At 45.4% G+C, this 72,089-nt stretch overlaps 4 protein-coding genes across 4 annotated transcripts; 1 reads left to right on the forward strand and 3 right to left on the reverse strand.

The window, feature by feature from the left end:
* Window positions 1–1,359: 1,359 nt before the first annotated feature.
* Window positions 1,360–29,214, reverse strand: arhgap1 (Rho GTPase activating protein 1). The gene is made up of 13 exons (XM_056430794.1): window positions 28,519–29,214; window positions 24,746–25,043; window positions 21,522–21,620; window positions 21,285–21,372; window positions 13,357–13,488; window positions 12,024–12,110; window positions 11,619–11,717; window positions 11,446–11,553; window positions 9,947–10,023; window positions 9,799–9,876; window positions 9,582–9,710; window positions 3,785–3,888; window positions 1,360–3,260 (listed from the first exon to the last, which is right to left on the reverse strand). Exons 2-13 carry the CDS (start codon window positions 24,867–24,869, stop codon window positions 3,093–3,095), a joined length of 1,293 nt encoding a protein of 430 aa, XP_056286769.1. The 5' UTR covers window positions 24,870–25,043; window positions 28,519–29,214; the 3' UTR covers window positions 1,360–3,092.
* Window positions 29,215–30,076: 862 nt separating this feature from the next.
* Window positions 30,077–32,776, forward strand: arl6ip6 (ADP-ribosylation factor-like 6 interacting protein 6). Its single transcript, XM_056430796.1, has 4 exons — window positions 30,077–30,697; window positions 31,785–31,820; window positions 32,054–32,174; window positions 32,253–32,776. The coding sequence occupies exons 1-4, from the start codon at window positions 30,583–30,585 to the stop codon at window positions 32,344–32,346; spliced, it is 366 nt and encodes a 121-aa protein (XP_056286771.1). The 5' UTR covers window positions 30,077–30,582; the 3' UTR covers window positions 32,347–32,776.
* Window positions 32,777–33,631: 855 nt separating this feature from the next.
* Window positions 33,632–45,996, reverse strand: slc19a2 (solute carrier family 19 member 2). The gene is made up of 6 exons (XM_056431603.1): window positions 45,368–45,996; window positions 42,686–43,228; window positions 42,370–42,616; window positions 42,097–42,289; window positions 34,705–34,846; window positions 33,632–34,626 (listed from the first exon to the last, which is right to left on the reverse strand). The coding sequence occupies exons 1-6, from the start codon at window positions 45,488–45,490 to the stop codon at window positions 34,477–34,479; spliced, it is 1,398 nt and encodes a 465-aa protein (XP_056287578.1). The 5' UTR covers window positions 45,491–45,996; the 3' UTR covers window positions 33,632–34,476.
* Window positions 45,997–50,996: 5,000 nt separating this feature from the next.
* atg3 (autophagy related 3) lies at window positions 50,997–58,225 on the reverse strand. The gene is made up of 9 exons (XM_056431198.1): window positions 58,196–58,225; window positions 57,816–57,923; window positions 56,660–56,712; window positions 56,418–56,496; window positions 56,277–56,311; window positions 55,281–55,427; window positions 54,786–54,913; window positions 54,645–54,713; window positions 50,997–51,771 (listed from the first exon to the last, which is right to left on the reverse strand). The coding sequence occupies exons 2-9, from the start codon at window positions 57,895–57,897 to the stop codon at window positions 51,690–51,692; spliced, it is 675 nt and encodes a 224-aa protein (XP_056287173.1). The 5' UTR covers window positions 57,898–57,923; window positions 58,196–58,225; the 3' UTR covers window positions 50,997–51,689.
* Window positions 58,226–72,089: the final 13,864 nt, after the last annotated feature.

A 72,089-nucleotide genomic window follows, 5' to 3' on the forward strand; every position in this document is an offset into this window, starting at 1 on the left:
ACCACAAGCTCTCTAGTGGGGTAATATGGTACCACAAGCTCTCTAGTGGGGTAACATGGCACCACAAGCTCTCTAGTGGGGTAACATGGCCACAAGCCTCTAGTGCAACATGGTACCACAAGCTCTCTAGTGGGGTAATATGGTACTACAAGCTCTCTAGTGGGGCAATACCACAGCCTCTAGTGGGGGTATTACTACAAGCTCTCTAGTGGGGGTAACATGGTACCACAAGCTCTCTAGTGGGCACATGGCACTACAAGCTCTCTAGTGGGCACATGGTACCACAAGCTCTCTAGTGGGGTAACATGGTACCACAAGCTCTCTAGTGGGGTAATATGGTACCACAAGCTCTCTAGTGGGTAATATGGTACTACAAGCTCTCTAGTGGGTAATATGGTACCACAAGCTCTCTAGTGGGGTAATATACCACAAGCTCTAGTGGGGCAATATGGTACCACAAGCTCTCTAGTGGGCAACATGGTACACAAGCTCTCTAGTGGGGTAATATGGCACTACAAGCTCTCTAGTGGGGTAACATGGTACTACAAGCTCTCTAGTGGGGTAACATGGTACTACAAGCTCTCTAGTGGGCAACATGGTACTACAAGCTCTCTAGTGGGGCAACATGGCACTACAAGCTCTCTAGTGGGGTAACATGGTACTACAAGCTCTCTAGTGGGGTAACATGGTACTACAAGCTCCCTCTAGTGGGGTAACATGGTACACAAGCCCTCTAGTGGGGTAACATGGTACTACAAGCCTCTAGTGGGGTAATATGGTACTACAAGCTCTCTAGTGGGTAACATGGTACCAAGCTCTCTAGTGGGTAATATGGTACCACAAGCTCTCTAGTGGGGTAATATGGTACTACAAGCTCTCTAGTGGGGTAATATGGTACTACAAGCTCTCTAGTGGGTAACATGGTACTACAAGCTCTCTAGTGGGGTAACATGGTACTACAAGCCCTCTAGTGGGGTAATATGGTACTACAAGCTCTCTAGTGGGGTAACATGGTACTACAAGCTCTCTAGTGGGGTAATATGGTACTACAAGCTCTCTAGTGGGGTAATATGGTACTACAAGCTCTCTAGTGGGGTAATATGGTACTACAAGCTCTCTAGTGGGGTAACATGGTACTACAAGCTCTCTAGTGGGGTAACATGGTACTACAAGCTCTCTAGTGGGGTAACATGGTACTACAAGCTCTCTAGTGGGGTAACATGGTACTACAAGCTCTCTAGTGGGGTAACATGGTACTACAAGCTCTCTAGTGATGTTTGTTCTCTGTGTGATGTCATGAGGTTTGTTCTGTGATGTCATGTTTGTTCTCTGTGATGTTATTGAGGGGTTGGGTACATATATGTTAACACTTGTTTACCATCGTTTATTGTTTCAACAGTGATATTACAGCATATTTCCATGATAATCAGATATATACGACATCCACCATTTCTAAAGTAATGGATGAAATATCAATAAATCAGCCAAAACAACACAAAATATAGTTCACTGTCACCATGACAACAGTTAACATACACAGATCCACAGATGACCAGCAGAGATGAGGAGACGTAGGACACACACACCGTCCTGCTGATCACAGCTGATCACCTTTTAGAATTATAAATACATATTGGGTTGACATGTTAACGTTTAAAAAACTGACTTTAATCCTCATGGATATCATCTCAGAATCTAATGTGGCAACCATGGCAACTTCTTTCTAGATTTGGTATTTGTGAGGTCACACAGGAAGAGGAGGTTCTTCTGGAGAACTCTGGACCACAAGAGCACCACAAGAGAACCACCTAGTGGACGAGACCGGGACACGGCACTTTGATGGCTGGTCACATGACCACTGGAGAACAAATAAGGCACAGACACACACAGACACACACAGACTGCAGTGTCAAAGGAAATACTTGTACCACTTGTGTTGCAAATATGTTTGTATATACAACTCTATATATTCAGAAGCTGAGACACACACACACACACACACACACAAACCAAGAGCATGCCGGTTACTCGGGATGGACAGGTCAACAACAGGTCATCAGGTGAGCCTCATTCAAACTGCTTGTGGTTGTCTTCATTCTCATATGAAGTACCAACATTACAACACTATACTAATACTAGTATATTAATACTCACATGAAGTACTTTACAACACAAAGATAACTGATAACTGCAGTGTGGCCACATCAACTACAGCAAGACAAATGACCAGGGTCACAAAGGTCAAAGCTTCCTTACATCCATGCAGTCGAACCTCCAGAGGTCACTGTTTTATCTCTATAGATATCTAGAGATAGAACTTCTATCTCTATAGATATCTAGAGATAGAACTTCTATCTCTAGAATCTCTATCCCTAGAAGTTCAAGAGATAGAACTTCTATATATTGAACTTTTAGAGATAGAACTTCTATCTCTTGAAGTTCAAGAGATAGAAGTTCAATATATTGAACTTTTAGTGATAGAAGTTCTATCTCTTAAACTTCTATATATTGAACTTTTAGAGCTAGAAGTTCTATCGCGTGAACTTCTATCTCTTGAATTTCTCGAGATAGAACTTCAAGAGATAGAAGTTCTATCTCTAGAATTTCTATCGCTTGAACTTCTATCTCTTGAAGTTGTAGAGATAGAAGTTGTGGTGTCTGCAGTGAGACATTAAGTCCAACCAGCGGTTCCTCCAGAGATCTATGAACCCTGAACAGCAGCATGCGGTATGCTCCATGGTTCTGACTCGTTCTCCTGGCACATTGTCCACCTCGTTGGTACCAGGTCCAGCTGAGACCTCCATGGAGACCCACACCTCCCCCTCGCTCTGAGTTCATGGCCCTAGAGGACATGTTGGGGAACTGCATTGTTCATAATCTATAGTTCGGGTTATATGGCTGCAGCCTAACATGGACCTGCTCCACCAGAAGATAGTCCAGACCGCTTGATAAGACAATAGGACAAGAAGACAATAAGACAACGGGCCAATGGGAACGCAGAGACTCACGAGAAGCTAAATGGCATGCCATTGGTCCACAGGAGATGTTAAAGTGTAGTTTAATGAGCATGGTGTTTGAGGGTGGAGCAGCACTTAGGTAAAGACCAGATGCTGCTGGTCCAGCAGGATTCTGGTGAAGTTGTTGATTGGCCCAATGGCGCTGAGTGACATGGCGTTGTCCCGCCCCCACAGCAGGTTAGGACCAAACACCACCGCCAGGTTACTGTTGGTCATCTTATTCACTTCACTGTTGGCCGACACCTAGACACACACAGGGGCGGGGTTACGGCTGGGGACAGGAAGTGGTGAACAGGAAGTAGAGGACAGCAAGTGATGGAGAGGAAGAAGAGGAAATGATGGAGAGGAAGTGATGACGAGGAAGAAGAGGAAGTGATGGACAGGAAGTACAGGAAGTGATGGAGAGGAGGTAATGGAGAATAAGTGATGGACCGAAGTAGAGGACAGGAAGTGATGGAGAGTAAGTGATGCAGAGGAGGTGATGAACAGGAAGTGAAGGGAAGTAATAGACAAGAAGTGATGAGATGTAGAGGAAGTGATGGGCAGGAAGTGAATGACAGGAAGGGATGGCCAGGGCGTGATGGACAGGAACTGAAGGAGAAGAAGTGGAGGAGAGGAAGTGACAGACAGGAAGTGGTGGACAGGAACTGAAGGAGATGGAGTGATGGACAGGAAGTTATGGGCAGAAAATAGAGAAGAGGAAGTGATGTACAGGAAGTGAAGGAGAGGAAGTGATGTACAGGAAGTGATGAAAGTAAAGTGTGTACCTGAGCCAGGAAGGTGATGAGGTATCGGAGGGAAGTCGTGTTTTCCTCTGGCAGCGACTCCACCAGCATCTTCATGGAGGCCGCCTGGTTGTCACTGGAAACCGCTGGAACACAAACAGCTGGTTCAGTCACCTCGTCTTCATCAGGGAGGCGGCTGGCCGCATGAGGACCACAGCGTCCAGGAGCAGCGACTTCAACACCAGTGGACCGCTCAGGAGACCCCACATGTGGGTTGCATTTGAAGTCAATGGGTCAGAAGGGCGATGGAGTACCTCTAGGGGGCGCTACAGAGACCGTTCTTCCTCCCTACATGAGAGACCCAACATATCACATTTATCACAAGTCCTGATCTACATTTACACTTTGGGGAGTTTGTGGATCTGATAAGCCCCAAAACACATTTCAATAGGACCCAATAGGATAGATATAAACATGATCCAACCGGGTCCTCCTAGGTACTCCTGATCCAACAGGGTCCTCCTAAGACCTCCTGATCCAACAGGGTCCTCCTAAGACTTCCTGATCCAACAGGGTCCTCCTAAGACCTCCTGATCCAACGGGGTCCTCCTAAGACCTCCTGATCCAACAGGGTCCTCCTAAGACTTCCTGATCCAACAGGGTCCTCCTAAGACCTCCTGATCCAACAGGGTCCTCCTAAGACCTCCTGATCCAACAGGGTCCTCCTAAGACTTCCTGATCCAACAGGGTCCTCCTAAGACCTCCTGATCCAACTCTCCCTAAGACCTCCTGATCCAACAGGGTCCTCCTAAGACCTTCTGACCCAACCCTCCCTCCTAAGACCTCCTGAACCAGAGTGTTTAACACCCTTCTCTGCTCTTCCATTCGAGCAGTTACCCACTTTGACTTTAGAGTAGAGACTGTCTGTCCCGGCCACTTCAATTAAATAAATCAAAAGTAAGCAGAAGAGGAGTCGTACACAATAACCTTATACAAGTTAACACAATTATTTCAGCAGTGCAACAAAACAGATCTATTAAATGTGGTCTCCTAAATATTCGATCTCTGTCATCTAAAGCTGTGTTACTGAATGATTTAATATCAGATAATCACATTGATTTATGTTGCCTAACTGAAACCTGGCTGAGCCATGAAGAATATGTCTGCCTGAATGAATCGACTCCTCCAAGTCATATTAATACTCACATTCCTCGAGGCACCGGTCGAGGAGGTGGAGGAGCAGCCATCTTTGAATCGAGCCTATTAATTAATCCTCAACCAAAATTACACTACACCTCATTTGAAAGCCTTGTTCTTAGTCTTTCACATCCAACCTGGAAAACACTACAGCCAATTCGATTTGTGATTCTGTACAGACCACCAGGTCCATATTCAGAGTTTATATCTGAATTCTCAGAATTTATATCAAGTTTGGTTCTTAAAACCGATAAAGTTATTATTGTTGGAGATTTTAATATCCATGTGGATGTTGATAATGATTGCCTTAGTGCTGCATTCATCTCCTTGTTGGACTCGATTGGCTTCTGTCAGAGTACAGAAACCCACTCACAGCTTTGGCCACACGCTTGATCTTGTTCTTACTTATGGCGTTGACATTGAGCATTTGAACGTCTTCCACAGAATCCTCTTCTGTCAGACCACAACCTCATAACTTTTGAATTTATACTACGGAGTGTACTCCGTTAGTCAAAAGTTTCTACACTAGATGTCTAACTGATAGTGCTGTAGCTAAATTTAAAGCGATTCCTTCTGTATTTGATTCGATACCACGTCTCAATATAACAGAGGACTCCTGGTCTAACTTTAGTCCGTCCCAGATTGATCATCTTGTTGACAGTGCCATAGGCTCTCTGAGAATGACACTGGACTCGATAGCCCTCTGAAGAAGAAGACAGTGAGGAAGAGGAGGTTTGCTCCTGGTATAACCCTCAGACCCGAACTGAAGCAAGCGTCACGAAAGCTTGAACGCATATGGCTCAACTAATCTCAAGAATCCCGCTTAGTTTGGCGAGATAGTCTTAAAACATATAAGAAGGCCCTCCGTAATGCCAGAGCAGCCTATTACTCATCAATAATAGAAAAAAATAAAAACAACCCCAGGTTTCTCTTCAGCACTGTAGCCAGGCTGACAGAGTCACAGCTCTGTGGAGCCGAGCATTCCTATAAACCTTAGTGGTAATGACTTTATGAACTTCTTTAATGAAAAGATTTTAACTATTAGGGACAAGATTAATAATCTCTTGCCCATAACCAGTGCCAATCTGTCCTCAAGTGGAATGGCCTTGTAAATCGCTGTATGCCCTGGTGTATATTTGGAGGATTTTCTCCTATCAACCGTGACCAATTATTTTCAACGGTTTCTACTTGAACACGCCTACCTGTCTCTTGGACCCCATCCCGACGAGGCTGCTTAAAGACGTTTTGCCTTTAATTGGCGGCTCTCTATTAGATATTATCAATGTGTCTCTGCTAACAGGCCACATACCACACTCCTTCAAGGTGGCTGTTATTAAACCTCTCCTGAAGAAGCCCACTCTGGATCCAGAGGTATTGGCTAACTACAGACCGATCTCTAACCTCCCTTCCTCTCCAAGATCCTTGAGAAAGTGGTCGCAAATCAGTTGTGCGACTTTCTACATCATAATAGTTTATTTGAGAAATTTCAATCAGGATTTAGAAAACACCACAGCACCGAGACGGCACTGGTGAAAATTACAAATGACCTCTTAATGGCAGCAGATAAAGGACTCCTCTCTGTCCTGGTCTTGTTAGACCTTAGTGCTGCATTCGACACCATTGACCATGACATCCTGTTACAGAGACTGGAGCAGTCGATTGGCATTTCAGGCACGGCACTAATTTGGTTTAAATCCTATTTATCAGATCGATCTCAGTTTGTATTTGTAAACAATGGCCCCTCGATAACCACCAACGTTAATCACGGAGTTCCACAAGGTTCTGTGCTTGGACCAATTTTATTTACCTTATACATGCTTCCTTTGGGCAATATTATCAGGAAACACTCCATAAACTTTCATTGTTATGCAGATGACACTCAACTATATTTATCGATAAAACCAGAGGAGAGCAACCAACTCTGTAAAATTCAAGCATGTCTTAAAGACATAAAAACATGGATGACCTGCAACTTTGATGTTAAACTCAGACAAAACCAAGTAATTTTAATCGGCCCTGAGCACCTCAGAGATCAATTATCTGGTGATGTGGATTCTGTAGACGGCATTGCCCTGGCATCCAACACCACTGTAAAGAATCTTGGCGTTATCTTTGATGGGACTTGTCCTTTAACTCCCACGTAAAGCAAATCTCAAGAACTGCATTCTTTCATCTACGTAATATTTCAAAATCAGGCACATCTTGTCTCAAAAGATGCAGAAAAATTGGTTCAGCGTTCATACTTTCGAGACTGGATTACTGCAACTCCTTATTATCAGGCTGCTCTATAAGTCTCTTAAGTCAACTCCTTATTATCAGACTGCTCTAATAAATCTCTTAGGTCCCTCCAGTTGATCCAGAATGCTGCAGCTCGTGTTCTCACTAAAACTAAGGAAAGAGATCACATCACTCCTGCACTAGCTGCTCTGCACTGGCTCCCAGTAAAATCAAGAATCACTTTTAAAATTCTTCTCTTAACCTACAAAGCCTTGATTGGTGATGCTCCATCATATCTTAAGGAGCTTGTAGTACCATATTGCCCACTAGAGAGCTACGCTCACTAAATGCGGGACTACTTGTAGTTCCTAGAGTCTTAAAAAGTAGAATGGGAGCCAGAGCCTTTAGTTATCAAGCTCCTCTTTTATGGAACCAGCTTCCAATTTCAGTCCGGGAGGCAGACACAGTCACCTCGTTTAAGAGTAGACTTAAGACCTTCCTCTTTGACAGAGCTTATAGTTAGGGCTGAATCAGGTTCACCTGGTCCAGCCCCTTGATATGCTGCTATAGGCTTATAGCTGCTGGGGGACGTTTAGGATGCACTGAGTACCTATCTCCTCTTTTCTCTCCTTAAGGATGTGTTTTCATCTCTCAGTCACACGTTACTAACACTGCCTTCTCCCGGAAGTCCTTTTGACTTTCGTCTCATGGGGTCATCGGACCCTATGAGGCCATAGATCCTATCTGCCTGATGGATCGTCTGGGTCGTGGAATTCCTGCTCATGACTACGCCACTGTCCTGTTGAGACTTCCCCCACTCCTCCTCCCCACCGCCATCTGCCTGATGGATCGTGGAGGTCTCCATCGTGGAATATGCCTACTATGAACTATTCATACACTCTGTCATATTCATTGAATGTATTTTAACTCTAAATCTGTCCTTCTGTACACATTACATCTATTGCATCTGTCCATCCTAGGAGAGGGATCCTCCTCTGTTGCTCTCCTGCAGGTTTCTTCCCTTTTTTTCCCCCCTGAAGGGTTATTTGGGAGTTTTTCCTGGTCCGATGTGAGGTTTTGGGGCAGGGCTGTCTATGTGTACAGATTGTAAAGCACTCCGAGACAAATTTGTAATTTGTGAAATTGGGCTATACAAATAAACTGAATTGAATTGAATTGAATTGAATTGAACCAACAGGGTCCTCCTAAGACCTCCTGATCCAACAGGGTCCTCCTAAAACCTCCTGATCCAACGGGGTCCTCCTTAGACCTCCTGACCCAACGGGGTCTTCCTAAGACCTCCTGATCCAACAGGGTCCTCCTAAGACCTCCTGATCCAACAGGGTCCTCCTAAGACCTCCTGATCCAACAGGGTCCTCCTAAGACCTCCTGATCCAACGGGGTCCTCCTTAGACCTCCTGACCCAACGGGGTCCTCCTAAGACCTCCTGATCCAACAGGGTCCTCCTTAGACCTCCTGATCCAACAGGGTCCTCCTAAGTCCTCCTGATCCAACAGGGTCCTCCTAAGACCTCCTGATCCAACAGGGTCCTCCTAAGACCTCCTGATCCAACAGGGTCCTCCTAAGACCTCCTGATCCAACAGGGTCCTCCTAAGACCTCCTGACACAACGGGGTCCTCCTAAGACCTCCTGATCCAACAGGGTCCTCCTAAGACCTCCTGATCCAACAGGGTCCTCCTAAGACCTCCTGACCCAACGGGGTCCTCCTAAGACCTCCTGATCCAACAGGGTCCTCCTTAGACCTCCTGACCCAACGGGGTCCTCCTAAGACCTCCTGACCCAACGGGGTCCTCCTAAGACCTCCTGATCCAACAGGGTCCTCCTAAGACCTCCTGATCCAACAGGGTCCTCCTAAGACCTCCTGACCCAACGGGGTCCTCCTAAGACCTCCTGATCCAACAGGGTCCTCCTAAGACCTCCTGACCCAACGGGGTCCTCCTAAGACCTCCTGATCCAACAGGGTCCTCCTAAGACCTCCTGACCCAACGGGGTCCTCCTAAGACCTCCTGACCCAACGGGGTCCTCCTAAGACCTCCTGATCCAACAGGGTCCTCCTAAGACCTCCTGACCCAACGGGGTCCTCCTAAGACCTCCTGATCCAACAGGGTCCTCCTTAGACCTCCTGACCCAACGGGGTCCTCCTTAGACCTCCTGACCCAACGGGGTCCTCCTTAGACCTCCTGACCCAACGGGGTCCTCCTTAGACCTCCTGATCCAACAGGGTCCTCCTAAGACCTCCTGATCCAACGGGGTCCTCCTTAGACCTCCTGACCCAACGGGGTCCTCCTTAGACCTCCTGACCCAACGGGGTCCTCCTTAGACCTCCTGATCCAACAGGGTCCTCCTTAGACCTCCTGACCCAACGGGGTCCTCCTCATAACAGCAGCAGCAGTGATGGCCGTACAGCTGAAGTTGACCACGTCGTTGTAGAGCTGGAAGGTCAGCAGAGGCTCAGGTAGTTCCCTCAGGAAGGTCTTCAGGATCACAGCCGCCAGGTGGATGTCCTCCATCTCCGTGAAGTTCACGGCCTCACCTGCAACACAAGGAGAACCCACGTGGTGTCGGCGGTCCTGGGTACACCGCGGCGGGGGCGGTCCTCCGGGTGAACCTGGAGGTCTCACCTGAGTTGTATCGGAGCTGGACGTCCCTCACCAGAGTCACGTTGGCCGAGCGCCTGAAGATCCCCTCGATCTCCAGCCCTGAAGCACACACACAGTTATAGACCACGCCCACAGGCTGAGGACACGCCTCCATCTGCAGTGTGGGTACCTTGAGCTGACAGGAAGCTGATGGTGTCTCTCATCACCAGAGGGACCTGGTCCCCGTCCGGGTTCCTCTGACTCAGCCTGAGGAGCACACGGCGAGGAAGCAGGGTCACCAGAGGTCACCAGAGGTCACCGGAGGTCACACAACCTGAACCTCTCACCTCCTGACCCGCTTCAGTCTACAGAGCATGACGCTGTCTCAGTGAGGCCCACAGCTCCATGAGCGCAGAGCACCCTGTGAAGCTCTGTGAAGCCCTGTGAAGCTCTGTGAAGCTTTGTGAAGCCCTGTGAAGCTCTGTGAAGCCCTGTGAAGCCATGTGAAGCTCTGTGAAGCCATGTGAAGCTCTGTGAAGCTTTGTGAAGCCCTGTGAAGCTCTGTGAAGCTTTGTGAAGCCCTGTGAAGCTCTGTGAAGCCCTGTGAAGCTCTGTGAAGCCATGTGAAGCTCTGTGAAGCTCTGTGAAGCCATGTGAAGCTCTGTGAAGCCATGTGAAGCTCTGTGAAGCTCTGTGAAGCTCTGTGAAGCCCTGTGAAGCTCTGTGAAGCCCTGTGAAGCCATGTGAAGCTCTGTGAAGCTCTGTGAAGCTCTGTGAAGCTCTGTGAAGCTCTGTGAAGCCCTGTGAAGCTCTGTGAAGCCCTGTGAAGCCATGTGAAGCTCTGTGAAGCTCTGTGAAGCCCTGTGAAGCCATGTGAAGCTCTGTGAAGCCCTGTGAAGCTCTGTGAAGCTTTGTGAAGCTCTGTGAAGCCCTGTGAAGCTCTGTGAAGCCATGTGAAGCTCTGTGAAGCTCTGTGAAGCTCTGTGAAGCCCTGTGAAGCTCTGTGAAGCCCTGTGAAGCCATGTGAAGCTCTGTGAAGCTCTGTGAAGCTTTGTGAAGCTCTGTGAAGCCCTGTGAAGTCCTGTGAAGCCATGTGAAGCTCTGTGAAGCTCTGTGAAGCCCTGTGAAGCTTTGTAAAGCCCTGTGAAGCTCTGTGAAGCTTTGTAAACCTCTGTGAAGCTCTGTGAAGCCCTGTGAAGCTCTGTGAAGCCTTGTGAAGCTCTGTGAAGCCATGTGAAGCTCTGTAAACCTCTGTGAAGCCCTGTGAAGCTCTGTGAAGCCCTGTGAAGCTCTGTGAAGCTCTGTGAAGCCCTGTGAAGCCCTGTGAAGCTCTGTGAAGCTCTGTGAAGCCCTGTGAAGCTCTGTGAAGCCCTGTGAAGCTCTGTAAACCTATGTGAAGCCCTGTGAAGCTCTGTGAAGCCATGTGAAGCTCTGTGAAGCCCTGTGAAGCTCTGTGAAGCCTTGTGAAGCTCTGTGAAGCCATGTGAAGCTCTGTAAACCTATGTGAAGCCCTGTGAAGCTCTGTGAAGCCCTGTGAAGCTCTGTGAAGCTCTGTGAAGCCCTGTGAAGCTCTGTGAAGCTCTGTGAAGCCCTGTGAAGCTTTCTACACCACAAACTCAATGTATATAATGATTAACATACATGAATGTGTCCTTCAGTGCGTGAGTGAATAAAGGTATAAGTACTTACAAAGCGAGCGGCACCCCGAACACCTGGTTGGGGAGGGGGGGGCTGTGCAGAGGGGAGGGGGGGGGCTGGGCGCTGGGCTTCAGAGACGCCCTCAGCTTGTTGTCGTACCTGAGACATCAGACATGAGGGACGTCCTACACAGAGAGGCCATGTGGGAGTGATGCTGCTCTTACTCTCTGACGCGGGCAGGAGTGATGAGCTGCTCGCTCTTCACCACGGCCTCCAGCTCACTCAGGTAGCTCACGTAGTTGATCTTCCTGCCGAACTTAAAGCTACACACAGAGAGGACATCAGTGCTGCATGCTGGGAGCTGTAGTTCTACGGTTAGTTCACAGGGATGACGACAAAAACACAAGAAGCTGAGTGATAACGATGAGTCATGATGTACACCCTGTGTACCTCACATTCAGAGGCTCCACCCACAAACAACCTAGAGACCCTCAACACACAGACCACCTCATCAGGAGTCAGCTCACACTGGACTATGTGAAAATTAAGATGAATAAAGATAAATAAAGATGAATAAAGATAAATAAAGATGAATAAAGATAAATTAAGGAAGAAACATGAAGTATTACCTGATGATTGGCTTGAAGAGGATCAGCAGCGTCTTGATGAACATGGTGGGATGGACGATGTACAGAGCCTTGATGTTCTTCTTGTACCTGGAAAGACACACAGACATGAAGAGGTCACTGTGAAGCTTCATAGAGGTCACCGTGAAGCGTCATAACGAGGTCACCATGAAGCTTTATAAAGAGGTCACAGTGAAGCTTCATAGAGAGGTCACCGTGAAGCGTCATAACGAGGTCACAGTGAAGCTTCATAAAGAGGTCACAGTGGAGTTCATAAAGAGGTCACCGTGAAGCTTCACAAAGAAGTCACTGTGAAGCTTCACAGAGGTCACAGTGAAACTTCATAGAGGTCACAGTGAAGCTTCATAGAGAGGTCACAGTGAAGCTTCATAGAGACATCACTGTGAAGCTTCATATAGAGGTCACAGTGAAGCTTCAGAGACATCACGGTGAAGCTTCATAGAGAGGTCACAGTGAAGCGTCACAGAGACATCACTGTGAAGCTTCATAGAGAGGTCACAGTGAAGCTTCATAGAGACATCACGGTGAAGCTTCATAGAGACATCACTGTGAAGCTTCATATAGAGGTCACAGTGAAGCTTCATAGAGAGGTCACAGTGAAGCTTCATAGAGACATCACTGTGAAGCTTCATATAGAGGTCACAGTGAAGCTTCATAGAGGTCACAGTGAAGCTTCATAGAGGCATCACTGTGAAGCTTCATATAGAGGTCACAGTGAAGCTTCATATAGAGGTCACAGTGACACTTCATATAGAGGTCACAGTGAAGCTTCATAGAGACATCACTGTGAAGCTTCATATAGAGGTCACAGTGAAGCTTCATATAGAGGTCACAGTGACACTTCATATAGAGGTCACAGTGAAGCTTCATAGAGACATCACTGTGAAGCTTCATATAGAGGTCACAGTGAAGCTTCACAGAGAGGTCACCGTGAAGCGTCATAACGAGGTCACAGTGAAGCTTCATAGAGGTCACTGTGAAGCTTCATAAAGAGGTCACAGTGAAGCTTCATAACGAGTTCACAGTGAAGCTTCATAAAGAGGTCACAGTGAAGTTCATAAAGAGGTCACCGTGAAGCTTCACAAAGAAGTCACTGTGAAGCTTCATAGAGAAGTCACAGTGAAACTTCATAGAGTTCACAGTGAAGCTTCATAGCGAGGTCACAGTGAAGCTTCATATAGAGGTCACAGTGTAGCTTCATAGAGAGGTCACAGTGAAGCTTCATAAAGAGGTCACAGTAATGCTTCATAAAACGTTCACAGTGAAGCTTCATAAAGAGGTCACAGAGGTCATGTGACGATGTTCTTGAACTCACTTCCTGTCAAACTCTCGGTACGCGTCCCTCAGCCAGCTGAGAGAGGGTTTGTTCTCACTGGTCAGCCCGTGGTGGAAGTAGATCAGCGTGTAGTCACTCTCCACGTACTGGTCCAGAGTTCCTTTGAGATACCTGAAACACGACACGTTCATATCACCAAGGACCCACACATGGCGGAACACCTGAAGCGACCTGCAGGGACTCCTTGAGGTCCAGGAGAACATCTCTCTGCCTTAGCCCAAAAGAGATAAGGTTAGTCCATAAGAGATAGGGTTAGTCCATTAGAGATAAGGTTAGTCCATAATAGATAAGGTTAGTCCATAAGAGAAAAGGTTAGTCCATTAGAGATAAGGTTAGTCCATAAGAGATAAGGTTAGTCCATTAGAGATAAGGTTAGTCCATAATAGATAGGGTTAGTCCATTAGAGATAAGGTTAGTCCATAATAGATAAGGTTAGTCCATAAGAGAAAAGGTTAGTCCATTAGAGATAAGGTTAGTCCATAAGAGATAAGGTTAGCCCATTAGAGATAAGGTTAGCCCATAAGAGATAAGGTTAGTCCATAAGAGATAGGGTTAGTCCATTAGAGATAAGGTTAGTCCATAATAGATAAGGTTAGTCCATAAGAGAAAAGGTTAGTCCATTAGAGATAAGGTTAGTCCATAAGAGATAAGGTTAGTCCATTAGAGATAAGGTTAGTCCATTAGAGATAAGGTTAGTCCATAAGAGATAAGGTTAGTCCATTAGAGATAAGGTTAGTCCATAATAGATAAGGTTAGTCCATAAGAGATAAGGTTAGTCCATAAGAGAAAAGGTTAGTCCATTAGAGATAAGGTTAGTCCATAAGAGAAAAGGTTAGTCCATTAGAGATAAGGTTAGTCCATAAGAGAAAAGGTTAGTCCATTAGAGATAAGGTTAGTCCATAAGAGATAAGGTTAGTCCATAAGAGATAAGGTTAGTCCATTAGAGTTAAGGTTAGCCCATAAGAGATAAGGTTAGCCCATAAGAGAAAAGGTTAGTCCATAAGAGATAAGGTTAGTCCATTAGAGATAAGGTTAGTCCATAAGAGATAAGGTTAGTCCATTAGAGATAAGGTTAGTCCATAAGAGAAAAGGTTAGTCCATTAGAGATAAGGTTAGCCCATTAGAGATAAGGTTAGTCCATAAGAGATAAGGTTAGCCCATTAGAGATAAGGTTAGCCCATAAGAGATAAGGTTAGTCCATTAGAGATAAGGTTAGTCCATAAGAGATAAGGTTAGTCCATAAGAGATAAGGTTAGTCCATTAGAGATAAGGTTAGTCCATAAGAGATAAGGTTAGTCCATTAGAGATAAGGTTAGCCCATGAGAGATAAGGTTAGTCCATAAGAGATAAGGTTAGTCCATAAGAGAAAAGGTTAGCCCATTAGAGATAAGGTTAGTCCATAAGAGATAAGGTTAGTCCATAAGAGATAAGGTTAGTCCATTAGAGATAAGGTTAGTCCATAAGAGATAAGGTTAGTCCATAAGAGATAAGGTTAGTCCATTAGAGATAAGGTTAGTCCATAAGAGATAAGGTTAGTCCATAAGAGATAAGGTTAGCCCATTAGAGATAAGGTTAGTCCATAAGAGAAAAGGTTAGCCCATAAGAGATAAGGTTAGTCCATTAGAGATAAGGTTAGTCCATAAGAGATAAGGTTAGTCCATTAGAGATAAGGTTAGTCCATAAGAGATAAGGTTAGTCCATTAGAGATAAGGTTAGTCCATAATAGATAAGGTTAGTCCATAAGAGAAAAGGTTAGTCCATTAGAGATAAGGTTAGTCCATAAGAGATAAGGTTAGTCCATAAGAGAAAAGGTTAGTCCATAAGAGATAAGGTTAGCCCATAAGAGATACGGTTAGCCCATAAGAGAAAAGGTTAGCCCATTAGAGATAAGGTTAGTCCATAAGAGATAAGGTTAGTCCATAAGAGAAAAGGTTAGCCCATTAGAGATAAGGTTAGTCCATTAGAGATAAGGTTAGTCCATTAGAGATAAGGTTAGTCCATAAGAGATAAGGTTAGCCCATAAGAGATAAGGTTAGTCCATAAGAGATAAGGTTAGTCCATTAGAGATAAGGTTAGTCCATAAGAGATAAGGTTAGTCCATAAGAGATAAGGTTAGTCCATAAGAGAAAATGTTAGCCCATTAGAGATAAGGTTAGTCCATTAGAGATAAGGTTAGTCCATAAGAGATAAGGTTAGTCCATAAGAGAAAAGGTTAGTCCATAAGAGATAAGGTTAGCCCATAAGAGATAAGGTTAGTCCATAAGAGATAAGGTTAGCCCATAAGAGATAAGGTTAGTTCATTAGAGATAAGGTTAGTCCATTAGAGATAAGGTTAGTCCATTAGAGATAAGGTTAGTCCATAAGAGATAAGGTTAGCCCATAAGAGATAAGGTTAGTCCATTAGAGATAAGGTTAGTCCATTAGAGATAAGGTTAGTCCATAAGAGATAAGGTTAGTCCATAAGAGAAAAGGTTAGTCCATAAGAGATACGGTTAGCCCATAAGAGATAAGGTTAGCCCATAAGAGATAAGGTTAGTCCATTAGAGATAAGGTTAGTCCATAAGAGATAAGGTTAGTCCATTAGAGATAAGGTTAGCCCATGAGAGATAAGGTTAGCCCATGAGAGATAAGGTTAGTCCATAAGAGATAAGGTTAGCCCATAAGAGATAAGGTTAGTCCATAAGAGATAAGGTTAGTCCATAAGAGATAAGGTTAGCCCACAAGAGATAAGGTTAGTCCACAAGAGAAAAGGTTAGCCCATTAGAGATAAGGTTAGCCCATAACAGATAAGGTTAGTCCATAAGAGATAAGGTTAGTCCATAAGAGATAAGGTTAGTCCATTAGAGATAAGGTTAGTCCATAAGAGATAAGGTTAGCCCATAAGAGATAAGGTTAGTCCATTAGAGATAAGGTTAGCCCATAAGAGATAAGGTTAGCCCATAAGAGATAAGGTTAGTCCATTAGAGATAAGGTTAGTCCATAAGAGAAAAGGTTAGTCCATAAGAGATAAGGTTAGCCCATTAGAGATAAGGTTAGCCCATAAGAGATAAGGTTAGTCCATAAGAGATAAGGTTAGTCCATTAGAGATAAGGTTAGTCCATAAGAGATAAGGTTAGTCCATAACAGATAAGGTTAGTCCATAAGAGATAAGGTTAGTCCATAAGAGATAAGGTTAGCCCATTAGAGATAAGGTTAGTCCATAAGAGATAAGGTTAGCCCATTAGAGATAAGGTTAGTCCATAAGAGATAAGGTTGCCCATTAGAGATAAGGTTAGCCCATAAGAGATAAGGTTAGTCCATTAGAGATAAGGTTAGTCCATAAGAGATAAGGTTAGTCCATAAGAGATAAGGTTAGTCCATTAGAGATAAGGTTAGTCCATAAGAGATAAGGTTAGTCCATTAGAGATAAGGTTAGCCCATGAGAGATAAGGTTAGTCCATAAGAGATAAGGTTAGCCCATAAGAGATAAGGTTAGTCCATAAGAGATAAGGTTAGTCCATAAGAGATAAGGTTAGTCCATAAGAGAAAAGGTTAGCCCATTAGAGATAAGGTTAGCCCATAAGAGATAAGGTTAGTCCATAAGAGATAAGGTTAGTCCATAAGAGATAAGGTTAGTCCATAAGAGATAAGGTTAGTCCATTAGAGATAAGGTTAGTCCATAAGAGATAAGGTTAGTCCATAAGAGAAAAGGTTAGTCCATAAGAGATACGGTTAGCCCATAAGAGATAAGGTTAGCCCATAAGAGATAAGGTTAGTCCATTAGAGATAAGGTTAGTCCATAAGAGATAAGGTTAGTCCATTAGAGATAAGGTTAGCCCATGAGAGATAAGGTTAGCCCATGAGAGATAAGGTTAGTCCATAAGAGATAAGGTTAGCCCATAAGAGATAAGGTTAGTCCATAAGAGATAAGGTTAGTCCATAAGAGATAAGGTTAGCCCACAAGAGATAAGGTTAGTCCACAAGAGAAAAGGTTAGCCCATTAGAGATAAGGTTAGCCCATAACAGATAAGGTTAGTCCATAAGAGATAAGGTTAGTCCATAAGAGATAAGGTTAGTCCATTAGAGATAAGGTTAGTCCATAAGAGATAAGGTTAGCCCATAAGAGATAAGGTTAGTCCATTAGAGATAAGGTTAGCCCATAAGAGATAAGGTTAGCCCATAAGAGATAAGGTTAGTCCATTAGAGATAAGGTTAGTCCATAAGAGAAAAGGTTAGTCCATAAGAGATAAGGTTAGCCCATTAGAGATAAGGTTAGCCCATAAGAGATAAGGTTAGTCCATAAGAGATAAGGTTAGTCCATTAGAGATAAGGTTAGTCCATAAGAGATAAGGTTAGTCCATAACAGATAAGGTTAGTCCATAAGAGATAAGGTTAGTCCATAAGAGATAAGGTTAGCCCATTAGAGATAAGGTTAGTCCATAAGAGATAAGGTTAGCCCATTAGAGATAAGGTTAGTCCATAAGAGATAAGGTTAGCCCATTAGAGATAAGGTTAGCCCATAAGAGATAAGGTTAGTCCATTAGAGATAAGGTTAGTCCATAAGAGATAAGGTTAGTCCATAAGAGATAAGGTTAGTCCATTAGAGATAAGGTTAGTCCATAAGAGATAAGGTTAGTCCATTAGAGATAAGGTTAGCCCATGAGAGATAAGGTTAGTCCATAAGAGATAAGGTTAGCCCATAAGAGATAAGGTTAGTCCATAAGAGATAAGGTTAGTCCATAAGAGATAAGGTTAGTCCATAAGAGAAAAGGTTAGCCCATTAGAGATAAGGTTAGCCCATAAGAGATAAGGTTAGTCCATAAGAGATAAGGTTAGTCCATAAGAGATAAGGTTAGTCCATAAGAGATAAGGTTAGTCCATAAGAGATAAGGTTAGCCCATAAGAGATAAGGTTAGTCCATAAGAGATAAGGTTAGTCCATAAGAGATAAGGTTAGCCCATAAGAGATAAGGTTAGTCCATTAGAGATAAGGTTAGCCCATGAGAGATAAGGTTAGCCCATTAGAGATAACGGTAGTCCATAAGAGATAACGTTAGTCCATTAGAGATAAGGTTAGTCCATTAGAGATAAGGTTAGCCCATTAGAGATAAGGTTAGCCCATTAGAGATAAGGTTAGTCCATTAGAGATAAGGTTAGCCCATAAGAGATAAGGTTAGTCCATTAGAGATAAGGTTAGTCTATTAGAGATAAGGTTAGTCCATAAGAGATAAGGTTAGTCCATGAGAGATAAGGTTAGCCCATTAGAGATAAGGTTAGTCCATTAGAGATAAGGTTAGCCCATTAGAGATAAGGTTAGTCCATTCGAGATAAGGTTAGCCCATTAGAGATAAGGTTAGTCCATTAGAGATAAGGTTAGTCCATTAGAGATAAGGTTAGTCCATTAGAGATAAGGTTAGCCCATTAGAGATAAGGTTAGTCCATAAGAGATAAGGTTAGTCCATTAGAGATAAGGTTAGTCCATAAGAGATAAGGTTAGTCCATAAGAGAAAATGTTAGCCCATTAGAGATAAGGTTAGTCCATTAGAGATAAGGTTAGTCCATAAGAGATAAGGTTAGTCCATAAGAGAAAAGGTTAGTCCATAAGAGATAAGATTAGCCCATAAGAGATAAGGTTAGTCCATAAGAGATAAGGTTAGCCCATAAGAGATAAGGTTAGTCCATAAGAGATAAGGTTAGTTCATTAGAGATAAGGTTAGTCCATTAGAGATAAGGTTAGTCCATTAGAGATAAGGTTAGCCCATAAGAGATAAGGTTAGTCCATTAGAGATAAGGTTAGTCCATTAGAGATAAGGTTAGTCCATAAGAGATAAGGTTAGTCCATAAGAGAAAAGGTTAGTCCATAAGAGATACGGTTAGCCCATAAGAGATAAGGTTAGCCCATAAGAGATAAGGTTAGTCCATTAGAGATAAGGTTAGTCCATAAGAGATAAGGTTAGTCCATTAGAGATAAGGTTAGCCCATGAGAGATAAGGTTAGCCCATGAGAGATAAGGTTAGTCCATAAGAGATAAGGTTAGCCCATAAGAGATAAGGTTAGTCCATAAGAGATAAGGTTAGTCCATAAGAGATAAGGTTAGCCCACAAGAGATAAGGTTAGTCCACAAGAGAAAAGGTTAGCCCATTAGAGATAAGGTTAGCCCATAACAGATAAGGTTAGTCCATAAGAGATAAGGTTAGTCCATAAGAGATAAGGTTAGTCCATTAGAGATAAGGTTAGTCCATAAGAGATAAGGTTAGCCCATAAGAGATAAGGTTAGCCCATAAGAGATAAGGTTAGCCCATAAGAGATAAGGTTAGTCCATTAGAGATAAGGTTAGTCCATAAGAGAAAAGGTTAGTCCATAAGAGATAAGGTTAGCCCATTAGAGATAAGGTTAGCCCATAAGAGATAAGGTTAGTCCATAAGAGATAAGGTTAGTCCATTAGAGATAAGGTTAGTCCATAAGAGATAAGGTTAGTCCATAACAGATAAGGTTAGTCCATAAGAGATAAGGTTAGTCCATAAGAGATAAGGTTAGCCCATTAGAGATAAGGTTAGTCCATAAGAGATAAGGTTAGCCCATTAGAGATAAGGTTAGTCCATAAGAGATAAGGTTGGCCCATTAGAGATAAGGTTGGCCCATAAGAGATAAGGTTAGTCCATTAGAGATAAGGTTAGTCCATAAGAGATAAGGTTAGTCCATAAGAGATAAGGTTAGTCCATAAGAGATAAGGTTAGTCCATTAGAGATAAGGTTAGTCCATAAGAGATAAGGTTAGTCCATTAGAGATAAGGTTAGCCCATGAGAGATAAGGTTAGTCCATAAGAGATAAGGTTAGCCCATAAGAGATAAGGTTAGTCCATAAGAGATAAGGTTAGTCCATAAGAGATAAGGTTAGTCCATAAGAGAAAAGGTTAGCCCATTAGAGATAAGGTTAGCCCATAAGAGATAAGGTTAGTCCATAAGAGATAAGGTTAGTCCATTAGAGATAAGGTTAGTCCATAAGAGATAAGGTTAGTCCATAAGAGATAAGGTTAGCCCATAAGAGATAAGGTTAGCCCATAAGAGAAAAGGTTAGTCCATAAGAGATAAGGTTAGTCCATAAGAGATAAGGTTAGCCCATAAGAGATAAGGTTAGTCCATTAGAGATAAGGTTAGCCCATAAGAGATAAGGTTAGCCCATTAGAGATAACGGTAGTCCATAAGAGATAACGTTAGTCCATTAGAGATAAGGTTAGTCCATTAGAGATAAGGTTAGCCCATAAGAGATAAGGTTAGTCCATTAGAGATAAGGTTAGTCCATTAGAGATAAGGTTAGCCCATAAGAGATAAGGTTAGTCCATTAGAGATAAGGTTAGTCTATTAGAGATAAGGTTAGTCCATAAGAGATAAGGTTAGTCCATGAGAGATAAGGTTAGCCCATTAGAGATAAGGTTAGTCCATTAGAGATAAGGTTAGCCCATTAGAGATAAGGTTAGTCCATTCGAGATAAGGTTAGCCCATTAGAGATAAGGTTAGTCCATTAGAGATAAGGTTAGTCCATTAGAGATAAGGTTAGTCCATTAGAGATAAGGTTAGTCCATTAGAGATAAGGTTAGCCCATTAGAGATAAGGTTAGTCCATTCGAGATAAGGTTAGCCCATTAGAGATAAGGTTAGTCCATTAGAGATAAGGTTAGTCTATTAGAGATAAGGTTAGTCCATTAGAGATAAGGTTAGTCCATTAGAGATAAGGTTAGCCCATTAGAGATAAGGTTAGTCCATTAGAGATAAGGTTAGTCCATTAGAGATAAGGTTAGTCCATTAGAGATAAGGTTAGCCCATTAGAGATAAGGTTAGTCCATTCGAGATAAGGTTAGCCCATTAGAGATAAGGTTAGTCTATTAGAGATAAGGTTAGCCCATGAGTTAGATGCAGAGCATTAGTCTTACATCAGCAGCTTGTGGTGGTCCAGCTGGTGCTGAGGAGGCATCCTGCAGGCGTTAAACACGATCACCTTCCTGCCAAAGTTATCATCCCCTGGGAGGGAGGGAGGGAGGAGAGAGAGAGAGAGAGAGGACCTGTTACTGGATTACATAGTTACAGAAACATAAAGTCCAATTAATGCAAATTAGCATGCACATGTTAATCTTTGAAGTAAAACTCCTAATGTCTGTGAGGAGGCCGACCTGCTACTTCAATGATCTGGTGCCGGGCGATGTCGTAAAAGGGGTGGTCCCACGGCAGGTGAGGGGAGTCGGCATCAAAACGCTGAGACACGTCTGTCTCTGGGGAGAATAAACACATCAAAGTCCTGAGCTTCGAGGGTTAAGCACTGCTTCAGGTTAGCCCAGATAAGGCTGGCCCATTAGAGATAAGTATAGCCCATTGGAGATAAGTATAGCCCATTGGAGATAGGGTTAGCCCATTGGAGATAGGGTTAGCCCATTGGAGATAAGGTTAGCCCATTAGAGATAAGATTAGCCCATTGGAGATCGGGTTAGCCCATTAGAGATAAGATTAGCCCATTGGAGATCGGGTTAGCCCATTAGAGATAAGATTAGCCCATTAGAGATAAGATTAGCCCATTAGAGATAAGATTAGCCCATTGGAGATCGGGTTAGCCCATTAGAGATAAGGTTAGCCCATTGGAGATCGGGTTAGCCCATTAGAGATAAGATTAGCCCATTGGAGATAGGGTTAGCCCATTAGAGATAAGGTTAGCCCATTAGAGATAGGATTAGCCCATTGGAGATAAGATTAGCCCATTGGAGATAAGATTAGCCCATTGGAGATAGGGTTAGCCCATTGGAGATAAGGTTAGCCCATTGGAGATAAGATTAGCCCATTGGAGATAAAGTTAGCCCATTGGAGATAAGGTTAGCCCATTGGAGATAGGGTTAGCCCATTGGAGATAAAGTTAGCCCATTGGAGATAAGGTTAGCCCATTGGAGATAGGGTTAGCCCATTGGAGATAGGGTTAGCCCATTGGAGATAAGGTTAGCCCATTGGAGATAAGGTTAGCCCATTGGAGATAAGATTAGCCCATTGGAGATAAGGTTAGCCCATTGGAGATAGGGTTAGCCCATTGGAGATAAGGTTAACCCATTGGAGATACGATTAGCCCATTAGAGATAAGATTAACCCATTGGAGATAAGATTAGCCCATTAGAGATAAGATTAACCCATTGGAGATAAGATTAACCCATTGGAGATAAGATTAGCCCATTAGAGATAGGATTAGCCCATTGGAGATAAGATTAACTCATTGGAGATAAGATTAGCCCATTGGAGATAAGATTAGCCCATTGGAGATAAGATTAGCCCATTGGCGATAGGGTTAGCCCATTGGAGATAAGATTAGCCCATTGGAGATAAGATTAGCCCATTAGAGATAAGATTAACCCATTGGAGATAAGATTAACCCATTGGAGATAAGATTAGCCCATTAGAGATAGGATTAGCCCATTGGAGATAAGATTAACTCATTGGAGATAAGATTAGCCCATTGGAGATAAGATTAGCCCATTGGAGATAAGATTAACCCATTGGAGATAAGATTAGCCCATTAGAGATAGGATTAGCCCATTGGAGATAAGATTAACTCATTGGAGATAAGATTAACCCATTGGAGATAAGATTAACCCATTGGAGATAAGATTAGCCCATTAGAATAGAATAACCCTAACCCTAACCCTAACCCTAACCCTTAGAGATAGGATTAGCCCATTGAGATTCAAGATTCAAGATTCAAGATGTTTTATTTGTCACATACACACACAGGGTGTGCAGTGAAATGAAAGTGGCAATGCTCAGCAGGAATGTGCAAGGGCAACAAGTACACACTATTTACAAATAAAAAACAACACAATATTTACAGTAAGTGTGTGTGTGTGTGTGTGTGTGTGTGTGCCTAAGAGGGGCAGTTGTGTGGGTCTATGTGGGGGTCCTGGTGAGGTCGGAGTTCACAATCCTGATGGCCTGAGGAAAGAAACTCCGTCTCAGTCTCTCTGTTCTTGCAGCGTGACTACGGAGGCGCCTGCCTGACCGCAGCAGCTGAAACAGTCTGTTGTTGGGGTGGTGAGGATCCTTCATGATCCTGCGGCTCTGGTTCTGCACCTCCTGGTGTACAAGTCCTGCAGGGTGGGAGTGTGGTTCCAATAGTGCGCTCAGCCGAACACTACTCTCTGCAGAGCCTTCCTGTCCTGAGCGGAGCAGTTGCCAAACCAGGCTGTGATGCTTCCTGTCAGGACGCTCTCTACAGCTCCAGAGTAGAAGGACTGAAGGATCCTCTGGGAAACTTTAAATTTCCTCAGCTGCCTGATGTGGTAGAGGCGCTGCCTTGCCTTTCTCACCAGAGTGTCTGTGTTTGTTGACCATGTCAGATCCTCGGTGATGTGGACTCCCAGGTATTTATACCGCTCACCCTCTCCACAGTAGTCCCGTTAATCCCCAGTGGTGAGTCGTCCTCTGTTGTTGTACCTTCCTAAAGTCCACAATCAGCTCCTTAGTTTTGGTGACATTCATGATGAGGCTGTTGTCCTGGCACCAGAGTGACAGATCAGCAACTTCCTCCAGGTAGGCCTTCTCGCCGTTGTCGGAGATCAGGCCCACCACCACTGTGTCATCCGCAAACTTGATGATGGTGTTGAGCTGAACCTGGCCACACAGTCATGTGTGTACAGGAGTACAGTAGGGGCTGAGGACGCAACCCTGGGGGATCCTGTGTTCAGGGTGAGGGATTTGGAGGTGTCTGCCCACCCTGACCACCTGTGGCCTGGCGGTCAGGAAGGCCAGGATCCAAGCACACAGGGGTGTGCTCAGTCCCAGCTCAAGCACCTTGCCGGCCAGTCTGGAGGGACTATGGTGTTGAAAGCTGAACTATAATCAATGAACAGCAGTCTCATAGCCCCCTCTGGCTGTCCAGATGAGAGAGTGTGGTGTGCAGTACCTGGGAGACAGCATCATCCGTGGATCTGTTTGGGCGATAAGCAAACTGCAGCGGGTCCATGGAGGAAGGGAGGAAGGCGCAGATGTAGTCCTTTATCAGCCTCTCAAAGCATTTCATGACCACCGAGGTGAGGGCCACCGGTCGGTAGTCATTCATACATGCTGGAGAAGCATTCTTGGGTACAGGGACAATAGTGGATCTCTTGAAGCAGGCGGGGACCACGGACTCAGCCAGGGAGAGGTTGAATATTGGAGATAAGATTAACTCATTGGAGATAAGATTAGCCCATTGGAGATAAGATTAGCCCATTGGAGATAAGATTAGCCCATTGGCGATAGGGTTAGCCCATTGGAGATAAGATTAGCCCATTGGAGATAAGATTAGCCCATTGGAGATCGGGTTAGCCCATGAGAGACAGAGTTAGCCCTATGGAACGTCTCATGGCCAGAAGGTGTGTCTCACCTGACTTGCTGAGCGTGGACTCGTCGTTGGGCCACTGCTGGTCCTCGATGGTGGCCAGCTTCAGCTGCCCCAGCTGGGCAGTGGGAGGGTCTTCACCCAATTCTACCAGCAGCTCTGCAGACATCTCACAAACACACACTACACACACACTATAGGGTGATGTCTCTCTCTCTCTCTCACACACACACACCCACTATAGGGTGATGTCTCTCTCTCTCTCACTCTCACACACACACACACACACACACACACTGTAGAGTGATGTCTCACACACACACACGGAGTAGCAGCCAGAATCCTGCAAGACAGAGACAGCTTGGGTCAGTACTTAGTCATATAACTGTTATCTAGATGCCCAGGTGGAGTGAAGTCACTACATATACACTAAGACTTACTGTCTATGAAGTGACTATGTACATAGACACGAAGAAGTCACTAAATAGACACTATGAAGTCACTACATACTCACTAAGAAGTCACTACATAGAGACTAAGAAGTCACTAAATAGACACTTTGAAGTCACTACATAGAGACTAATGGTGTGTTCACACCGGACGCGTCAAAATTTCGCCACGCATCGAGATTACATGCAAAGTCAATGCACAGCTGCGTAGCTGCGTATTTCCCAGCGAGCGCGTCAGACGCGTTTGAAGCAGCAGAACAGAGGGTTTGTCGCGGGGCGAACAGAGCGAGCAGACGCAGCTCGTTGACGCGCGAGTTCAAATTTCCCAACTCCGGCAGCAAAGACGCGTGAGTCATAGTTGCGTCAGCCAATCAGCGTTGAGCAGCTCCGCTCGTCATCGTCCTGCCGGTTTAGAAAATGGAGGAAAAGATTATTGTCGCTGTCTGTGGGCACCCCGAACTTTACGATACAACTCTTTATGCTTACCGAAACCGGAGCTATAAAGATAAAGCGTGGAACAAGGTCGGAGAAGCCGTGGGACTACCTGGTACGTTTTGAATGTATGTATTTGCTTTTATTCTCGCTATTTGTTGTACTTTACTATCAACCAACCGCCGGCATATGTGTTTCATGGCAGGAGATCTGCCGCCGGAGGTGGAAAAGTCTCAGAGACACGTATCAGAGAGAGAAGAGAGAGAGAGCAGCGAGAAGCGCAGTGGGAGAGCAGCTCGGTCCACTAAAGTGGAAGTACTCTGCGGTCCTGTGGTTCCTCGACTCATTTATTACTCCGCCCCCGACGCGTCTGGTGTGAACACACTTTTTTCGACGTGCGTCGAGACTGCTGCGTCCGGTGTGAACGCACCATAAGAAGTCACTACATAGACACTATGAAGTCACTTAATAGACACTACATAGATACTACAAAGTCACTATGAAGTCACTACATAGACACTATGAAGTAACTTAATAGACACTATGAAGTCACTAGATAGACACTATGAAGTCACTTAATAGACACTACATAGTCACTATGAAGTCACTACATAGACACTATAGTCACTATGAAGTCACTACATAGACACTATGAAGTCACTACATAGACGCTATGAAGTCACGACATACACTATGAAGTCACTACATAGTCACGATGAAGTCACTACATAGTCACGATGAAGTCACTTAATAGACACTACATAGTCACTACATAGACACTATGAAGTCACTACATAGACACTATGAAGTCACTACATAGCCACAACATAGACACTATGAAGTCACTACATAGTAACGATGAAGTCACTACATAGTCACGATGAAGTCACTTAATAGACACTACATAGATACTACATAGTCACTATGAAGTCACTACATACACTCTGAAGTCACTTAATAGACACTATGAAGTCACTACATAGACACTCTGAAGTCACTTAATAGACACTATGAAGTCACTACATAGTCACGATGAAGTCACTACATACACTATGAAGTCACTACATAGTCACTAAGAAGTCACTACATAGTCACGTTGAAGTCACTTAATAGACACTACATAGTCACTATGAAGTCACTACATTGACACTATGAAGTCACTTAATAGACACTATGAAGTCACTACATAGTCACGATGAAGTCACTACATACACTATGAAGTCACTACATAGTCACTAAGAAGTCACTACATAGACACTATGAAGTCACTACATAGACACTATGAAGTCACTACATAGTCACGATGAAGTCACTTAATAGACACTACATAGTCACTATGAAGTCACTACATTGACACTATGAAGTCACTACATAGACACTATGAAGTCACTAAATAGACACTATGAAGTCACTTAATAGACACTACATAGATACTACAGTCACTATGAAGTCACTACATAGTCAGGATGAAGTCACTACATAGTCACGATGAAGTCACTTAATAGACACTGCATAGATACTACATAGTCACTATGAAGTCACTACATACACTCTGAAGTCACTACATAGACACTATGAAGTCACTTAATAGACACTATGAAGTCACTACATAGTCACGATGAAGTCACTACATAGTCACGATGAAGTCACTACATAGTCACAATGAAGTCACTTAATAGACACTACATAGTCACTATGAAGTCACTACATTGACACTATGAAGTCACTACATAGACACTATGAAGTCACTAAATAGACACTATGAAGTCACTTAATAGACACTACATAGATACTACAGTCACTATGAAGTCACTACATAGTCAGGATGAAGTCACTACATAGTCACGATGAAGTCACTTAATAGACACTGCATAGATACTACATAGTCACTATGAAGTCACTACATACACTCTGAAGTCACTTAATAGACACTATGAAGTCACTACATAGACACTATGAAGTCACTACATAGTCACGATGAAGTCACTACATAGACACTATGAAGTCACTACATTGACACTATGAAGTCACTACATAGACACTATGAAGTCACTTAATAGACACTACATAGATACTACAGTCACTATGAAGTCACTACATAGTCAGGATGAAGTCACTTAATAGACACTATGAAGTCACTACATAGTCAGGATGAAGTCACTACATAGACACTATGAAGTCACTACATAGACACTGAAGTCACTACATAGTCACGATGAAGTCACTACATAGTCACGATGAAGTCACTTAATAGACACTATGAAGTCACTACATAGTCAGGATGAAGTCACTACATAGACACTATGAAGTCACTACATAGTCACTATTTAGTCACTACATAGACACTATGAAGTCACTACATAGTCACTATGAAGTCACTACAGTCACGATGAAGTCACTTAATAGACAATATGAAGTCACTACATAGTCACTATGAAGTCACTACATAGACACTATGAAGGCACTACATAGTCACTACATAGTCACGATGAAGTCACTACATAGACACTATGAAGTGACTACATAGACACTATGAAGTCACTACATAGACACTATGAAGTCACTACATAGACACTATGAAGTCACTACATAGTCACGATGAAGTCACTACATAGATACTAATGAGTCTCGGTGCTGATGTAGACAACAGGTGAGCGTGACGTCACGGGTCCTCCTCCCGTCCCCTCAGGTGAGGTCAAGAGGAAGTATGACCCTCTAGCAGAGCGTCCCGGTTCACACGTTACCGGGATACCACACATGCGCACTGGGTCCCGGTCGTCTGATGACATGAAGCACCAGAACTGGTGTCCGGACCAGAACACGTTAGCACGGCGCGAGCCCCGCGGATGCCGCACGCGACCACCGTGTGCGCGCGCCGCGGGGCTCTGACCGTTCGACAGAAGCGCGTGCACGGCGGAGTGTTTTCTTCTACGTTACCGTGACGGGGAGGCGGCGGGTTCCTCCGGTGGCTCCTCCGGTGAGCTATGTGGCGTCTCAGGGAACCGTAGTACCGGACACTTGGTCAACAAGCTGCGTCGACACCTTCCGGTTTGTTATTTTCAAAATAAAGCCCCCCTTCCGGTGTGCTCTAGGTTCGCTCTTAACAACACGGCCTCTTGTTGTTGGTGCTGTTCCGAACACAATCACACTGGGCATGCGCGCGCATCCAAAACGGAAGCCACCGGCTCTGGTGGAGGTGACGTCACCTTTCCCCTTTTCTTCTTCTGCAGATCACCTACAGTATTTCTGCATTAGTTAATGTTTAAAGTCGTGTTATTTGATAAAGATACACTAATGTCCTCCACGGAGGAGGGAACACATTCACACTGGACACATTCATTATCTACATTCATTATGAATACCAGTATTATATTATTCACATGATATGAATGTTTCATTGTATTACTCTGTACATTACTAATAATAATTACACTCTCCAGCCTGACAACCAGACTGGAGCTAGAGACGTTACCATGGTTACATAATCACACTCACATCCTAAAGGTGAAGCGCTCTGGGACAGAGGATCTAGCTGAGGTTTCACTGACCCCTCAGGGACTCACGGACCCCTCAGGGCCTCACTGACCCCTCAGGGACTCACGGACCCCTCAGGGCCTCACTGACCCCTCAGGGACTCACTGACCCCTCATGGACTCACTGACCCCTCAGGGACTCACTGACCCCTCAGGGACTCACTGACCCCTCAGGGCCTCACGGACCCCTCATGGACTCACTGACCCCTCAGGGACTCACGGACCCCTCAGGGACTCACGGACCCCTCAGGGACTCACTGACCCCTCAGGGCCTCACGGACCCCTCATGGACTCACTGACCCCTCAGGGACTCACGGACCCCTCAGGGCCTCACTGACCCCTCAGGGACTCACGGACCCCTCAGGGCCTCACTGACCCCTCAGGGACTCACGGACCCCTCAGGGACTCACGGACCCCTCAGGGCCTCACTGACCCCTCAGGGCCTCACTGACCCCTCAGGGCCTCACTGACCCCTCAGGGCCTCACGGACCCCTCAGGGACTCACGGACCCCTCAGGGCCTCACGGACCCCTCAGGCACTCACGGACCCCTCAGGGCCTCACGGACCCCTCAGGGACTCACGGACCCCTCAGGGACTCCCTGACCCCTCAGGCACTCACGGACCCCTCAGGGACTCACTGACCCCTCAGGGACTCCCTGACCCCTCAGGGACTCACTGACCCCTCAGGGACTCACGGACCCCTCATGGACTCACGGACCCCTCAGGGACTCACTGACCCCTCATGGACTCACTGACCCCTCAGGGACTCACGGACCCCTCATGGACTCACGGACCCCTCAGGGCCTCACTGACCCCTCAGGGACTCACTGACCCCTCAGGGACTCACTGACCCCTCAGGGACTCACGGACCCCTCATGGACTCACGGACCCCTCAGGGACTCACGGACCCCTCAGGGACTCACGGTTCCCTCAGGGACTCACTGACCCCTCAGGGACTCACGGACCCCTCAGGGACTCACTGACCCCTCAGGGACTCACTGACCCCTCAGGGACTCACGGACCCCTCAGGGCCTCACGGACCCCTCAGGGACTCACTGACCCCTCATGGACTCACGGACCCCTTAGGGACTCCCTGACTCACAGGGGTTGGCTGGAGACAACACATCACGTGACCATGACGTCACAGATGGTGTATGCTGTTTACTTCCGGCTCCTTCATGAAGTATTTATAAATGTATTCACTAGTTTGTCCAAACGGCTTCAGTGACAACAATAAATAATTAATAAGTTAATTGAATGTTTCTATGTTCGTGTTTAATCCGTCACGTTATAAACGGTGACGTCACGTTGCATTGTGGGTAATTCCCTTCATCACGGAAACGGTTCAGAGGACTCAACGTATCGGCTCGAGACACAAGACTAAACCCCCCAGACCGGGACCTTTGATCCAGGACCCCCCTGTGAGACCAGGACCGTTGATCCAGGACCCCCCTGTGAGACCAGGACCATGTCCGGACCGGGTCTCAAGCCGTGGTCCGCCGTCGCGCTGTCGGTGCTGAGCTCCGCCGGAGCGGCGGCCGCTGGAGGCTGCCTGGGCGCCCTGGTCTACCCGGTCCTCACAGGTGAGCGCGTGGGGGTAACAACACTATTCCTTCAAACGTCTTTTTATTACACAGATCAGTTATTACTACTGTGTGGTTGTAATAACTACTATAAAGTAGAAGGTCTTGATGGAGGTCTTGATGAAGGTCTTGATTGAGGTCTTGATTGAGGTCTTGATGAAGGCATTGATTGAGGTCTTGATGAAGGTCTTGATTGAGATCTTAATGAAGGTATTGATGGAGTTCTTGATGGAGGTCTTGATGAAGGCATTGATTGAGGTCTTGATGAAGGCATTGATTGAGGTCTTGATGAAGGTCTTGATTGAGATCTTAATGAAGGTATTGATGGAGTTCTTGATGGAGGTCTTGATGAAGGCATTGATTGAGGTCTTGATGGAGGTCTTGATGAAGGCATTGATGGAGGTCTTGATGGAGGTCTTGATGAAGGCATTGATTGAGGTCTTGATTGAGGTCTTGATGAAGGCATTGATTGAGGTCTTGATTGAGGTCTTGATGGAGTTCTTGATGAAGGTATTGATGAAGGTATTGATTGAGGTCTTGATGGAGGTCTTGATGGTCTTGATGAAGGCATTGATTGAGGTCTTGATGAAGGCATTGATTGAGGTCTTGATGAAGGTCTTGATGGAGGTCTTGATGAAGGCATTGATTGAGGTCTTGATGAAGGCATTGATTGAGGTCTTGATGAAGGTCTTGATTGAGATCTTAATGAAGGTATTGATGGAGTTCTTGATGGAGGTCTTGATGGAGGCATTGATTGAGGTCTTGATGAAGGCATTGATTGAGGTCTTGATGAAGGTCTTGATGGAGGTCTTGATGAAGGCATTGATGGAGGCATTGATTGAGGTCTTGATGGAGGTCTTGATGAAGGCATTGATTGTGGTCTTGATTGAGGTCTTGATGAAGGCATTGATTGAGGTCTTGATTGAGGTCTTGATGAAGGCATTGATTGAGGTCTTGATTGAGGTCTTGATGAAGTTGTTGATGAAGGTATTGATGGAGGTCTTGATGGTCTTGATGAAGGCATTGATGGAGGTCTTGATGGAGGTCTTGATGGTCTACTCACCAGTTCACTGATTCCTGGTTTCAGAGCTGAAGGCAGATTGGACTGAAGAGAGGGTTTTGGGTGAGTACCACTTCCTGTTCATTTAGTCCACCTTCACAGCTGATCCGGATCACCGGTCTCCTCATCAGAAGGGTCTTCATGGAGCTCATGGGACTCTCCTGCTTCACCACAACTATGAAGTCCATCAATATGAGAAGAAGAGAAGTTCTAGATATAGAATAACACGTCAAATCATCTAGTGTTCCTCATCACGCCTGGATTGGTGTGTGTGTGTGTGTGTGTGTGTGTTGCAGGTCCCTGGATTATCCTAGTCCTCTCAGTCCTAGTAGGCTGTGTTTGCTGTCTCTTCTCATGGACCCTGACCCACCTGGACTCGTACGGGCCGGATACGGGACCACCACCGACCCACCTGAGGTAGCACACCTGGCTACACAACATATACCAGACCTGACCTAAAGATGACACATGGTAACCCTGTGTTTGTGTGTGTAGAGATGTCTCTGACCCGGGTGGCCTCGTGGGTTCTGGTGTAGCGGGGCTGAACGGCCTCTTGGCGATGCTCACCGTCATCTGGAGCCTCACCTGACACTCCCTCAGGTGTCTGATCCCACCTGACACCAGACATCTGGAAGCTCAGCAGGATTCTGCTGCAGGCTGGAGACATCCTGGAGACATCCAGAAGACATCCAGAAGACGTCCAGAAGACATCCTGAAGACATCCAGAAGACGTCCTGAAGACATCCAGAAGACGTCCAGAAGACGTCCTGAAGACGTCCAGAAGACGTCCTGTGTGGACACTGCAGCAGCCATGTTGTGACAGGACATGTTGATGATGGTCTGTCCACCATGTCTTCCATATCATTATTATAATATTATATACACTGGGAGGAAGTTTCCTTGTTTGATATTAAGTTGTGGGGGAGTCAAGGTGGTTTTGGGAGATGGATCAAAGGGGAATATTTAATTCAGGGAATAAAGTCAAAATATATATTCTAATAAATAATACATGTGCATGACAGCAGCTTCCTTATTCTACTAAAGATCTGACCAGACACAGTACAGTACTACCTCTAGCCTCCTACCTCTAGCCACCTGCCTCCTACCTCTAGCCACCTGCCTCTAGTCTCTAGCCACCTGCCTCTAGTCTCTAGCCACCTGCCTCTAGTCTCTAGCCACCTGCCTCTAGCCACCTGCCTCTTGCCTCCTACCTCTAGCCACCTGCCTCTAGTCTCTAGCCTCCTACCTCTAGCCTCCTACCTCTAGCCACCTGCCTCCTACCTCTAGCCACCTGCCTCTAGTCTCTAGCCTCCTACCTCTAGCCACCTGCCTCTAGTCTCTAGCCACCTGCCTCTAGTCTCTAGCCACCTGCCTCTAGCCACCTGCCTCTTGCCTCCTACCTCTAGCCACCTGCCTCTAGTCTCTAGCCACCTGCCTCCTACCTCTAGCCACCTGCCTCTAGTCTCTAGCCACCTGCCTCCTACCTCTAGCCACCTGCCTCCTTCCTCTAGTGTCTAGTCTAAAGTTCCTCCCCTAAAGCTCTGCCTCTAAATCTCAGCCTCTTAAGTTCCTCCCATTAAGCTCCTCCCCTAGAGCTCCTCTGAAGCTCTAAAGCTCCTCCTCTAACGCTCCTCCCCAAAAGCTCCGCCTCTAAAGCTCTTCCACTAAAGCTCCGCCTCTAAAGCTCCTCCTCTACAGCTCAGCCTCTAAGGCTCCTCCTCTGAAGCTCCTCTAAAGCTCCGCCTCTAAAGCTCTGCCTATAAATCTCCTCTAAGGCTCCTCCTCTAAAGCTCAGCCTCTGAAGCTCCTCCTCTAAGGCTCCTCCTCTGAAGCTCCTCCTCTAAGCTCCGCCTCCTGAGGAAGTAAACACTGTGGATGGTGAGTGTTTTGTTTATTTTGTTGTTTACAGTGCGATTACAAACAAACAGACTTCTGGAACATGAGCTGAGATCTTCCTCATGAAGGAGCTCGTCTTCACGGTCACGGAGCGCTAAACTACAACAGTGCAAAGAAGTGGAATGAGACAAAAGAGGAGGGTCCTCTGCTTGACTGACAGCCAATGAGAAGAGAGGAAGAGTTCACAGTACAATCTGGTGCTGCAGTACAGAGGCTTCAAGTGTTAGTTAATGTGTTGACAAACAACAACAACAAGCATCACATACAAGACCTACAAGCAGCTAACGCCGTACTAATGTCTACACGACTAATATAACCATGGACACTCTGGAGAACCTTTGGACAGTGTGTGTGTGTGTGCTTTTGGGCATATCTCTGATGGTGACACACTAACCGTAATCGACCTCTTGACCTCACACGGGTTCATGGTCACTCATTCAAGACACACATTGATAAACCTGATACAGATATAATTATCAATGATGGTACATTACATTATTACAATTTCAGGAGGAAATAAATATAAAAATACAAAGGTGAATGTGTTGCTGGTGTCAGATGTGACCGAGAGCAGACCGTGGGACTGTGAAGCATCATAGTGGTCACTTGGTCTAAGGCACCGCAGCCCATAAGCTGGGAATCATACAGAAATACAATTATTACATCTGACCTGGGATCAGCAGAGAGTGCAAGTTCAGAGCTGCTTCCACGTGTGTCACATGACGGGAAGGGGGCAACAGACTCATACTCCATACTTCACATGGGGCAACAGACTGTATATGTGCGACATCACTCGCTCATGCTGCTCCCCTGAGAACAGCCCTCAGCTGACTGGGGAGGACTCAGCTTCTACCCTGCTGCGGGTCTGGACCTCCTCCTGCCGCTTGCAGCGCCTCCTGGAGGCCAGTTTGAAAAGCGCAGCCAGCAGAAAGACCACGGAAATGACAGCAAAGTATCCACCGTAGATGAGGAACTGAGGGAAGGAAACAAGGAAACAAGACATCATCGATCAGATGTGGTCATCTGGTGGGCGGGGCCTGTTCCAGCTCACCTGAGTGAAGACGTCGAGGCCGAGGCCGGCCGAGTCCACCACCACCACCGTGAGCAGGGTCTGCAGCAGCAGCGCCAGGAAGGTGTTCACCCCGAACACCAGAGCGTAGCGCTGCATGTTGAGGCTGGCTGCTACCTGATAGCTAGAGATGACACACAGCAGGAGGTGAGAGATGACACACAGCAGGAGGTGAGAGATGACACACAGCAGGAGGTTAGAGAGGACACACAGCAGGAGGTTAGAGATGACACACAGCAGGAGGTGAGAGATGACACACAGCAGGAGGTTAGAGAGGACACACAGCAGGAGGTGAGAGATGACACACAGCAGGAGGTGAGAGAGGACACACAGCAGGAGGTTAGAGATGACACACAGCAGGAGGTTAGAGATGACACACAGCAGGAGGTGAGAGATGACACACAGCAGGAGGTGGGAGAGGACACACAGCAGGAGGTGAGAGAGGACACACAGCAGGAGGTTAGAGATGATACACAGCAGGAGGTTAGAGATGACACACAGCAGGAGGTTAGAGAGGACACACAGCAGGAGGTTAGAGATGACACACAGCAGGAGGTGAGAGATGACACACAGCAGGAGGTGAGAGATGACACACAGCAGGAGGTTAGAGATGACACACAGCAGGAGGTGAGAGATGACACACAGCAGGAGGTGAGAGATGACACACAGCAGGAGGTTAGAGATGACACACAGCAGGAGGTTAGAGAGGACACACAGCAGGAGGTTAGAGAGGACACACAGCAGGAGGTGAGAGATGACACAGCAGGAGGTGAGAGATGACACACAGCAGGAGGTGAGAGATGACACACAGCAGGAGGTTAGAGGTGATACACAGCAGGAGGTTAGAGATGACACACAGCAGGAGGTTAGAGAGGACACACAGCAGGAGGTGAGAGATGACACACAGCAGGAGGTTAGAGATGACACACAGCAGGAGGTTAGAGAGGACACACAGCAGGAGGTGAGAGATGACACACAACAGGAGGTGAGAGATGACACACAGCAGGAGGTTAGAGAGGACACACAGCAGGAGGTGAGAGATGACACACAACAGGAGGTGAGAGATGACACACAGCAGGAGGTGAGAGATGACACACAGCAGGAGGTGAGAGATGACACAGCAGGAGGTGAGAGATGACACACAGCAGGAGGTTAGAGAGGACACACAGCAGGAGGTGAGAGATGACACACAGCAGGAGGTGAGAGATGACACACAGCAGGAGGTTAGAGAGGACACACAGCAGGAGGTGAGAGATGACACACAGCAGGAGGTGAGAGATGACACACAGCAGGAGGTTAGAGATGACACACAGCAGGAGGTGAGAGATGACACACAGCAGGAGGTGAGAGATGACACACAGCAGGAGGTGAGAGATGACACACAGCAGGAGGTGAGAGATGACACACAGCAGGAGGTGAGAGATGACACACAGCAGGAGGTGAGAGATGATGATACACAGCAGGAGGTTAGAGATGATACACAGCAGGAGGTTAGAGATGACACACAGCAGGAGGTGAGAGATGACACAGCAGGAGGTGAGAGATGACACACAGCAGGAGGTGAGAGATGACACACAGCAGGAGGTGAGAGATGACACACAGCAGGAGGTGAGAGATGACACACAGCAGGAGGTGAGAGATGACACACAGCAGGAGGTGAGAGATGACACACAGCAGGAGGTTAGAGATGACACACAGCAGGAGGTTAGAGAGGACACACAGCAGGAGGTTAGAGATGACACACAGCAGGAGGTTAGAGATGACACACAGCAGGAGGTTAGAGATGACACACAGCAGGAGGTTAGAGATGACACACAGCAGGAGGTTAGAGAGGACACACAGCAGGAGGTTAGAGATGACACACAGCAGGAGGTTAGAGATGACACACAGCAGGAGGTGAGAGATGACACACAGCAGGAGGTGAGAGATGACACACAGCAGGAGGTTAGAGATGACACACAGCAGGAGGTTAGAGAGGACACACAGCAGGAGGTTAGAGATGACACACAGCAGGAGGTTAGAGATGACACACAGCAGGAGGTTAGAGATGACACACAGCAGGAGGTTAGAGATGACACACAGCAGGAGGTGAGAGATGATGACACAGCAGGAGGTGAGAGATGATACACAGCAGGAGGTGAGAGATGACACACAGCAGGAGGTTAGAGATGACACACAGCAGGAGGTGAGAGATGACACACAGCAGGAGGTTAGAGAGGACACAGCAGGAGGTGAGAGATGACACACAGCAGGAGGTTAGAGATGACACACAGCAGGAGGTTAGAGATGACACACAGCAGGAGGTTAGAGATGACACACAGCAGGAGGTTAGAGATGACACACAGCAGGAGGTTAGAGATGACACACAGCAGGAGGTGAGAGATGACACACAGCAGGAGGTGAGAGATGACACACAGCAGGAGGTGAGAGATGACACACAGCAGGAGGTGAGAGATGACACACAGCAGGAGGTGAGAGATGACACACAGCAGGAGGTGAGAGATGACACACAGCAGGAGGTTAGAGATGACACACAGCAGGAGGTGAGCGATGACACACAGCAGGAGGTTAGAGATGACACACAGCAGGAGGTTAGAGATGACACACAGCAGGAGGTTAGAGATGACACACAGCAGGAGGTGAGAGATGACACACAGCAGGAGGTTAGAGAGGACACACAGCAGGAGGTGAGAGATGACACACAGCAGGAGGTTAGAGATGACACACAGCAGGAGGTTAGAGATGACACACAGCAGGAGGTTAGAGATGACACACAGCAGGAGGTTAGAGATGACACACAGCAGGAGGTTAGAGATGACACACAGCAGGAGGTTAGAGATGACACACAGCAGGAGGTTAGAGATGACACACAGCAGGAGGTTAGAGATGACACACAGCAGGAGGTTAGAGATGACACACAGCAGGAGGATAGAGATGACACACAGCAGGAGGTTAGAGATGACACACAGCAGGAGGTTAGAGATGACACACAGCAGGAGGTTAGAGATGACACACAGCAGGAGGTTAGAGATGACACACAGCAGGAGGTGAGAGATGACACACAGCAGGAGGTGAGAGATGACACACAGCAGGAGGTGAGAGATGACACACAGCAGGAGGTTAGAGATGATACACAGCAGGAGGTTAGAGATGACACACAGCAGGAGGTGAGAGATGACACAGCAGGAGGTGAGAGATGACACACAGCAGGAGGTTAGAGATGACACACAGCAGGAGGTTAGAGATGACACACAGCAGGAGGTTAGAGATGACACACAGCAGGAGGTTAGAGATGACACACAGCAGGAGGTTAGAGATGACACACAGCAGGAGGTGAGAGATGACACACAGCAGGAGGTTAGAGATGACACACAGCAGGAGGTGAGAGATGACACACAGCAGGAGGTGAGAGATGACACAGCAGGAGGTTAGAGATGACACACAGCAGGAGGTGAGAGATGACACAGCAGGAGGTTAGAGATGACACACAGCAGGAGGTTAGAGATGACACACAGCAGGAGGTTAGAGATGACACACAGCAGGAGGTTAGAGATGACACAGCAGGAGGTTAGAGATGACACACAGCAGGAGGTTAGAGATGACACACAGCAGGAGGTTAGAGATGACACACAGCAGGAGGTGAGAGATGACACACAGCAGGAGGTTAGAGAGGACACACAGCAGGAGGTGAGAGATGACACACAGCAGGAGGTTAGAGATGACACACAGCAGGAGGTTAGAGATGACACACAGCAGGAGGTTAGAGATGACACACAGCAGGAGGTGAGAGATGACACACAGCAGGAGGTGAGAGATGACACACAGCAGGAGGTGAGAGATGATACACAGCAGGAGGTTAGAGATGACACACAGCAGGAGGTTAGAGATGACACACAGCAGGAGGTTAGAGATGACACACAGCAGGAGGTTAGAGATGACACACAGCAGGAGGTTAGAGATGACACACAGCAGGAGGTGAGAGATGACACACAGCAGGAGGTTAGAGATGATACACAGCAGGAGGTTAGAGATGACACACAGCAGGAGGTTAGAGATGACACACAGCAGGAGGTTAGAGATGACACACAGCAGGAGGTTAGAGATGACACACAGCAGGAGGTTAGAGATGACACACAGCAGGAGGTTAGAGATGACACACAGCAGGAGGTGAGAGATGACACACAGCAGGAGGTTAGAGATGACACACAGCAGGAGGTGAGAGATGACACACAGCAGGAGGTTAGAGAGGACACAGCAGGAGGTGAGAGATGACACACAGCAGGAGGTTAGAGATGACACACAGCAGGAGGTTAGAGATGATACACAGCAGGAGGTTAGAGAGGACACACAGCAGGAGGTGAGAGATGACACACAGCAGGAGGTTAGAGATGACACACAGCAGGAGGTGAGAGATGACACACAGCAGGAGGTTAGAGATGACACACAGCAGGAGGTTAGAGATGACACACAGCAGGAGGTTAGAGATGACACACAGCAGGAGGTTAGAGATGATACACAGCAGGAGGTGAGAGATGACACACAGCAGGAGGTGAGAGATGACACACAGCAGGAGGTGAGATGACACACAGCAGGAGGTGAGAGATGACACACAGCAGGAGGTGAGAGATGACACACAGCAGGAGGTGAGAGATGACACACAGCAGGAGGTGAGAGATGACACACAGCAGGAGGTTAGAGATGACACACAGCAGGAGGTTAGAGATGACACACAGCAGGAGGTTAGAGATGACACACAGCAGGAGGTTAGAGAGGACACACAGCAGGAGGTTAGAGATGACACACAGCAGGAGGTGAGAGATGACACACAGCAGGAGGTTAGAGATGACACACAGCAGGAGGTTAGAGATGACACACAGCAGGAGGTGAGAGATGACACACAGCAGGAGGTTAGAGATGACACACAGCAGGAGGTGAGAGATGACACACAGCAGGAGGTGAGAGATGACACACAGCAGGAGGTTAGAGATGACACACAGCAGGAGGTTAGAGATGACACAGCAGGAGGTTAGAGATGACACACAGCAGGAGGTGAGAGATGACACACAGCAGGAGGTGAGAGATGACACAGCAGGAGGTTAGAGATGACACACAGCAGGAGGTTAGAGATGACACACAGCAGGAGGTTAGAGATGACACACAGCAGGAGGTGAGAGATGACACACAGCAGGAGGTTAGAGATGACACACAGCAGGAGGTTAGAGATGACACACAGCAGGAGGTTAGAGAGGACACAGCAGGAGGTGAGAGATGACACACAGCAGGAGGTTAGAGATGACACACAGCAGGAGGTTAGAGATGACACACAGCAGGAGGTTAGAGATGACACACAGCAGGAGGTTAGAGATGACACACAGCAGGAGGTTAGAGATGACACACAGCAGGAGGTTAGAGATGACACACAGCAGGAGGTTAGAGATGATACACAGCAGGAGGTTAGAGATGACACACAGCAGGAGGTTAGAGAGGACACACAGCAGGAGGTGAGAGATGACACACAGCAGGAGGTTAGAGATGACACACAGCAGGAGGTTAGAGATGACACACAGCAGGAGGTTAGAGATGACACACAGCAGGAGGTGAGAGATGACACACAGCAGGAGGTTAGAGATGACACACAGCAGGAGGTGAGAGATGACACACAGCAGGAGGTTAGAGATGACACACAGCAGGAGGTTAGAGATGACACACAGCAGGAGGTTAGAGATGACACACAGCAGGAGGTTAGAGATGACACACAGCAGGAGTTTAGAGATGACACACAGCAGGAGGTTAGAGATGACACACAGCAGGAGGTGAGAGATGACACACAGCAGGAGGTTAGAGATGACACACAGCAGGAGGTTAGAGATGACACACAGCAGGAGGTTAGAGATGACACACAGCAGGAGGTTAGAGATGACACACAGCAGGAGGTTAGAGATGATACACAGCAGGAGGTTAGAGATGACACACAGCAGGAGGTTAGAGATGACACACAGCAGGAGGTTAGAGATGACACAGCAGGAGGTTAGAGAGGACACACAGCAGGAGGTTAGAGAGGACACACAGCAGGAGGTTAGAGAGGACACACAGCAGGAGGTTAGAGAGGACACACAGCAGGAGGTTAGAGATGACACACAGCAGGAGGTTAGAGATGACACACAGCAGGAGGTTAGAGATGACACACAGCAGGAGGTTAGAGATGACACACAGCAGGAGGTTAGAGATGACACACAGCAGGAGGTTAGAGATGACACACAGCAGGAGGTTAGAGATGACACACAGCAGGAGGTTAGAGATGATACACAGCAGGAGGTGAGAGATGACACACAGCAGGAGGTTAGAGATGACACACAGCAGGAGGTTAGAGATGACACACAGCAGGAGGTTAGAGATGACACACAGCAGGAGGTGAGAGATGACACACAGCAGGAGGTTAGAGAGGACACAGCAGGAGGTGAGAGATGACACACAGCAGGAGGTTAGAGATGATACACAGCAGGAGGTTAGAGAGGACACACAGCAGGAGGTTAGAGGTGATGACACAGCAGGAGGTTAGAGAGGACACACAGCAGGAGGTTAGAGATGACACACAGCAGGAGGTTAGAGAGGACACAACAGGAGGTTAGAGATGACACACAGCAGGAGGTTAGAGATGAAGACACACAGCAGGTGGTGAGAGATGACACACAGCAGGAGGTTAGAGATGACACAGCAGGAGGTTAGAGATGACACACAGCAGGAGGTTAGAGATGACACACAGCAGGAGGTTAGAGAGGACACACAGCAGGAGGTTAGAGATGACACAGCAGGAGGTTAGAGATGACACAGCAGGAGGTTAGAGAGGACACACAGCAGGAGGTTAGAGATGAAGACACACAGCAGGAGGTGAGAGATGACACACAGCAGGAGGTGAGAGATGATGACACAGCAGGAGGTGAGAGATGACACACAGCAGGAGGTTACAAAAGCTGGTTCCTTCCTGTTTCTTGAGATCTTTTTAAATACCGTCTACAGTCCCCACTACAGGAGGACTATTATGAAGTCCAAACACGACGTCCATACTAGACCCTGACTGATAATGATCTGGTGTAGAGACGACAGGTCATGCTAGCTAACTATTAAAGTACAGACTCGCTCATTCACAGAAGAGCACCTGAAGAACACTGAAGAATGAAGTCAGTTTAACAACCTGACCAATCAAAGACCACGGGGAATGTGTTTGAAATCATTTGGAGTCGGGGCCTTGGGTTGTTTGTCTGTGGTCACGACGGGCCCCGGCAGTCATATCCTTACAGGTCAATACGGGGTCCCTACTTCACTGGTTTGTCTGTTCGGGTTCAGTCCATGAAGCCTGCAGCTCCTCATACTCACGTTGCCACGGTGATGAGCAGCATGTAGACGGCTCTGAAGAGGACGTAGGAGCTGTAACACAGCCAGATGTTCCCCAGGGTGACCATGGCAAACACACACAAGGCCATCAGCAGGGAGAGGACGCACAAGGCCAGCTCCCCCCACAGAGACCAGCTCACGGGCAGGTGGCCCACCAGCAGGGCGGCGAGAGCCCCTGTGGACCGGGAACACGGGGTCAGAACCTGTGATGCCTCACCAAGGACTCACCCGGGTTACCGCCACACCACCCCTCACCCAGCAGCGTGGACAGGGTCTCCACGTAGCCGTTGTAGATCTCGTGGGCCTGGGATGGACGGATGTTCTCCCACAGCGCCTGAGCGTAGTTGATGACCTGGAAGTAGCCGCAGGTGGCCAGAGCCCACCACAGGGACCAGGCCAGCAGCGAGGGACACCTGTAGCACTTCAGGAGGTCGTCAAACAGAACCTGCAACACGCCCACGAGGCCGCTGCTCCAACCTCCTGTCTGGGAGGTCCTGGATACCTACAAGGACAGGAGGCCGTGACCGAGGGTCTTCAGCCAGTGCCAACAGGCGAGACCTGAACCACTCACTGCGGAGGCGTCCTGGCTGACGGGGGGCGACATGCTCTCAGAGTCCTCCTCAAGTAGAGCCGCGCCGGGCTTCTCCAGCACTCCTGGACTCTGGTGGAAGAACAAGCTTCTCTTGGGCATGGGCAGGAACCAGGGAGCGACGGAGGCCACGGCGGCCATCGCAAGAGTGACGAGGACCAGGTGGACCAGCTGGACTTTGTCCAGTAAGAGCAGCAGCTGGCCGGTCAGAGACCCGGCCGCCGATCCAAACAGGGTGATGCTGCGGCAGTAACCCGTCACCCTCTGGTACCGGGCCGGCTCCACCACGCTGTAGATGTACGAGTAGTAGGCCACCTCCGAGGCCGTGGCCAGGCCAAAGAAGAACTCCAGGAGCTGCATGGCCCGCAGGCCCCGGGCCTTCAGCAGCAGGACGTAGGTCACCACCAGGCTGGCGGCCTGCAGGATCAACACGGGCTTATAGCGGAGGAAGTCCGTGGCCAGGAAGACGGGGAACAGCAGCACCAGGTAGGAATACGTCCACACGGGGTAGATCTCATTGACCACCTGAGACCAGGGACACATGGAGAGGCCTCAGGAAGTCAGATGTGGAACGTGTAAAACACCAAGTGGAGCAAGCAGTGGTGGGTTAGCATGAGATCTATGGAGCAGTGATGGGTTAGCATGAGATCTACATAACAGTGATGGGTTAGCATGAGATCTATGGAGCAGTGATGGGTTAGCATGAGATCTACATAACAGTGATGGGTTAGCATGACATCTATGGAGCAGTGATGGGTTAGCATGAGATCTATGGAGCAGTGATGGGTTAGCATGAGATCTATGGAGCAGTGATGGGTTAGCATGAGATCTACATAACAGTGATGGGTTAGCATGAGATCTATGGAGCAGTGATGGGTTAGCATGAGATCTATGGAGCAGTGATGGGTTAGCATGAGATCTACATAACAGTGATGGGTTAGCATGAGATCTATGGAGCAGTGATGGGTTAGCATGAGATCTATGGAGCAGTGATGGGTTAGCATGAGATCTACATAACAGTGATGGGTTAGCATGAGATCTACATAACAGTGATGGGTTAGCATGAGATCTATGGAGCAGTGATGGGTTAGCATGAGATCTACATAACAGTGATGGGTTAGCATGAGATCTACATAACAGTGATGGGTTAGCATGAGATCTATGGAGCAGTGATGGGTTAGCATGAGATCTACATAACAGTGATGGGTTCGCATGAGATCTATACAACAGTGATGGGTTCGCATGAGATCTATGGAGCAGTGATGGTTAGCATGAGATCTATGGAGCAGTGATGGTTAGCATGAGATCTACATAACAGTGATGGGTTAGCATGAGATAACAGTGATGGGTTAGCATGAGATCTATGGAGCAGTGATGGTTAGCATGAGATCTATTGGTCATCACAGTCGACAGTTACAGAAAACCTTTATCCAATTTATTTATTTGTTAAATTTAATTGTTTATTTTATATCGCCAACAATCCCGACCTCCCCTCAGAGTGCTTTACAGAGTGTGTACACAGAGAGAGAGAGAGAGAGAGCCCTGATGTCTTGTTCTGTCATTTATAACTTATGAGAGTTCAGTGAGATGTTGAGGAGCAGGAACACAACCTGGAGAGTTCGAGACCAGAGACAGAAGAGGACACATAAACAGGTGAGACACAGGAGTGAGACAGACAGAAGAGTGAGACACAAACACAGGAGAGTGAGACAGACAGGAGTTTCATAAACAGAAGAGTGAGACACAGAAGAGTGAGACACAAACACAGGAGAGTGAGACAGACAGAAGAGTGAGACACATAAACAGAAGAGTGAGACACAGGAGAGTGAGACACATAAACAGAAGAGTGAGACACAGGAGAGTGAGACAGACAGAAGAGTGAGACACAGAAGAGTGAGACACAAACACAGGAGAGTGAGACAGACAGAAGAGTGAGACACATAAACAGAAGAGTGAGACACAGGAGAGTGAGACACATAAACAGAAGAGTGAGACACAGGAGAGTGAGACAGACAGAAGAGTGAGACACAGAAGAGTGAGACACAAACACAGGAGAGTGAGACACAGAAGAGTGAGACACAAACACAGGAGAGTGAGACACAGAAGAGTGAGACACAAACACAGGAGAGTGAGACACAGAAGAGTGAGACACAAACACAGGAGAGTGAGACACAGAAGAGTGAGACACAAACACAGGAGAGTGAGACAGACAGAAGAGTGAGACACATAAACAGGAGAGTGAGACACAGGAGAGTGAGACACATACACAGAAGAGTGAGACACAGAAGAGTGAGACAGACAGAAGAGTGAGACACATAAACAGAAGAGTGAGACACAGGAGAGTGAGACACAAACACAGAAGAGTGAGACACAGAAGAGTGAGACAGACAGAAGAGTGAGACACATAAACAGAAGAGTGAGACACAGGAGAGTGAGACACAAACACAGAAGAGTGAGACACAGAAGAGTGAGACAGACAGAAGAGAGCCCAGCAGGTCCTCTCTGCCGTGCCGGTGAGCTTCACTCCGAGCCCCACATGAAGAGGGCTCCTCTAGCAGGTAAAGTACTGCCAGCTCGACCTTTGACCTGCACCTTCATCATGAGGACATGAAGCAGCGCGTGCTGTGACGTCATGAGCGTGTCACGGTCAGGTGTGCCGCTCACCTGGGCCTCGGTCAGGTTGTGGTCCGGACCCATGAGGTAGGCCGTGAGGAAGGGCTCCGACGGCCGCAGGCTGGAGAAGAAGCCGTACGCGCACAGCACCAGCGTCTGGTCGAGCGCGCGCATGGTGACAGCCTGACCTCGCGCGCTGAGCCCGCAGCTGATGCGCCGCGCGCGCTTCTTCCCCGGTGGAGTCTGCTGCTCAGCCGCCAGCCTCCGGGCTCACTACCGCCCCCAGGCGGCGAGGAGGAGCAGCAGCACGAGCACGAAACGATTAGGATTCATCAGAATCAGAATCAGAAACAGTTTTATTGCCAGGAATGTTTACACAAACGAGGAATTTTTTTTGGCGGTAGGTGCAACATTTGGACATGACAAACAACAATCATCACGACAGAAAGACAACAAATAATGTGAAAGTGTTTGGGTGTGTGCTTCAAGTGATGTGTGTTTTAGTTAAAAGTGTATGTTACATGTGGCGTGTGTTTAAGTTAAAGTGCATGTAAATAAAGTGACATGTGTGTGGAGGAGGCCTCAAGTTAAAGTGCATGTTAAAGTGACGTGTGTGGAGGAGGCCTCCAGGAGGGAAGAAGAAGGAGGAGGGAGGAGGAGTAGGAGGAAGAGGAAGGAGCTCCTTCCTCTTCCTCCTCCTCTCCTCACTCCTCACTCCTTGCGTTGATTGTTGTTTGTCATGTCCAAATGTTGCACCTTCCACCAAAAATTTTGTTTGTGAAAACATTCATTCTTTGGCAATAAACCTGTTTCTGATTCTGATTCTGATTCTGATCTGATTCTGATTCTGAAGGTGGAAGAAGAGGTGGTAGTCCTGGGGGTGACAGTCAGTCAGTCCCGGGTTCCATTGATGAGCCCGACTGCCGACGGGAAAAAACTTTTGGTGTGGCGGGTGGTCTTTGTCATGATGGACGCAGCCCTCCCCGAGGGAGGGACTCGAACAGGGAGTGACGAGGGGTCAGCGACAATCTTTCTGGCCCGCTTCAGTGACCTGGAAGTGAACAGGACCTGTAGGGAAGGCAGATTGCAGCCGATAACCCTCTCGGCCGAGCGGATGATGCTCTGCAGCCTGCACTTGTCTTTGGCTGTGGCTGCAGGGTGCCAGACGGTGATGGAGGAGCAGATGATGGACTCAACGATGGCGTGTAGAATTGTACCATCATTCTCCTGGCAGGTTGAATTTCCTCAGCTGCCTCAGGAAGAACATCCTCTGCTGGGCCTTCTTGGTGATGGAGCCGATGTTCAGCTCCCACTTGAGGTCCTGGGTGATGATGGAGCCCAGGAAGCGGAAGGACTCCACAGCGTCGACGGGGGAGTCACACAGGATGAGAGGGGCGGGTGGGGCTGCATTCCTCCTGAAATCCACAACCATCTCCACTGTCTTTAGAGCGTTGAGCTCCAGGTTGTTCTGGCTGCACCAGGTCACCAGGTGGTCAGTCTCCCACCTGTAGGCGGTCTCGTCCCCACCAGAGATGAGTCCAATGAAGAGGACTCTCTCGTCTATCAACACCCACAAGGCAACAGGTCCAGACAACATCCCTGGTCGTGTGCTGAAGGACTGCGCAGAGGAGCTTAAGGACGTCTTCACGGATGTCTTTAATACTTCTCTGAGACAAGCTGTTGTTCCATCATGCTTCAAGGTAACCACCATCATACCTGTGCCAAAGAAATCCACTCCGTCCTGCTTCAACGACTATCGTCCAGTGGCACTGACCCCCATAATCATGAAGTGCTTTGAACGACTAGTCATGTCGCATATCAAATCCATTCTCCCCCCCACTCTGGACCCTTTCCAGTTTGCATACCGGGCCAAACGGTCCACGGAGGATGCAATCTGCTCTGCTCTCCACCCAGCCCTCACCCACCTGGACAAAAAGACTCTATGTAAGAATGCTGTTCATAGACTTTAGCTCAGCATTCAACACAATCATCCCACAACAACTAATCTGCAAACTTGACCAGCTGGGGCTCAACACCTCGCTGTGTAACTGGCTGCTGGACTTCCTGAGTGAGAGGCCACAAGCAGTACGTGTTGGCAACAACACCTCGAGCAGCATCACACTCAGCACAGGGGCCCCTCAGGGCTGTGCTCAGTCCCCTGCTCTTCACCTTGCTGACTCACGACTGCAAAACCAGCTACAGCACCAATCACATGGTCAAGTTTGCAGACGACACAACATTGATAGGTCTCATCACCAAGGATGACGAGACCTCTACAGGAGGGAGGTCAACCTTCTGACCACGTGGTGCGGAGCCAACAACCTCCTGCTCAACAACAGCAAGACCAAAGAGATCGTTGTTGACTTCCGGAAAGGCCACACCCATCACCCACCACTGACCATCAACGGTGCGGACATTGAGCAGGTCAGCAGCACCAAATTCCTGGGGTGGAAATCAGTGAGGACCTCTCGTGGACAGCCAACACTACATCGCTGGCAAAGAAAGCACAGAGGCGCCTCTACTTCCTCCGGAAACTGAGGAAAGCAGGAGCCCCCATCCATCATGTGCACCTTCTACCGCGGCACCATGGAGAGCATCCTGACCAACTGCATCACTGTGTGGGCGGAAGCTGCACAGACCACAGCAGGAACGCCCTGCAGCGCATAGTGAAGGCAGCTGGAAGGATCATGGGTGCCTCCCTCCCTCCCATCCCTGCAGGACATATACAACACCCGCCTCACCCGCAAAGCGACCTCGATTGTGAGTGACCCCTGCCACCCCTCACACGGTCTCTTCAGCCTCCTGCCCTCTGGGAGGAGGTACCGGAGCCTCCGGGCTCACACCGCCAGGCTGTCCAACAGCTTCATCCACCAGGCGGTCAGGAAGCTGAACTCTCCCCATCCTCCCACTCCGTCCTCTCTCAGACTCACATGTCTGAATGCTGCTAGCACAATTTATGTTGTCTATATGTTTACATGTTTCTTACTATTTTTGCACTTTATGTTGTCTATATGTTCACATGTTTTTTACTATTTTTGCACTCTATGTTGTCTATATGTTGCACAATTCACTTTATGTTGGACAGAAGAGAAACGCAATTTCGATCTTCTGTATGTTTGCACATATGGAAAATTGACAAATAAAACTGACTTTGACTTTGACAATGAGGGTGGTGTCATCCGCGAACTTTAGGAGCTTGACGGACTGGTGACTGGAGGTGCAGCTGTTGGTGTACAGGGAGAACAGCAGAGGGGAGAGAACACAGCCTTGGGGGGAACCCGTGCTGGTGGTCCGGGAGCCTGAGACGTGTTTCCCCAGCCTCACGTGCTGCTTCCTGTCGGTCAGGAAGTCTGTGATCCACCTGCAGGTGGAGTCGGGCACGTGCAGCTGGGAGAGCTTGTCCTGCAGCAGGGACGGGATGATTGTATTGAAAGCAGAGCTGAAGTCCACAAACAGGATCCTGGCGTGGGTTCCTGGGGAGTCCAGATGCTGGAGGATGTAGTGAAGGGCCATGTTGACTGCATCGTCTACAGACCTGTTGGCTCTGTAGGCGAACTGCAGGGGTCCAGGAGTGGGTCGGTGATGGTCTTGAGGTGTGACAGGACCAGCGTTCAAAGGACTTCATGACCACAGAGGTCAGGGCGACGGGCCTGTAGTCATTGAGTCCTGTGATCTTGGGTTTTTGGGACGGGATGATGGTGGAGGCCTTGAAGCAGGCTGGAACGTGGCATGTCTCCAGGGAGGTGTTGAAGATGTCGGTGAACACCGGAGACAGCTGGTCAGCACAGTGCTTCAGGGTGGAGGGGGAGACGGAGTCCGGGCCCGCTGCTTTATGGGGTTCTGCTTTTTGAACAGCCTGTTGACGGCTCTCTCCAGGATGACGAGGGTCGTCGCTGAGGAGATGGAGGGTGCTCCAGAGGTGTGAGCCCCTGATGGGCTGGGTGATGGTGGGCTGAGGGTCTGTGGCTTGTTGATGGGGCTGTGGGGGATTGTCTCAGGACTGCTCCATTGTCTTTCAAAGCGGCAGTAGAACTCATTGAGCTCGTCTGCCAGAAGCACATTGTTCATGGAGTGGGGTGATTTGGGCTTGTAGTTGGTGATCTGCCTGAGCCTCTCCAGACAGAAGCAGAGTCGTTTGCTGAGAGCTGCTGTTGCAGTTTCTCAGAGTACAGTCGTGTAGCATCTCTCACCGCCTTGCTGAACCTGTATTTGGACTCTGTGTACAGGTCCTTGTCCCCACTCCTGAATGCCTGGTCCTTCTGCAGTCTTAGCTTCCTGAGCTCCGCTGTGAACCAGGGTTTGTCGTTGTTATAACTCACCCTGGAGCTGGATGGAATACAGCTGTCCTCACAGAAGCTGATGTAGGAAGTTACAGCCTCTGTGTACTCATCCAGGCTGTTGGTAGCAGTCCTGAAGACATCCCAGTCAGTACAGTCCAAGCACGCCCAGATCCTCCAGAGCCTCACTGGTCCACTTCTTGAACTTCCTCACCACAGGTTTGCAGAGCTTTAGTCTCTGCCTGTATGAGGAATCAGATGAACCATGACGTGGTCAGAGTTTCCCAGTGCAGCTCGAGGGACGGCGTGATAGGCCCTGCTGATTGTTGTGTAGCAGTGGTCCAGAATGCTCTTCTCTCTGGTAGGGCATTTAATTAACTGTCTATATTTAGGGAGTTCGTGGCTGAGGTTTCCTTTGTTAAAATCCCCGAGTACAATAACTAAAGAGTCCGGGAAGGTCCGCTCCACACACCGTATCTGTTCAGCGAGGGTCTGCTGTGCCTCGTGCACGTTTCGCGGCGGCATGTAAACTCCGCCAGGATGAATGAAGCGAACTCACGTGGGAGTAGAAGGGTTTGCAGTGAATGATAAAAGATTCCAGGTCCGGCGAACAGTGCTGTAGAATCACCGTTACGTCGTTGCACCAGCCGTTGTTGAGGTAGAAGCAGATTCCTCCACCCTTTGTTTTTCCGGAGAGCTCCGTGTCCCGGTCCGCTCGGAACAGCTGGAAGCCAGCCAGCTGGAGCGCAGAATCTGGTATCGATCCACTTAGCCATGATTCCGTAAAACACAGGACGGAGGATGAGGAGAAGTCTCTGTCTCTCCCCACCAGCAGCTGAAGTTACTCTTGCCCATCAGGAGACTGGGCCCTGAGGCTGTCCAGGACCAGACGGGATCCAGACCCAGAAAACAAGACTGGATGGGATCCAGACCCAGAAAACAGGGACCGCAGAGACGGTGACTGAAGAAAGGACGTTCGTCTTTTACACATTCGACTGTAAGTGTAAATCATAAATGAGGATTTATTGAAGTACACCTGCAGGAGGGAAATTGAAAGTTGAAGTAAACGCAAAGCCACGAGCCAACCACAATAAGCATGAAGGAAAAGGTCATAAAATAAAGAATTAAGACAAACTGGTATGAAGAGCATTATAACGCTGAGCTCGGCCTGAACATGCACCACAACGTCAGCCCGGAGAAGCTCGAGTGGCCATGAGCGGTGTCCATAACCAGGAGGCTTCAGGTGGACGTTGTAGGGCTGTCAGAGGACGAGACTAAAGCCAGAGGGGCCATGTTCATGGTGTATGGCCCCTAACCTGGAGTCCAGCAGGAAGCTGCTTTCAGCAGCACAAATAGCAAACCGCTTGTTCTGCTGTAACCAATCAAATCTTTAATAACTCAAGAAGCGGACACAACAGGTTTAATTGGCTTTTTAAAAACATTTCAAACAGCGAAGCAGTGTGGAAGAGTTTAATGAAGAGCATCTACGTGGTACTGACGAGACGGTTGAGAGGTCACCACGATGAGGTCACCGCGATGAGGTCACGATAGTAAACATCGAGTACAGGCCAACAGTTGGGACGGAGCTGTCTGAAGGCTTAGAGTCAGATGAAGAGATGTCAGAGCCCAGGCTGTGGTTAGCCTAGCTTAGCTTAGCAAGGGACGCAAGAAGAATTTTGCCAGTGAAAAACACTATTCAACCACAAGTTAGTTACAAATATATCCAACGTTGTTTTTAACAGATGAAAATAATGCAGTTCTTTATGCCACAGCTAGACCTGCTACACACGTAGCTAGGCACGTAGCAACACGCGTAGCTACACATATAGCAACACGCATAGCTACACATATAGCAAAACACACATAGCTACACATGGAGATCCAGATCAAACATATCCAGATCTTCATCTGACTCTTTCATAGACAACAAGTCCATCTCCTAAATGTCAGACTGTTCCTTTAACACAGTCGTCTCACAGCCAACGTTCACCACGCAAAGTGTCTTTGAGTTATAGAAACACGGACCAGACCGGACCTGATAGAACCTCCACACGGGCAGAAGAGAAGATGTCCCATGATGCATCAGTAGAGTGGAGCTACATGGTGAAGTGTCTCGTGTAGTCATATTCTATCGTAGGAATGACGGCCTGGACGAACTTGAGGAAGATTAGAAGGTACCTGAAGGTCTCAGTTAAGGAAAGAACAAACAGTAACACAGTACGACATTCTGTTCATCACAAAGCCTCGACTGGTGCTGCGCCATCAAAGCTTAAGGAGCTTGTAGTACCACAGTACCCCACTAGAGAGCCTGTAGTACCATATTACCCCACTAGAGAGCCTGTAGTACCATGTTACCCCACTAGAGAGCTTGTAGTACCATATTACCCCACTAGAGAGCTTGTAGTACCATGTTACCCCACTAGAGAGCTTGTAGTACCATGTTACCCCACTAGAGAGCTTGTAGTGCCATATTTACCCACTAGAGGGCTTGTGGTGCCATGTTACCCCACTAGAGGCTTGTAGTACCATATTACCCCACTAGAGAGCTTGTAGTACCATGTTGCCCACTAGAGGCTTGTAGTACCATGTTACCCCACTGGAGAGCTTGTGGTACCATGTTGCCCCACTAGAGCTTGTAGTACCATGTTGCCCCACTAGAGGCTTGTAGTACCATGTTGCCCACTAGAGAGCTTGTGGTACCATGTTACCCCACTAGAGAGCTTGTAGTACCATGTTACCCACTAGAGAGCTTGGTGCCATGTTGCCCCTAGAGGGCTTGTAGTACCATATTGCCACTAGAGAGCTTGGTACCATATTACCCCACTAGAGGCTTGTAGTACCATATTACCCCACTAGAGCTTGTGGTGCCATGTGCCCCACTAGAGAGCTTGTGGTACCATATTACCCCACTAGAGCTTGTGGTACCATGTTACCCCACTAGAGAGCTTAGAAAATGTTGCCCCACTAGAGAGCTTGTAGTACCATATTACCCCACTAGAGAGCTTGTAGTACCATATTGCCCACTAGAGGGCTTGTGGTACCATGTTGCCCCACTGGGGCTTGTGCCATATTACCCCACTGGAGGCTTGTAGTACCATATTACCCCACTAGAGAGCTTGTAGTACCATATTACCCACTACTAGAGGCCTGTGGTACCATATTACCCCACTAGAGAGCTTGTGGTACCATATTACCCCACTAGAGAGCTTGGGTACCATGTTACCCCACTAGAGAGCTTGTGGTACCATGTGTACCCACTAGAGGCTTGTAGTACCATGTTACCCCACTAGAGAGCTTGGTACCATATTGCCCACTAGAGAGCTTGTGGTACCATGTTGCCCACTAGAGAGCTTGGTACCATATTACTCCACTAGAGGCTTGTGGTGCCATATTGCCCCACTAGAGCTTGTGGTACCATGTTACCCACTAGAGAGCTTGGTACCATATTACCCCACTGAGAGCTTGTAGTACCATGTTACCCCACTAGAGAGCTTGTGGTGCCATATTACCCCACTAGAGAGCTTAGTGCCATGTTACCCCACTGAGAGCTGGTGGTACCATGTTACCCCACTGGAGAGCCTGTGGTACCATATTACCCCACTAGAGAGCTGTGGTGCCATGTTACACCACTAGAGAGCTTGTAGTACCATGTTGCCCACTGGGGCTTGTGGTACATGTTGCCCCACTAGAGAGCTTGTGGTACCATGTTGCCCACTAGAGAGCTGGTGCCATTACCCCACTAGAGAGCTTGTAGTACCATATTACCCCACTAGAGAGCTTGTGGTACCATATTACCCCACTAGAGAGCTTGTAGTACCATGTTACCCCACTAGAGAGCTTGTAGTACCATATTACCCCACTAGAGAGCTTGTAGTACCATGTTACCCCACTAGAGAGCTTGTAGTACCATGTTACCCCACTAGAGAGCTTGTGGTACCATGTTACCCCACTAGAGAGCTTGTAGAGAGCTTGTAGTGCCATGTTACCCCACTAGAGAGCTTGTAGTACCATGTTACCCCACTAGAGAGCTTGTAGTGCCATGTACCCCACTAGAGAGCTTGTGGTGCCATGTTACCCCACTAGAGAGCTTGTAGTACCATGTTACCCACTAGAGAGCTTGTAGTACCATGTTACCCCACTGAGAGCTTGTAGTACCATATTACCCCACTAGAGAGCTTGTGGTACCATGTTACCCCACTAGAGGCTTGTGGTACCATATTACCCCACTAGAGAGCTTGTAGTACCATGTTACCCCACTAGAGAGCTTGTGGTACCATATTACCCCACTAGAGAGCTTGTAGTACCATGTTATTACCCCACTAGAGAGCTTGTGGTACCATGTTACCCCACTAGAGAGCTTGTGGTGCCATATTGCACTAGTGGTCATGTTGCCCACTAGGCTTGTGGTATAATGCCCCACTGGAGAGCTTGGTGCCATGTTACCCCACTAGAGGCTTGTGGTACCATATTACCCCACTAGAGAGCTTGTGGTACCATATTGCCCACTAGAGAGCTTGTGGTACCATATTACCCCACTGGAGAGCTTGTGCCATATTGCCCCACTAGAGAGCTTGTAGTACCATGTTGCCCACTAGAGGCTTGTAGTACCATTGCCCACTAGAGCTTGTAGTACCATTACCCCACTAGAGAGCTTGTAGTGCCACGTTACCCCACTAGAGCTTGGTGCCACGTTACCCACTAGAGAGCTTGTGGTACCATGTTGCCCACTAGAGAGCTTGTAGTACCATGTTGCCCACTAGAGAGCTTGTAGTACCATGTTACCCCACTAGAGAGCTTGTAGTACCATATTACCCCAATAGAGAGCCTGTAGTACCATGTTACCCCACTAGAGAGCTTGTAGTACCATGTTACGCCACTAGAGAGCTTGTAGTGCCATGTTACCCCACTAGAGAGCTTGTAGTACCATGTTACCCCACTAGAGAGCTTGTAGTACCATGTTACCCCACTAGAGAGCTTGTAGTACCATAAAGTAAACCTCCTCCCACATGAGGACCTTCAGACCCTTCAAGCTGGGGGACCATGAAGGATACATGTGCACTCCCAGCTCTCCGCCCCCCTCGGCCACCGTCTCTATGATCTTCTTCATCACCTCGGCGTGTCTGGAGAGGAAGAGGGGTAAGACCACGTCCTCACAGCCACCGTGGGACCAGAGGACGGTCTGCGTGCCTCACCTGCAGGGGTGGACGGAGCACATGGCGGGAGGAGGCAGGTGGGGGTGGTTCTCGATGGTGACCGTCTTCTTCACGTGGTCCTGGCTGATGTCCTCGTACATCTGGTCCACACTCAGGGGCTGCCGGTCCTGGAGGACCACAGACCACCAGAGGACTATGAATACATCTGTTCAAGGAAACAAGTCCAAACAGACTCTACGAGTCCTAAAAGGACTCTACTGGTCCTATCAGACTCTACTGGTCCTATCAGACTCTACTGGTCCTATCAGACTTTACTAGTCCCGCTGGTCCTATCAGACTCTGCTGGTCCCATCAGACTCTGCTGGTCCTATCAGACTACTAGTCCCGCTGGTCCTATCAGACTCTGCTGGTCCTAAAGGACTCTACTGGTCCCATCAGACTCTACTGGTCCTCTGGTCCTAAAGGACTCTACTGGTCCTACCAGACTGCACTGGTCCTCTGGTCCTAAAGGACTCTCCTGGTCCCGGTACGTACCTCGTCGTATCCAAAGAGCCAGAGGCGGGGCGTCTGGTAGTACTTGTCGTAGGTGATGTAGAGGTCGTAGGTTCTGGTCTGCAGGATGAAGTCCTCACTGCCAGGGTCCACTTTGACCTCCAGCAGCTTCCTGGTGTCCAAGGTCGCCTAGAGGGGGGGGGGGGGGGTTCAGACCCAGGAGACACTCTGTGCTCCACCCTGTTCTAAACCATGTGATCCACTCTGTGCTCCACCCTGTTCTAAACCATGTGCTCCACCCTGTTCTAAACCATGTGCTCCACCCTGTTCTCCACCCTGTTCTCCACCATGTGATCCACTCTGTGCTCCACCCTGTTCTAAACCATGTGCTCCACCCTGTGCTCCACCCTGTTCTCCACCCTGTTCTCCACCCTGTGCTCCACCCTGTTCTCCACCCTGTGCTCCACCCTGTTCTAAACCATGTGATCCACTCTGTGCTCCACCCTGTTCTAAACCATGTGATCCACTCTGTGCTCCACCCTGTTCTAAACCATGTGCTCCACCCTGTTCTCCACCCTGTGCTCCACCCTGTTCTAAACCATGTGATCCACTCTGTGCTCCACCCTGTTCTAAACCATGTGCTCCACCCTGTTCTCCACCCTGTGCTCCACCCTGTTCTCCACCCTGTGCTCCACCCTGTTCTCCACCCTGTGCTCCACCCTGTGCTCCACCCTGTGCTCCACCCTGTTCTCCACCCTGTGCTCCACCCTGTGCTCCACCCTGTTCTCCACCCTGTGCTCCACCCTGTGCTCCACCCTGTGCTCCACCCTGTTCTCCACCCTGTTCTCCACCCTGTGCTCCACCCTGTGCTCCACCCTGTTCTCCACCATGTTCTCCACCCTGTTCTCCACCCTGTGCTCCACCCTGTGCTCCACCCTGTTCTCCACCCTGTGCTCCACCCTGTTCTCCACCCTGTTCTCCACCCTGTGCTCCACCCTGTGCTCCACCCTGTTGTAAATCGTAATCTTCTTATCTTACCTCGTCCGTCTCCAGCAGGCCGCTCTCCTCGTACTCTGAAACACAGCATGGGTCCAGTTAGAGCGCTGACAGAGGGGGCGGGGCTAGGGGCGGGGCTTCACCACGTGATGACACCAGTACCTCATTAATATATTTAAGTACCTTCCATATCGGCTGCTTCTCCATCTTCATCCTCATCATCATCCCCATAAGCTGCAGATGTGGCGTTGATGTTCTTGTCCTGGGTCCAGATGAAGAGAACCGTTTAGATCTACACACATCAAACACTCAGGAGACGGGTCCAAACCCAGAGCCCTGTGCTGGACCACCAGGACCAGAACTAACCCAGAGCCCTTCGTGAGCTCTGGACCAGAACCAGAACCACCCTCGTCCATGGAGCATACCTTACTGTTGTCCAGGGCGATCTCTCCCACAGCGTCCGTGACTCCTAACACACCTGCTGACAGAGATTCATCTTTATCATTTAGTCTGACCACAGGTCAGAGACGACAGGTCAGCGAGCAAGGCTAATGCTAGTGGGGCTAATGCTAGTGGGGCTAATGCTGGCTCGGCTAATGCTAGTGGGGCTAATGCTAGTGGGGCTAATGCTAGTCAAGGTAATTCTAGTAAAGTAGGGTGACCAGATTTGAGTTTGTGAAAAAGAGGACACTTCGTCTCGGGGAGGGGGGGGGGGGGGGCTGAGATTAAACATCTCTCTTGTTCTGCCTGTTTTGTGATATATATATGCCTAAAAGGTGCCTAATATTTCTAGACTGAAATAATATCGGCATTATAATTATTATAACAGGATTTTTTAGTTGCCTATTTTGTGGAGCCCCCTCAGGACTTGGTCCCTCCCACAGCGCGTAGTGCGCTATGGGAGCGGCGGCGCTGGTCGTAGTTTATAGCACAAACAACAATGAACTAGTGGAGGCGGCGAGGTGCTCCGTGTTGCCAGGTTGGAGATGGTGAAGTATCGTACCAAAGGCTATAAATGGTTGTATTTGGAGGATAATTATCGTGTATCTGGCAACCCTGAGATCGGTCGACCAATGACTGCTCTCTATTCTATCAGCTCACGCATAAGGTGGAACGTAAGGGAGATACCATTTTTTACAATGACTGTTCTCTATACTGGGAGATACCATTTCCAAAACTTGTAAGGGGTAAATACTAGTTTGTGAAAACCCAGAGAAACACAAATATCCGACGAAGCAAAATCCCGACGTTTTTGGAATCCCTGCCGGACGCATTTTTTAGGTCTCAAAAGCAGGACATGTCCGGGGAAGAGGACGTCTGGTCACTCTAAGTAAAGCTAATGCTAGCTCAGGTAATGCTAGCTCAGGTAATTATAGCTCATGTAATGCTAACTCATGTAATGCTAATGAAGGTAATGCTAGTGAAGCTAGTGCTAGCTAAGTTAATGCTGATGAAGGTACTAACTCTCTGATTCTAGAAGACCTTCAGGTCACCATACATTTCATCCATTGTTCAACTGAGCTGTCGAATTGTAACCAAACTACAGCAAATATATATAAATATATTGATGTATATGTGTACCTGAGTTGTGGTAGGTGTCCACCCAGCCTCCGTCTCCATCATCCTCCTCTATGATGGCCTCCAGCTCATCTGAATACTCCATCTGTTTACAACGCTTGTAACACGGAACTGACAGAACAGAGTCAACACAAACAAGTCAACACAAACAAGTCAACAACAAACAAGTCAACACAAACAACAAACAAGTCAACACAAACCAAAGGGAGAACATAAATAAATACATATATTTTTGGATGCTTAAGACTAATAAATGAGGCTGTTGTCGATGTCGATTTAGCTAACAAACAAAACAAAAAGTTATTTCCAGTTCTAACTAAATAGTTTAAATTCAATAAGCAAGAATAAAAGACCAAAGACCTTATAAATATTACAGATCTCACCGTTGCGCGTCAGGAGGAACTGTTTGTCCTGGTGAATCTGAACACATCATCCTATAGAGCCCTGAACACATCATGATATAGAGACATGAACACATCGTATTATAGAGATGAGACATGAACACATCATGTTATAGAGATGAGACATGAACACATGTTATAGAGACATGAACACATCATGTTATAGAGATGAGACATGAACACATCATGTTATAGAGATGAGACATGAACACATCATGTTATAGAGATGAGACATGAACACATCATGATATAGAGATGAGACATGAACACATGTTATAGAGATGAGACATGAACACATGTTATAGAGATGAGACATGAACACATCATGTTATAGAGATGAGACATGAACACATCATGTTATAGAGATGAGACATGAACACATCATGTTATAGAGATGAGACATGAACACATCATGATATAGAGATGAGACATGAACACATCATGTTATAGAGATGAGACATGAACACATCATGTTATAGAGATGAGACATGAACACATGTTATAGAGATGAGACATGAACACATCATGTTATAGAGATGAGACATGAACACATCATGTTATAGAGATGAGACATGAACACATCATGTTATAGAGATGAGACATGAACACATCATGTTATAGAGATGAGACATGAACACATCATGTTATAGAGATGAGACATGAACACATCATGTTATAGAGATGAGACATGAACACATGTTATAGAGATGAGACATGAACACATCATGTTATAGAGATGAGACATGAACACATCATGTTATATAGAGATGAGACACGAACACCTCATGATAGAGAGAAGAGACATGAAGACAGCATGTTATAGAGATGAGACATGAACAGAGCTTATAGAGAGGAGACATGAACACATGTTATAGAGATGAGACATGAACACATCATGTTATAGATGAGACATGAACACATCATGTTATAGAGATGAGACATGAACACATCATGTTATAGAGAGACATGAGAGATGAGACATGAACACATCATGTTATAGAGATGAGATATGAACACATCATGTTATAGAGATGAGACATGAACACATCATGTTATAGAGATGAGACATGAACACATCATGTTATAGAGATGAGACATGAACACATCATGTTATAGAGATGAGACATGAACACATCATGTTATAGAGATGAGACATGAACACATCATGTTATAGAGATGAGACATGAACACATCATGTTATAGAGATGAGACATGAACACATGTTATAGAGATGAGACATGAACACATCATGTTATAGAGATGAGACATGAACACATCATGTTATAGAGATGAGACATGAACACATCATGTTATAGAGATGAGACATGAACACATGTTATAGAGATGAGACATGAACACATCATGTTATAGAGATGAGACATGAACACATGTTATAGAGACATGAACACATCATGATATAGAGATGAGACATGAACACATCATGTTATAGAGATGAGACATGAACACATGTTATAGAGATGAGACATGAACACATCATGTTATAGAGATGAGACATGAACACATGTTATAGAGATGAGACATGAACACATCATGTTATAGAGATGAGACATGAACACATGTTATAGAGATGAGACATGAACACATCATGTTATAGAGATGAGACATGAACACATCATGTTATAGAGATGAGACATGAACACATGTTATAGAGATGAGATATGAAACATCATGTTATAGAGATGAGACATGAACACATCATGTTATAGAGATGAGACATGAACACATGTTATAGAGATGAGACATGAACACATCATGTTATAGAGATGAGACATGAACACATGTTATAGAGATGAGACATGAACACATCATGTTATAGAGATGAGACATGAACACATCATGTTATAGAGATGAGACATGAACACATCATGATATAGAGATGAGACATGAACACATGTTATAGAGATGAGACATGAACACATGTTATAGAGATGAGACATGAACACATCATGTTATAGAGATGAGACATGAACACATCATGTTATAGAGATGAGACATGAACACATCATGTTATAGAGACATGAACACATCATGTTATAGAGATGAGACATGAACACATCATGATATAGAGACATGAACACATCGTATTATAGAGACATGAACACATCATGTTATAGAGATGAGACATGAACACATCATGTTATAGAGATGAGACATGAACACATGTTATAGAGACATGAACACATCATGTTATAGAGATGAGACATGAACACATGTTATAGAGATGAGACATGAACACATGTTATAGAGACATGAACACATCATGTTATAGAGATGAGACATGAACACATGTTATAGAGATGAGACATGAACACATCATGATATAGAGATGAGACATGAACACATGTTATAGAGACATGAACACATGTTATAGAGATGAGACATGAACACATCATGTTATAGAGATGAGACATGAACACATCATGTTATAGAGATGAGACATGAACACATCATGTTATAGAGACATGAACACATGTTATAGAGATGAGACATGAACACATCATGTAGAGATGAGACATGAACACATCATGATATAGAGATGAGACATGAACACATCATGTAGAGATGAGACATGAACACATCATGATATAGAGATGAGACATGAACACATCATGTTATAGAGATGAGACATGAACACATCATGTTATAGAGATGAGACATGAACACATGTTATAGAGATGAGACATGAACACATCATGTTATAGAGATGAGACATGAACACATGTTATAGAGATGAGACATGAACACATCATGTTATAGAGATGAGACATGAACACATCATGTTATAGAGATGAGACATGAACACATCATGTTATAGAGATGAGACATGAACACATGTTATAGAGATGAGACATGAACACATCATGTTATAGAGATGAGACATGAACACATCATGTTATAGAGATGAGACATGAACACATCATGTTATAGAGATGAGACATGAACACATGTTATAGAGATGAGACATGAACACATCATGTTATAGAGATGAGACATGAACACATCATGTTATAGAGATGAGACATGAACACATCATGATAGAGATGAGACATGAACACATGTTATAGAGATGAGACATGAACACATGTTATAGAGATGAGACATGAACACATCATGTTATAGAGATGAGACATGAACACATCATGTTATAGAGATGAGACATGAACACATCATGATATAGAGATGAGACATGAACACATCATGTTATAGAGATGAGACATGAACACATGTTATAGAGATGAGACATGAACACATGTTATAGAGATGAGACATGAACACATCATGATATAGAGATGAGACATGAACACATCATGATATAGAGATGAGACATGAACACATCATGTTATAGAGATGAGACATGAACACATGTTATAGAGATGAGACATGAACACATGTTATAGAGATGAGACATGAACACATCATGTTATAGAGATGAGACATGAACACATCATGTTATAGAGATGAGACATGAACACATCATGTTATAGAGATGAGACATGAACACATGTTATAGAGATGAGACATGAACACATCATGTTATAGAGATGAGACATGAACACATGTTATAGAGATGAGACATGAACACATCATGATATAGAGATGAGACATGAACACATGTTATAGAGATGAGACATGAACACATGTTATAGAGATGAGACATGAACACATGTTATAGAGATAAGACATGAACACATGTTATAGAGATGAGACATGAACACATCATGTTATAGAGATGAGACATGAACACATGTTATAGAGATGAGACATGAACACATGTTATAGAGATGAGACATGAACACATCATGTTATAGAGATGAGACATGAACACATCATGTTATAGAGATGAGACATGAACACATCATGTTATAGAGATGAGACATGAACACATCATGTTATAGAGATGAGACATGAACACATCATGTTATAGAGATGAGACATGAACACATCATGTTATAGAGATGAGACATGAACACATCATGTTATAGAGATGAGACATGAACACATCATGTTATAGAGATGAGACATGAACATCATGTTATAGAGATGAGACATGAACACATCATGTTATAGAGATGAGACATGAACACATCATGTTATAGAGATGAGACATGAACACATCATGTTATAGAGATGAGACATGAACACATCATGTTATAGAGATGAGACATAAACACATCATGAGAGATGAGACATGAACACATGTTATAGAGATGAGACATGAACACATCATGTTATAGAGATGAGACATGAACACATCATGTTATAGAGATGAGACATGAACACATCATGTTATAGAGATGAGACATGAACACATCATGTTATAGAGATGAGACATGAACACATCATGTTATAGAGATGAGACATGAACACATCATGTTATAGAGATGAGACATGAACACATGTTATAGAGATGAGACATGAACACATCATGTTATAGAGATGAGACATGAACACATCATGTTATAGAGATGAGACATGAACACATCATGTAGAGATGAGACATGAACACATCATGATATAGAGATGAGACATGAACACATCATGATAGAGATGAGACATGAACACATCATGTTATAGAGATGAGACATGAACACATGTTATAGAGATGAGACATGAACACATCATGTTATAGAGATGAGACATGAACACATGTTATAGAGATGAGACATGAACACATGTTATAGAGATGAGACATGAACACATGTTATAGAGATGAGACATGAACACATCATGTTATAGAGATGAGACATGAACACATCATGTTATAGAGATGAGACATGAACACATGTTATAGAGATGAGACATGAACACATGTTATAGAGATGAGACATGAACACATCATGTTATAGAGATGAGACATGAACACATGATGTTATAGAGATGAGACATGAACACATGATGTTATAGAGATGAGACATGAACACATGTTATAGAGATGAGACATGAACACATGTTATAGAGATGAGACATGAACACATCATGTTATAGAGATGAGACATGAACACATCATGTAGAGATGAGACATGAACACATCATGTTATAGAGATGAGACATGAACACATCATGTTATAGAGATGAGACATGAACACATGTTATAGAGATGAGACATGAACACATGTTATAGAGATGAGACATGAACACATCATGTTATAGAGATGAGACATGAACACATGTTATAGAGATGAGACATGAACACATCATGTTATAGAGATGAGACATGAACACATCATGTTATAGAGATGAGACATGAACACATGTTATAGAGATGAGACATGAACACATCATGTTATAGAGATGAGACATGAACACATCATGTTATAGAGATGAGACATGAACACATGTTATAGAGATGAGACATGAACACATCATGTTATAGAGATGAGACATGAACACATCATGATATAGAGATGAGACATGAACACATGATATAGAGACATGAACACATGTTATAGAGATGAGACATGAACACATGTTATAGAGATGAGACATGAACACATGTTATAGAGATGAGACATGAACACATGTTATAGAGATGAGACATGAACACATCATGTTATAGAGATGAGACATGAACACATGTTATAGAGATGAGACATGAACACATGTTATAGAGATGAGACATGAACACATGTTATAGAGATGAGACATGAACACATGTTATAGAGACATGAACACATCATGTTATAGAGATGAGACATGAACACATGTTATAGAGACATGAACACATCATGTTATAGAGATGAGACATGAACACATGTTATAGAGATGAGACATGAACACATCATGTTATAGAGATGAGACATGAACACATGTTATAGAGATGAGACATGAACACATGTTATAGAGATGAGACATGAACACATCATGTTATAGAGATGAGACATGAACACATCATGTTATAGAGATGAGACATGAACACATCATGTTATAGAGATGAGACATGAACACATCATGTTATAGAGATGAGACATGAACACATGTTATAGAGATGAGACATGAACACATGTTATAGAGATGAGACATGAACACATCATGTTATAGAGATGAGACATGAACACATGTTATAGAGATGAGACATGAACACATCATGTTATAGAGACATGAACACATGTTATAGAGATGAGACATGAACACATCATGTTATAGAGATGAGACATGAACACATCATGTTATAGAGATGAGACATGAACACATGTTATAGAGATGAGACATGAACACATCATGTTATAGAGACATGAACACATGTTATAGAGATGAGACATGAACACATCATGTTATAGAGACATGAACACATGTTATAGAGACATGAACACATGTTATAGAGATGAGACATGAACACATGTTATAGAGACATGAACACATGTTATAGAGATGAGACATGAACACATGTTATAGAGATGAGACATGAACACATCATGTTATAGAGACATGAACACATCATGTTATAGAGATGAGACATGAACACATGTTAGAGACATGAACACATCATGTTATAGAGACATGAACACATCATGTTATAGAGATGAGACATGAACACATCATGTTATAGAGACATGAACACATGTTATAGAGACATGAACACATGTTATAGAGACATGAACACATCATGTTATAGAGATGAGACATGAACACATCATGATATAGAGATGAGACATGAACACATGTTATAGAGACATGAACACATCATGTTATAGAGACATGAACACATGTTATAGAGATGAGACATGAACACATCATGTTATAGAGACATGAACACATGTTATAGAGATGAGACATGAACACATGTTATAGAGATGAGACATGAACACATCATGTTATAGAGATGAGACATGAACACATCATGATATAGAGATGAGACATGAACACATCATGTTATAGAGACATGAACACATGTTATAGAGATGAGACATGAACACATCATGTTATAGAGATGAGACATGAACACATCATGATATAGAGACATGAACACATCATGTTAGAGACATGAACACATGTTATAGAGATGAGACATGAACACATCATGTTATAGAGATGAGACATGAACACATCATGATATAGAGACATGAACACATGTTATAGAGACATGAACACATCATATAGAGATGAGACATGAACACATCATGATATAGAGATGAGACATGAACACATCATGATATAGAGATGAGACATGAACACATGATATAGAGACATGAACACATGATATAGAGACATGAACACATCATGTTATAGAGATGAGACATGAACACATGTTATAGATATGAGACATGAACACATGTTATAGAGATGAGACATGAACACATCATGTTATAGAGATGAGACATGAACACATCATGTTATAGAGATGAGACATGAACACATCATGTTATAGAGATGAGACATGAACACATCATGTTATAGAGATGAGACATGAACACATGTTATAGAGACATGAACACATCATGTTATAGAGATGAGACATGAACACATCATGTTATAGAGACATGAACACATCATGTTATAGAGATGAGACATGAACACATGTTATAGAGATGAGACATGAACACATCATGTTATAGAGATGAGACATGAACACATCATGATATAGAGATGAGACATGAACACATCATGATATAGAGAGACATGAACACATGTTATAGAGACATGAACACATGTTATAGAGACATGAACACATGTTATAGAGACATGAACACATGATATAGAGACATGAACACATCATGTTATAGAGATGAGACATGAACACATGTTATAGATATGAGACATGAACACATCATGTTATAGAGATGAGACATGAACACATCATGTTATAGAGATGAGACATGAACACATCATGTTATAGAGATGAGACATGAACACATGTTATAGAGACATGAACACATCATGTTATAGAGACATGAACACATCATGTTATAGAGATGAGACATGAACACATCATGTTATAGAGATGAGACATGAACACATCATGTTATAGAGATGAGACATGAACACATCATGTTATAGAGATGAGACATGAACACATCATGTTATAGAGATGAGACATGAACACATGTTATAGAGATGAGACATGAACACATCATGTTATAGAGATGAGACATGAACACATCATGTTATAGAGATGAGACATGAACACATCATGTTATAGAGATGAGACATGAACACATCATGATATAGAGATGAGACATGAACACATCATGATATAGAGACATGAACACATCATGTTATAGAGATGAGACATGAACACATCATGTTATAGAGATGAGACATGAACACATCATGTTATAGAGATGAGACATGAACACATCATGATATAGAGACATGAACACATCATGTTATAGAGATGAGACATGAACACATCATGTTATAGAGATGAGACATGAACACATCATGTTATAGAGATGAGACATGAACACATCATGTTATAGAGATGAGACATGAACACATGTTATAGAGATGAGACATGAACACATCATGTTATAGAGATGAGACATGAACACATGTTATAGAGATGAGACATGAACACATGTTATAGAGATGAGACATGAACACATCATGATAGAGATGAGACATGAACACATCATGTTATAGAGATGAGACATGAACACATGTTATAGAGATGAGACATGAACACATCATGTTATAGAGATGAGACATGAACACATCATGATATAGAGACATGAACACATCATGTTATAGAGATGAGACATGAACACATCATGTTATAGAGATGAGACATGAACACATCATGTTATAGAGATGAGACATGAACACATCATGTTATAGAGATGAGACATGAACACATCATGTTATAGAGATGAGACATGAACACATCATGTTATAGAGATGAGACATGAACACATCATGTTATAGAGATGAGACATGAACACATGTTATGAGATGAGACATAAACACATCATGTTATAGAGATGAGACATGAACACATCATGTTATAGAGATGAGACATGAACACATCATGTTATAGAGATGAGACATGAACACATCATGTTATAGAGATGAGACATGAACACATGTTATAGAGATGAGACATGAACACATGTTATAGAGATGAGACATGAACACATCATGATATAGAGACATGAACACATCATGTTATAGAGACATGAACACATCATGTTATAGAGATGAGACATGAACACATCATGTTATAGAGACATGAACACATCATGTTATAGAGATGAGACATGAACACATCATGTTATAGAGATGAGACATGAACACATCATGTTATAGAGATGAGACATGAACACATCATGTTATAGAGATGAGACATGAACACATGTTATAGAGATGAGACATGAACACATCATGTTATAGAGACATGAACACATCATGTTATAGAGATGAGACATGAACACATCATATAGAGATGAGACATGAACACATCATGATATAGAGATGAGACATGAACACATGTTATAGAGACATGAACACATGTTATAGAGATGAGACATGAACACATCATGTTATAGAGATGAGACATGAACACATCATGTTATAGAGATGAGACATGAACACATCATGTTATAGAGATGAGACATGAACACATCATGTTATAGAGATGAGACATGAACACATCATGTTATAGAGATGAGACATGAACACATGTTATAGAGATGAGACATGAACACATGTTATAGAGATGAGACATGAACACATGATGTTATAGAGATGAGACATGAACACATGTTATAGAGATGAGACATGAACACATGTTATAGAGATGAGACATGAACACATGTTATAGAGATGAGACATGAACACATCATGATATAGAGATGAGACATGAACACATCATGTTATAGAGATGAGACATGAACACATCATGTTATAGAGATGAGACATGAGTTATAGAGATGAGACATGAACACATCATGATATAGAGATGAGACATGAACACATCATGTTATAGAGATGAGACATGAACACATGTTATAGAGATGAGACATGAACACATCATGTTATAGAGACATGAACACATGATATAGAAATGAGACATGAACACATCATATAGAGATGAGACATGAACACATCATGTTAGAGATGAGACATGAACACATCATGTTATAGAAACATGAACACATCATGTTATAGAGACATGAACACATCATGTTATAGAGATGAGACATGAACACATCATGTTATAGAGACATGAACACATCATGTTATAGAGACATGAACACATCATGTTATAGAGATGAGACATGAACACATCATGTTATAGAGATGAGACATGAACACATCATGTTATAGAGATGAGACATGAACACATGATGTTATAGAGATGAGACATGAACACATGATGTTATAGAGATGAGACATGAACACATGATGTTATAGAGATGAGACATGAACACATGATGTTATAGAGATGAGACATGAACACATGATGTTATAGAGATGAGACATGAACACATCATGATATAGAGATGAGACATGAACACATCATGTTATAGAGATGAGACATGAACACATCATGTTATAGAGATGAGACATGAACACATCATGTTATAGAGATGAGACATGAACACATGTTATAGAGATGAGACATGAACACATCATGATATAGAGATGAGACATGAACACATCATGTTATAGAGATGAGACATGAACACATCATGTTATAGAGATGAGACATGAACACATCATGTTATAGAGACATGAACACATGATATAGAGATGAGACATGAACACATGTTATAGAGATGAGACATGAACACATCATGTTATAGAGACATGAACACATCATGTTATAGAGACATGAACACATCATGTTATAGAGATGAGACATGAACACATCATGTTATAGAGACATGAACACATCATGTTATAGAGACATGAACACATCATGTTATAGAGATGAGACATGAACACATCATATAGAGATGAGACATGAACACATCATGTTATAGAGATGAGACATGAACACATGATATAGAGACATGAACACATCATGTTATAGAGACATGAACACATCATGTTATAGAGATGAGACATGAACACATCATGTTATAGAGATGAGACACATCATGTTATAGAGATGAGACATGAACACATCATGTTATAGAGATGAGACATGAACACATCATGTTATAGAGATGAGACATGAACACATGTTATAGAGACATGAACACATCATGTTATAGAGACATGAACACATGTTATAGAGATGAGACATGAACACATCATGTTATAGAGATGAGACATGAACACATCATGTTATAGAGATGAGACATGAACACATCATGTTATAGAGATGAGACATGAACACATGTTATAGAGACATGAACACATCATGTTATAGAGATGAGACATGAACACATCATGTTATAGAGATGAGACATGAACACATGATATAGAGATGAGACATGAACACATCATGTTATAGAGATGAGACATGAACACATCATGATAGAGATGAGACATGAACACATCATGATATAGAGATGAGACATGAACACATGTTATAGAGATGAGACATGAACACATGTTATAGAGACATGAACACATGATATAGAGATGAGACATGAACACATCATGTTATAGAGATGAGACATGAACACATCATGTTATAGAGATGAGACATGAACACATGTTATAGAGATGAGACATGAACACATCATGTTATAGAGACATGAACACATCATGTTATAGAGATGAGACATGAACACATCATGTTATAGAGATGAGACATGAACACATCATGTTATAGAGATGAGACATGAACACATCATGTTATAGAGATGAGACATGAACACATCATGTTATAGAGATGAGACATGAACACATCATGTTATAGAGATGAGACATGAACACATCATGTTATAGAGATGAGACATGAACACATCATGTTATAGAGATGAGACATGAACACATCATGTTATAGAGATGAGACATGAACACATCATGTTATAGAGATGAGACATGAACACATCATGTTATAGAGATGACATCATGTTATAGAGATGAGACATGAACACATCATGTTATAGAGATGAGACATGAACACATCATGTTATAGAGATGAGACATGAACACATCATGTTATAGAGATGAGACATGAACACATGTTATAGAGATGAGACATGAACACATCATGTTATAGAGATGAGACATGAACACATCATGTTATAGAGATGAGACATGAACACATCATGTTATAGAGATGAGACATGAACACATGTTATAGAGATGAGACATGAACACATGTTATAGAGATGAGACATGAACACATGTTATAGAGATGAGACATGAACACATGTTATAGAGATGAGACATGAACACATGTTATAGAGATGAGACATGAACACATCATGTTATAGAGATGAGACATGAACACATCATGTTATAGAGATGAGACATGAACACATGTTATAGAGATGAGACATGAACACATCATGTTATAGAGATGAGACATGAACACATGTTATAGAGATGAGACATGAACACATCATGTTATAGAGATGAGACATGAACACATGTTATAGAGATGAGACATGAACACATGTTATAGAGACATGAACACATGTTATAGAGATGAGACATGAACACATCATGATATAGATGAGACATGAACAACATCATGTTATAGAGATGAGACATGAACATCATGTTATAGAGATGAGACATGAACATACATGATATAGAGATGAGACATGAACACATGTTATAGAGATGAGACATGAACACATGTTATAGAGATGAGACATGAACACATGTTATAGAGATGAGACATGAACACATCATGATATAGAGATGAGACATGAACACATGTTATAGAGACATGAACACATGTTATAGAGACATGAACACATCATGATATAGAGATGAGACATGAACACATGTTATAGAGATGATGAACATCATGTTATAGAGATGAGACATGAACACATCATGTTATAGAGATGAGACATGAACACATCATCACGCGGAGACATCACCTCCTCTGGTGTTATAGCTGAACACTTGAGTGATCTTTATGACATGAACACCCTCACCTCCTGGTGTTATGGGAGTCACCTTGAATGTTAGGAGATGCCCAGGAGCAGCACGGGTCCGCTAACACCACGACATGCTAACAACAAGCTAACAACAAGCTAGACATGAACACATGTTATAGAGATGAGACATGAACACATCATGATATAGAGATGAGACATGAACACATGTCAAGACTTCTTTATGATATCTGAGCCTCACTCACCACTTCCATGTGGGGCAGTGGTGGACCAGGTGGTCCCCAGCAGCGACGAACTACAAGAGAAGAGGAGGATGAGTTAACCCACTTTCAGCACCGGCGCGTCATGGTGACCCAGACCGCCTCCAGTGTGATGACTCCGAGGGCCGTGCAGGTCCCGGCTGTCAAACGAAGACCTGAAGACCTTGACCGAGTTGTCATCACGCCGCTGCAACCCCTGTGGTCCGGCGGGTTAAACGAAGACCTGAAGACCTCTTGTCACATCACGGCCGACAAGTCACACGAGCCGAGCACTTCCGGCTAAACTCGAGAAGCGGAGCAGCGCGACAGAAGTGGATTCGCGAGCGACTGGGTCGCGCACCGCGATGTAGCCCTCGCGATGTCCTCCGGGGGACTCACGCAGCTCAGACTGCGCACGCGCTCAGGTCCAGACCACTTGGATCCAGAACCGCGAGTAGCGGGTCTGGTAAGACGGTGAGACCTAGTGTCTGATATGGGCGTGAAGACCTCAACAGTCTCACTAGCAGAAGGAGCCTCCCATCGTGGCTCGGGCTGGGTCCGCCTGCACCACGCAGCTCAGACTGCGCACGCGCTCAGGTCCAGACCACTTGGATCCAGAACCGCGAGTAGCGGGTCCGGTAAGACCTG

Source organism: Pseudoliparis swirei, chromosome 14, assembly GCF_029220125.1.
Source record: "Pseudoliparis swirei isolate HS2019 ecotype Mariana Trench chromosome 14, NWPU_hadal_v1, whole genome shotgun sequence".
Lineage (NCBI taxonomy): Eukaryota > Metazoa > Chordata > Actinopteri > Perciformes > Liparidae > Pseudoliparis > Pseudoliparis swirei.

Bases quoted from the DNA above. Each gene is read 5' to 3' on its own strand.
- arl6ip6 (XM_056430796.1), top strand. From the start codon at position 30,583: ATGTCCGGACCGGGTCTCAAGCCGTGGTCCGCCGTCGCGCTGTCGGTG. The intron at 30,698-31,784 runs GTGAGCGCGTGG...TCCTGGTTTCAG, and splicing joins GGTCTACCCGGTCCTCACAG to AGCTGAAGGCAGATTGGACT. The intron at 32,175-32,252 runs GTAGCACACCTG...TTGTGTGTGTAG, and splicing joins CCACCACCGACCCACCTGAG to AGATGTCTCTGACCCGGGTG.
- arhgap1 (XM_056430794.1), bottom strand. From the start codon at position 24,869: ATGTCTGCAGAGCTGCTGGTAGAATTGGGTGAAGACCCTCCCACTGCC. The intron at 13,489-21,284 runs GTAAGACTAATG...GTCGTGTTTCAG, and splicing joins GACCACCACAAGCTGCTGAT to GTATCTCAAAGGAACTCTGG. The intron at 9,711-9,798 runs GTGAGACCTCCA...CTTGTGTTGCAG, and splicing joins CCAGCTCCGATACAACTCAG to GTGAGGCCGTGAACTTCACG.
- slc19a2 (XM_056431603.1), bottom strand. From the start codon at position 45,490: ATGCGCGCGCTCGACCAGACGCTGGTGCTGTGCGCGTACGGCTTCTTC. The intron at 42,617-42,685 runs GTGAGTGGTTCA...CTGTCCTTGTAG, and splicing joins TCAGCCAGGACGCCTCCGCA to GTATCCAGGACCTCCCAGAC. The intron at 34,847-42,096 runs GTGAGTATGAGG...TGTCATCTCTAG, and splicing joins CTGCTCATCACCGTGGCAAC to CTATCAGGTAGCAGCCAGCC.
- atg3 (XM_056431198.1), bottom strand. From the start codon at position 57,897: ATGGAGTATTCAGATGAGCTGGAGGCCATCATAGAGGAGGATGATGGA. The intron at 56,713-57,815 runs GTACACATATAC...CTCTGTCAGCAG, and splicing joins GGACACCTACCACAACTCAG to GTGTGTTAGGAGTCACGGAC. The intron at 54,914-55,280 runs GTACGTACCGGG...GTGGTCCTCCAG, and splicing joins GGCTCTTTGGATACGACGAG to GACCGGCAGCCCCTGAGTGT.